The 67,219-nt window shown below is 41.9% G+C and overlaps 2 protein-coding genes across 2 annotated transcripts; both read right to left on the reverse strand.

Moving 5' to 3' along the window:
* Positions 1-9,922: 9,922 nt before the first annotated feature.
* Positions 9,923-13,482, reverse strand: LOC139458570 (formin-binding protein 1-like). The gene is made up of 5 exons (XM_071239997.1): positions 13,268-13,482; positions 12,307-12,439; positions 11,387-11,535; positions 10,584-10,669; positions 9,923-10,086 (listed from the first exon to the last, which is right to left on the reverse strand). The coding sequence occupies exons 1-5, from the start codon at positions 13,444-13,446 to the stop codon at positions 9,923-9,925; spliced, it is 711 nt and encodes a 236-aa protein (XP_071096098.1). The 5' UTR covers positions 13,447-13,482.
* Positions 13,483-21,001: 7,519 nt separating this feature from the next.
* Positions 21,002-38,157, reverse strand: LOC139458571 (cdc42-interacting protein 4 homolog). Its single transcript, XM_071239998.1, has 9 exons — positions 38,096-38,157; positions 34,773-34,823; positions 27,167-27,314; positions 26,457-26,519; positions 25,564-25,668; positions 25,216-25,344; positions 22,529-22,675; positions 21,963-22,178; positions 21,002-21,010 (listed from the first exon to the last, which is right to left on the reverse strand). Exons 1-9 carry the CDS (start codon positions 38,155-38,157, stop codon positions 21,002-21,004), a joined length of 930 nt encoding a protein of 309 aa, XP_071096099.1.
* Between the last annotated feature and the right edge of the window lie 29,062 nt (positions 38,158-67,219).

Consider the following 67,219-nt stretch of genomic DNA (forward strand, 5'->3'; position numbering starts at 1 on the left):
AACGCCCCTTAAAACATTCATTCAGCTAGGCTTGTATACATCTCTAAAAGATAATTACAAATATTGTTTCAACCAAGGATTCCAACTCACAATCTCACTTTTAAAAAACTGTCAGCGCTGCCCACTGCACCACACACGCATAATCGTCAATGTCATTTTCGAAGTCAGACGCTTCCCATGGTATCTTTGAAAAAGGGTCCATTTTCAATGCTTCAACTAATGTACAGGCGTACTGAAACACTTTGCAGTCATCAAATCTCCATGTGGATTCTTTCAAACGCTTGCTTCTCTAAGCAATCTTGGATGGGTTTGTATATATCCGAAATCAAAGACAGACTGGCTTTCTCTAGTCTATATTGGTTTTATATATCCTCATACAACCCAAGCTTTCAATCTTAGCCGTTTTCTTGGAAACGATACGTGTGCTTTTCAATCCTTCGCTGGAATTTGTTTATCATCATTGAAATTATCACATGGGCTGTCCAAACACCCTGGTCCTGGGCAAGCGGAAGAGCACGGTGGCACACTTTAGGGCACCTTCAAACCTATTACTTAACCAACACTTATTGCTTTGTTAGTTTTATAGAAGACGCTGAATTCCGAGAAGCGTCCAGCGCGCCAGCCATCTCCCTTTAAAACAGTTCCAAGTTTCTATGTGACTTTCGACTCACTGTAGATGTGAATTGTCAACTGATTGTTTCACTTCGACTGCTTTATAATCGCCCCAGTGGGCATTCTCGGTTACACCACTTTGCAAGAGCGGGTGGAGATTCTGTTGTCAGTCAAGGTCCCAGCACTCCCAGCACTCCAACCGCCGTCATATAGCTGGAATATTGCCGAGTGCAGCGTAAAACAACCAACCAACCAACCACTCCATATTTGCAAGAGTGGGTAGAGATGCCATTGTCAGTCAATGTCCGATCACCTAACGGTTTGCAAGAGCGTGTGGATATTCTGGATCAGTCTAGCTTCCAGAAACCCATTTTTGTAAGAGTGGGTACAGGTGCCATTGTCAGTCAATGTCCCAGCACCTAACGTGTGTAGGAGTGGGTGGAGATTCTTCATCATTCTACCTCTCAGAACCCAATGTTTGCAAGAGTGGATGGAGATTCTGTTGTCAGTCTTGGTCCCAGCACACCATGTTTGTAGGAGTGGGTGGAGTTTGTGTTGTCAGTCTGGGTCACAGCCCCTATGTTTGTAGGAGTGGGTGGAGATTCTGTTGACACCAGAAATGGGCTTCACACAGTGTACCCATGTTGGGAATCGAACCCGGGTCTTCGGTGTGATAAGCCAACGCTTTAACCACTTGGCTACCTGACCGCCCCCGTGTTTGTAAGAGTGGTTGGAGACTCAGATCCTGATGTTCCAGTTCGTAGGTGAGGTGAGGTGAGGTGAAATGGAGTTTAACATCGCGTCCAAGATTATTGCACTTACATAGCAACGTGCATGCACACTGTGTGTGTGTGTGTGTGTGTGTGTGTGTGTGTGTGTGTGTGTGAATGGCGTGCGTTTGTGCGCGCACTTGTACTAGTCCAGACTGATGCTGATTTATAGTGCTAGCCCACTGAGATACCAAGCCTCAGTTTAACATGAATACCCCACTCAGACACAGTATACTCACTCCGAGCAGACCAGTCCTTGTTTTCGCCCCTTAATGCCGAGCGCCAAACAGGGTAACATCAAGTACCATCTTTTAACGTCATTTGGCATGACAAGGCCGGGAATCGAACCCCGAACCTTCCGCTCTCTGGGCGGACACTACCACTAGGTTCCAGTTAGTAAGGAACATAGGATGACCAGAATGAAACAAAGAGACAAGCAACACGGGCAATATGATGAGGCTGGGCAGTATTTATTATGTACAGAAGTCTAAGAAACAATGTTACAATTATTTACCCTTTATACAGTAAGGTTCCGATTAGTGCTAGCTTTTGATCAGGTCTATATAGAATCACCACGGTATAACAAGAACAGCATTATGCAAAGCCAAGTAGAGCCATCCAGCACAGCCTGTACACTGAAGGGCAAGGATTCTTTACAAATTACAAGTATCTGTCACACTTATACACTGAATACTGCCACCTGTCAAAGTTAGTATATAGATTCAATCATTTTCTACAAATTGTATCAAAAAGACTTTCAATTAGAACCAGTGGACAGAAATTAAACTAAGGATGTGATTTTATCAAGCCTGTAATGACAAACTTGACCACCATCTTTAACAATGGCTGATCAATAGTGGTATCTTATGACATGAAATCAAGGAAAACATATTACAGAAATCTGTAGGTTACTTTAAAAATCTTAATCGATCTCAGCTAAATAAACTGGTGTAAATTACAAGGTAGAATCAAGAGTTCTCTACAACATTAGTAGTGCTACAACAATAAACACAGAGGAATTTCTTTGGCACTGGTCAAATTGGATGATGGAAGCTTAACACTAACAGCAGCACATGACACTTGGTGTGAATACATGACATCAATGTGTACCCACACAGGACATCGTCATGATACAGCCTTCGGAGAGAGAGCAGATGAACACATGCTGTAAATACCCACAGAATCTCCACCTGTTCAGTGTGGTCCAGCAAATAAATAATGTTTAAGTGAAAGGGTAGACACTAGTGTGTTGGTAAGCTACAATGTCAACCATACCCCTGTTGAACTGAGGTATGGGAATGAATCAGCACTGACTGCTTGAGTCCGAGCTGGAGCTGGAGCTGGAGCTTCTACAGAAAACATTCATCTCGGAAATAAATCTGAGAACATTCAGGATTTAGAAAACATTGCACAGCACAATATTTTGAAGAAAATATGTATTACAAACACATGTACAGGAAATAATGTAGGTATCTTTTGTGGAAAAGCAATCTTGTGGCATTAGTAACACTTGAAGGAATACTGACAAACAAGTTTGAAGACTAGAAGTGTTACAGTGAGTGTAAAGTGTACCAGTAACAGTCAATACAATTCTTACAGCATCCACGGCCTAATAAAGCATCATACCCAAAACAGGCAGATATGTACACATATTGCAGTGTCTGGCGCTATCATACTGTGAATGCCTACACTGGCATTACAATGACATTTCTAACTTGTTGTAATGCATAGATGAATAATTAAGATGAAATTTGATCGATGAAGATCTGCATTTAAGATAAATTTCTTATTGTTTCCATTAAGTGTTAAAAGACTGAAAAAGTTATTGTCTTAACCTTGATGCCCCTAACCTTGACCTTGATGTCTCCTAACCTTGACATTGATACCCTTTGCAGTGGACAAAAGGAGCATCCTGACTGTGGCCTACTTACAAGTACTGATAAACCCCGTTAATCCAGATAATACCACATAGTGGAAAAACATGCAGCAAAAAACAAGCCTTGAGTACAGTATCATAGGAAAAGAGTAATGCCCCTATTTACATAGACCTTCTTTCCCTGAAAAAAATAATAATAGCAAAATGGCAAAAATAGGATGACAATGTTGCTTTCACAAATGCCTGTGTGTTGAATAGACAAAAATCAGACCCAAAGAAGTAATGAAAAGGCTTCTTTCCGTGACCTCCACGTAACCTTCACCTTGTCTCACAAAGCAATTGTCAGTAAAGTCTACCCTTTAACTTCAACATGGACTTGCGTTAGTAATCAAACATTCCATGCTAGGTTCCAGTACTGAAGCTCCAATGGACATTCTAACAAGTGAGTGAGCATGTATGGTAGCATGTTGGCTTGAGTCACGTCCCAGCAATATGTTGGCAGGGGAAGTAAAGAATGGGTTTCCTATATTAATCAGACCCAACGCCTCAGCCACCAGGCTATCCCACCACTCCAGCACACATGGTTTTGTGAAACAGGACCTATTTACCACAAGGCGTATATCAGCATGAAGCTCACCCACATTTCCCCAAGCTAACAACCATCTTCCTCAGAACCAGGAAACACACAATCACAAATCTCACATTTTGTACCCAACTGTTGCCTACAGGTAATAATCCTGAACAATGTTCATTACTAACTTCTCAACTCTATCCAGTAACACTGGTATTAATTCTATATGAACAATTTCACTACTTTGAATACACATAATTCAATACCAGTCAATTCTGTAAATAGTTTTATCCCAGGTCACAAGGAGGCGAGAATGTCAATGTCATGAGAGAAATGCTTAAAAAACAACAACTGGATTATCACTAGAAGAGAGACTGTGGGGAGACAGGGAGGTCAGACAGATCCGGAGACTATTCACAATCATAAGGAACACATTATCTAAGTATGAGATCTGCAAAACAGGCTGATTGAAAGATAAAAGTTGATATAAGTTGAGTGTACCTTAACCTGCTTCCCATTGGGTCCATACAGAGGTGGTTGACATTCACTGTGGCCGTCAACATTCACCTTGAACATTCAACACGATTGTTGACTTTCACAGGGGTTGTCGACTTTACCGTTGTTGTCAACATTCACTGTGACTGAGTGTTGTGATATTACAGTGTTGTGAAATGTAGTGGTCAACAGTCACAATTTGAAGCAGACTGTGACATAAAAAAGGTTGTCCACCTCAGATGCACACCCTTGACACACTGACAGAGAAGTGAAAACAACAAAAACAATCAATTTGTTTCATATTTTAAATTTTTTTGGAGGAACAATTGTAAAACAAAATTGGTGTGGCCTGAACAGTGTAGCCCCACAGCATGGAGAAAGAAACACTATCCAATCAAAGATCCCGATTTACAGATTAATCATGGCCGTATACAACTGTTTCTCTCCATTAGACTCAGAAGTCCAGGCAATGGGCTAGAAATCACACTAGAACTCATTCCATTAAGTGATGACTCAGCACAATGTCTATTTTTACCACGCAGAACTCTTACAGACATATATTTTCAAAATTATTATTAAATATTATTACTAAGGTTAAGGTTACAATTGAAGACACTGATCTAATAGATAACAGATTGAGCAGTTGCCCTCAAGTATAATCAGAGATGTCTCATTAAAGTAAAAGGTCACAGTCTCATAAGTAATAGGTTGGTGAAAAAACCCAGAACTATCAGCAATGTCCTGAAATGGAGATGAGCTGATACACTTGTTGGAAATGAATTGCTCTCAGACAGTGACATCATAAGGGGACAAAGATACACAATGACTGACAGTGGACAAAGAACCCTACCAGCAACCATGCTGCATCTCTAACAGAGGCTTATGATAATGGTAGTTAGAGTGCGTTGATCACTTTGTGGAGTGAGCGAGTATGGTATTACACCGCCTGTAGGACTATTCCAGCAACATCATGGCGGGGGACACCAGAAATGGGCTTCACACACTGTACCCATCGAACCTGGGTCTTTGGTGTGAGGAGCAAATGCTTTAACCAGGGATGAGAAGGGATATTTTCGTTTCCAGCTGAAACTTCTTTGCAAAGGAGCATGGTCCATAATTTGTGGGAGTTTATGAGGGAAAGCCATCAGATTTTAAGAAATTTGTTGTCACTAAGATTTGTGGAAATTTGCGGATCCGCGGACGATTCTCACCCCTGTTTAACCACAAGGCTACCCCACCGTTCCCCCTTTGTTGAAGGGGCCCAAATGGGTTGAGACGGAATAAACAAAGTAAACAATAATTATCATTACACATACAAATGTTGCACCTTCATCACAGATCAATGCAGTAGAAAGACCCTACTGACGATTTCAAACAAACAGCAGAAAGCTCTAGCAAACGACTATATACACACTGCTGAGAGGAACGGCTCGGGTATATAGATCTGTTCAGGAGTTCAGCTTCTTGACATCTGCTTTTTGCAAATGTTAGACAATTGCACAACGTGATCAAGTAAAACAAGTTGTAAACATTAGCAATAAAAATAAGAACATTTCGTTCTCTAGGGTTTAAATTACGATTTAGCACAGATGACCTACATTAGTTCAGGTATTCTACATATTAGTGTAGATAACTTACAATTTAGTGCAGCTGACCTAGATATTGTTGCAGTGAGTAAACTTAGACCACAATTTTCATCTTTGACGAAAAGCAGGAGTGTTTTGTACATGATAAGTACCCAAGAATAAAAAACAACTCGTTTCTTCTTCCTCATTAGCTAATTAAGGGTAAGGCTTAATTACGATGCCTCATTCACAGAAATCATGCATTTTGCGAACCCATATTGTTGCATAGCACAGGTAAAAGCCACACTGATGGACAAGCAAGTATTTGCAGGAAGGAAAGGGAAATGTCAGAGTGAGGTCACTGACCTCATGCTTTGTATACAATCAGGAAGGACGATATTGATCTAGGTTATATCGACGTAACAATGTAGGAATCTTTCTCCCCGTATAAACAAATAATATACAGTGATAACAGCTTCTGCAGAGAGTAACAGGCAGGGAGTCTTCAGTCCGCAACTCTAGTGCAGGCAACTTTACAATACGCTTTGTGATATATTATCAGTCAGTCAAGCCGTAGCCCAACTACTCCATGTGGGTGAGTGTTAGAGTGTCAGTTAGTGGGTGGGTGGGTTTATGAGTATCTGTGAGTGGGAAAGATAGGTAGTGAGTTAGTGAGTGAGAAGGGTTTAACTTAACATTCTAGCCATATGATAGCAGGGGGCACCAAAATGGGCTTCACACACTTTACCCATAGGGGCAATTGAACAGGGTCTTCAGCATGGATGCCCATGAAGATCCGGGTTAGAATAGGTCTTCAGCAACCCATGCTTGCTGCTTGTCGTAAGAGCCGACAAACGGGATCTGGTGGTCTGGCTCGCTGACCTGGTTGATGCATGTTATCATATACCAGTTGTGTAGATCGATGCTCATGACATCAATCACTGGATTTTCTGGTCCAGTCTCCATTATTTACGGACCGTCGTCATATAGCTGGAATACTGTTGAGTGAGGCATTAAACAGAAACAAAACTTGTCTAGTGAGTGAGGGTGTGTGGATGTCTGGAAGATTGAGTTAATGGGTGGGTGGCAATATTGTGAGACTGACACTGAGTTACATCCAACTTGGCGGGAGGGTGGTACTCGGTGGATGGGTGGAATATGTGTGGGTGGGTCGGTGGTAGGGTGTGGATGAGAGGGAGAGATTGATGGGGGTTTGGGAGTAGGAGTAGGTGGGTGTTTGGATGCTAGTGTATTTTACTTCAACATTCCAGCCACATGGGAGATAATGTCCTGGGCTTGTCATCGCAACACACACTATTGAACACATCTGCTCTGTCACAGCAGCTAAAAACATGCTGATGTTTTAAATGATGATATGTCACAGATCAATTTTATTGACAGTGAGAGTGATTATGATTTTCATGTACAAAATGAATTCACTTTCTCGAAATCTAATTCCAAAATCCTTTCAGGTTCTGATAAGTTTACAAACACATAAAAACAAAGCCCAGACACTGTCTGTTGTCGTTCAGAACAAGCCCTCAAGCAAACAATGAAAGTATGACAGGAGCAAGTGTCAATAAGGTGCACCAACATAGTGATGAAAGAAAGGAGTTTGGTTTGGTTATGGTCAAGTTGCATACATTCAGTACTTGCTGGACAAACCAAGGATCATGATGTTAGTGGATCTGCTATTCCAACCAACACTGAAACTCTGACTTAGACTACACTTAAAAGTGGGTCCAAAGTGTCAGATGGATGTCCGAAGAAACACCAAAGGCAATCCAACAGGGAGTCAAACCTGGACTTTCTAGGTGAAGGAGCAAGTGCATGAACCATTAGGCTACCTTACCAGTACACCGGGACAGGCCAAGGCTGAATCCAGCAGGGAGTCAAACCTGGACCGTCTAGGTGAAGGAGCAAGTGCATGAACCATGAGGCTACCCTACCAAACCACCCAATGTCACCAACACAATACATTGTTGCTACTGGGCTAACCACAAAAGCTGTATGTTACCAGATGCCTGCACTGCCGGGGAGGAATCATTAACAAGCACAAACAGTAATGATTTAAATAATATAGCATCACAAATTACAGCATGATATTATACACAACTGCATCCTCGTCAACTAAGAAGTTATGTGCATGCTGTACATGACACAGAGCTAAAACAAGATCACAAGGGAAGGACAAAGGGCTAAAAGCAAGTCTATGTTGTCGGGATACCAACGTGGACATTCCTCAGTAGGGGATATTCCTGTAGTGTGTATGCTGTCCATATATATTCCTACATTAGACAAATGTCTATCAAGACTGTTGACTTCAGTCAACACAATAAAGGCCTTTTTTCTTAATCAAGTTGTGTAGATACTAAAACAATATGATGTTGTGAAAATGATGTTTTGAAGAATTTCACAACATGACAAGAATTCAACATATTAATCATCCAGCTACATAAAAGCACGTGCTCAATTCAATTCATCGTTACAGAGGTGCTTTCCTTTTTTCAAATTCGAGTGCATAATTCTATCAAATTTCTTGGCCTTCATTGGAAGAGCATCACTACTAGAGAGTTACTTCCCCTACTTTCACAGGCTTCTCCAGCAGTCAACAGGTGCCCTTTGCTGTATCCCGACTGAATGCTGATCATCTGTGCAGGCAGCAGCAGCAACAACAACAGCGTACAGCAAGCCAGCATAAGTACATTAGTATCAAATATATACAACATGAATGACTACATATATCAAACAGATTAAAAAGGTATAAAGTGTACCTTGATCGTTTAAAAAAGTTGATCTGTTTATCTCCAGCCAGAGAATTTGATTGCACGATTTAATCATCAGCGTAACATGAACCTCTCCCCAAACTACAGTCGGAGATGAAGCCGAAAGACAGCCCTTTGATGTTGCAGCATTAATATCCAATCTGACCACCAACACATGGTAAACAGCACACAATGTAAATGCATTGTCAGCAGTCTTCTAATATCTGTTACCAAAGAGCTGCCTTTCAAACATCAGCAAGATTAAACCTTACTCCATCATTCAAATCTACATCAAGAGGCAACTGTCTTCATTCAATCCTCTTTTGTCCATTATCAATACGTTTCCTCGACAACTGTTTGACTCTTGTATACGTACATTCTTTCTAGAAAACTACAGAACACATTTATATCAAATCGCATCCTTCTTCGGTCTTGCTCAGGGTCCATGATGTTGCGGTCAGCATTTGAAGCAGGTGTTATACATGATGTTGATGAAGCTGGGTGGGCGATGTGTTGCAGGGTTAACTCAATGCAGTGTTGGACTCCGATGGGTAATCTCACCACGTGAAGTAATGACACCATCAACCCTACCCTACATAGATCTGACTGACCTAGTTACTAGATGAAGCAGATGGACACTGGACAGCAATGGCGTGACACAGCATCATGGACCGTGGACTGTAGTGGGAGAGGCTGAAGCTGCTTCAGGCAGATACTGCCCAGTGGAAGGTATCATCAGTCATCTCCGGTACCCACAAGGTCACAAGGTGAATCCTACTAGCTTACGAACTGATGCAACCCTGTCCCGTACAAGGTCATAAGATGCATCTATGTAGCTTGATAATTGATGCAATCACAAGGTGAATGTTACGTAGCTGTGTAACCGATGACAACGCAAGCTAGGGCTTCTCCATCACCTGATGGGCCTGCGCAGGCATCTGACTGATTGCAAGCATGGAGCTGTGGACTGACCACCTGAAAGATGACCTAGGTTACCTTGTCACCTGATGATAGTACTTTCACACATTCCAAGTCGGCTCTCAGTCTGTTAAAACAGGACGGTGCATTTTCTAGCATGGCTTGATGAAGGAACTATGGAGACGGTCTGTTCCAAACACTAGTGGGATTTGCCCGCTCCAGACACCTCAATGTTCTCCTGGTTATGAAACACGACACTCAATCAGCAGCTTGCATCCTGGAGATCTCGTTTTAACAACCGACAGTGACATCTTTCAGGTCTGTGAACTAGAGTAATGCTATATGGTGTGCTAGACTTGATCCTGATCGTACAGGTGGACCTCTATGTAGGATGTCGGCACGAAGCCCTCGGAGGTATCGTCCCGCTTGACCCGCGTCCACCCGTCGCCCTGGTCAGCCTCTATGATGTTGAACTCTTCATTCTCCAGCATGGAGATCGACCCTTCGCTGCTTCCTGAAAACCACAGCAACAGGGTGAGTTTATTTGGGAGAGGTAATGTAAAGTGAAATGGGGTTAATGTCATGTTAAAGACTATTGCACTTATATAGTGACGTGCATGCGTGTGTGTGTCTTCCTGTATTAGTCCGAACTATTGCCGGTCTTATAGTGCTAGCCCACTGAGAAACCATGCTGCAGTTCAACATGGACACTCCACTCAGACACAGTATACTGACTCCGAGCCGACCAGTCCTTGTCTTGTCCCCAAACTACTGAATGTCAGGCAGAATAAAAACAACTACCTTCTTTTAACGTCTATTGGCATGACGTCTCCGGGCAGATGCTGTTTCAACAAGACCATGGAGGCGGTCTTATTTAGGAGGACTGTGTTTTCTGCTGTCTAATGAATGATGGTCAACACGTGTACATAAAGATAAATCAGCATCAAGCTACTTTGGTACGGATGTTGTGATGAAAGTTGGCATGGGCTTTGCTACAGTTGTAGAACTCACCATCAAAAGGATATAATGCCCGACAGGTTCCGATGATAGGAAACGTTTCAAACTCATCCTCCCCCTCCTCATCTCCATCAATAGGCCTGAAACAGAAGGTCAGTATGAGACGTTAGCAGTGAGTGGGAGGCAGTTTCATATTACGATACAGTGAAGTTTCCACACAGAAACATAAATATCAGAGGTACATATCATATGTAAGGTTCAGCTAGATGTTTGTTTTCTATGGATGTGAAATGAACATTGCAAATATTCAGAGTAACATTTGTATCAACATCAAAACAATTGTTATTGTTGATAATTCTTGGAATACTACCTCTATTACATCACTGCCATAATATTGTATTCAGGCTGCGACCACACTAAAACTAAACAATCAGATTTTCATCAGAAGTCCTCCTCACTGTCAACTATACATCATTAGTCGTATCCCTAATAGCACTCTGGACGACCTCTTCCATGTCTAAATGACTTCATTTCCTTTCTAGATGTCATTTCCGGTTTCTCAAAGGTCATAAAGGTGTCATCTATGACGTCACTTCCGGTATTGGTTACGGTCGTGACGTCACTTATTCCACTTGTGATGTCCCTTCAAGTCAGGAGGAAAGACCGAAGTGATTCAGGTCTCAGAAGTTACCACTTTGGTGAAACCCACAAGCTCGGGTGTGCTGCTTACAAATCTAGAAACATTACCAGGGCGAACCAGGATTCAAACCCACGGCAAACTGCGGCACCTTAGACGACTGGGCACCCCATGCCCCAACAGCACCATGACGTGACAGACACTGACAGCATATACTTACGCATACACATTATGCTGCAGGTTTGGTGTTCCTGGCTCGGAGACCTGCTGTTGACTGGCTGGGGTACTGCCATCTGACACACTTGGGGACAGCGACTCGTTAGACGTACTGTGGCGCCGATGTTTACCATCTGCCTCACCTAGATAATTCTGGAACACATAACACAAACACTCATTTCATCACTCAGTATGTCCACACTACCTAGTAAGTTGAATGCTGACTTATAGCCTGGAAATAATTCAGGGACAATGTTGAACATGAAACTCATTATTGCCGGACACTTGTTTATCCAAACAACTAATTTCAGCAAGCAATTCATCTCTACGAACACAGTAGGTAGATTTACGTAGTCAGTAGTGATGGGTATTGGCCTTTTCTATAGCCATAAATTGCAATAATGATTCATGTATTGCGATACATACCACAATATATTGCATGCCTTCTTTCATTTGTAATTTGTAACAAAATAATAAAAAAGGTCACATACATCACACTTCCCCTGCAGTTTTTTGACAACTTTGTAGTAGTCCACCATTTTGTTGGATGTTACTCTGGCCACAACACAAACGTAATAGACAGATCCTATACAGGAGGCTGGTCGTGAATAATTGGGCTTCTTCGATCACAGGAATCAGATGCTAATTTCATAATTTCAACTGAAGTTGTCACTGATGTACATTTTGCCAACAAGATGAAATATGCATGATTTTGAAAAACCCAATATACACCAGTATTTTCCAAACATATTGTCGGAAGTATTCATACGACAATCCTTAAGAACTCTCCAGTATAATGTTATATGTTTCAGGACCTACTGATTGACGAGAGTGATCTAACTGACGTGTCTGTGTGTCCACCTGCCCCCTGTGTCTGTACTTGGAATCATATTGTTTAAATGGCATCAACGTGTTTTCACTCACCTCAAACTTTTGCAGATCTTGCCGTAGATCATCTATCTTTTGAGCATTTTCTTCTATTTTCTTATCTAAGGTACTTGGATCTCCTAGAGCCGGGTTGTTTGCATAAACATCTTTCATCTTCAACATGCCTTCCCTGTAACAGCAAGCCATGTATACAGTCAAACACCGCTGTGTTGGAGTTGAGAGACCTATGTCAATACTGAGGTTCCACACAACCGAAAATGATAAATAAAGAAGGAACATGCAGGGGCAATGCTTTTACTTCGAGACAACAGTAAGTTTGACACAACAGTGTTTCACTGTAATCTCAAGGTATCCCTGTAAAGGCAAGCCCTATGTAATCTCAAGTTGAACTATAGCTATCCCTGTAAAGGCAAGTCCCACATAATCTCAAGCTGAATTAGAGCTATCACTGTAACAGCAAGTCCTATATAATCTCAAGTTGAAACAAAGCTATCCCTGTAACAGCAAGTCCTATATAATCTCAAGTTGAAACAAAGCTATCCCTGTAACAGTTAAACTCTACATTACCTCTGTCTGTCCTACCCCCAAGGACTACCACCCTCCCACAACCCTACATTACCTCTCTGCCTGTCTTACCCCCAAGGACTACCACCCTCCCACAACCCTACAGTTCCTCTCTGCCTGTCCTACCCCCAAGGACTACCACCCTCCCACAGCCCTACAGTTCCTCTCTGCCTGTCTTACCCCCAAGGACTACAACCCTCCCACAACCCCACATTTCCTCTCTGCCTGTCTTACCCCCAAGGACTACCACCCTCCCACAACTCTACATTACCTCTCTGGCTGTCTTACCCCCAAGGACTACCACCCTCCCTCAACCCTACATTACCTCTCTGCCTGTCTTACCCCCAAGGACTACCACCCTCCCATAACTCTACAGTTCCTCTCTGCCTGTCCTACCCCCAAGGACTATCACCCTCCCACAACCCTTGAGTACCTCTCTGCCTGTTCTTTGGCCATTTCCTTCTTGATTGCATCAATCTTCTGCTGCAGCTTCTTCCGACGCTGATTGGGAGGCAGGTCACTGAAGTCTTCCTTTGGGTCATCCACCTGAAGACAATCAAACCAGTCATATCTCACTCTAAACTGGTCAATATCCATGTAAACGCCCACCATCAAGCAGATATGTCACAAGTATCTTTAACAAATCATTTCTAACAAAACATTTTGTATTTACCACAAAGCATGTCATTCACATAACAATACTCTACATGATAATTAAGCAAAGCGAAATAAGCTGCTAAATTTGCGTTCTTTATCTGTGGGATCATGCCATGTTACACAAAATTACTCAATGTTAATTTCATGGCAGGTCACAATTCATATACAATGATATGGCTGTATGTCACTGAAATGACCGCACATCATCATCACCATCATCATTCCTAAAGGACAACTGTATTAATGACAATGCCACAACGAGGTCAAGGGACCTCATACTAGCATCTACCACTGATAACCCTCAACATGCACGCATGCAATACCAAAGCATACCACAGCATGCAATTTCTACCACTGCTGTTTATAACCACCTAAAACCGTTTTGGTATTCCACTTACTCATTTGTAAGCACGAGACAGCGATTAAGCTGTCTATACTGTTTCATTACAAAATGTTATCAGATGAAATACTTAAATTAATCTTTTTGTTCTGTTTGTTGTTTAAGACCGCACTCAGCAATATTCCAGCTATATGACAGCGATCTGTAAATAATCAAGTCTGGACCAGACAATCCAGTGATTGACATCACAAGCATCAATCCATGCAGTTGGGATACGATGACATCCATCAACCAAGTCAGCGAGCCTGACCACCCGATCCCGTTAGTCACCTCTTATGACAAGCATAGTTGCCGTTTAGGGCAAGAATGGGTTGCTGAAGACCTATTCTACCCCGGATCTCCACCGGTCAGTTAAATTAATCAGTAGATCGTAAAGAGCATTTACTGAGCACAGCAAAAATGTAAATAAATATCCCAGGCATTGATTAAATGTCCAGTGAATGGTGCCTCAGTCCATCAAATATCAAACCTGGACACTTGCTTAGGAAAAGTAAAGCATATCCTGCAAATGTAACACATTAAATCAACAAAAAATAATTCCAGGCAAAAAAAACCCACTGCGAGCCTAAGGACAATGTAATGTTCTGTTATGGACAACATGCAGAAAACACTGGTGAGAACGCAGGGAATGTTAAGTAGCCTCTTACACCAGTGTGAGGACAGGGTTGAGGAAGTCAACCTGACCCACCTACTTGTGAAGTCAAGTGTTGATATTGTGCAGCAACACTCCGATGACCACATGGCTTGATTTACAGCTTCTGGCACAATAACAATACTCACTCTCTAATTGCACCTTGCAAACAAAGTCGTACCAAATAGTTGTCACATACTGTTCTCGCTTAGAATTCATAGCCTGAACTTCATGTAATACAAATTGATTTCGTTATTTGTCAAGTAAACTGTAGTCTTCCATATTACAGAGCACCATGTTATCAAGACATTAATCCATCCTTGTGGACAGTTGACATTAATGTATAGTTGCATGTTAAGTCAAATTAACATTTACACAAGCATATTTGTCAACTGTGGTTTGTATTCTGACTTTATGACTGCCCCGTGGCCTAGTGGACAGAGCGTCCGCCTGGAGAATGGAAAGTCAATGGTTGCGTCCTTGGCCATGTCATACCAAAAATGGAACTTGTTGTTGCCTTGCCTGGTTCTCTGCATCAAGGGGATAAAACGAGGACTAGTCAGCTCAGTCTGTACACTGTGTCTGAGTGGAGTATCCATGTTATACTGTGGCATGGTATCTCAGTGGGCGGGCACTGTAAAACCAGTTTTAATCTGGACTAGTAGTACAAGCAGCCATACACACTCATGCATGTACGTTGATATAAGTATAACAATCTTGAACACGACGCTAAACCCCATTTCACCTCACATCAAACTTTAGAGTTTAATGAAGCATTTGCACATTTCAGAGTGAGTGAGAGAGTGAATGTTGTTTTTCGCTGAAGTATTTCAGCTATATGGCAACATCCAGTAACTGAATTTCACACAGGAAAACCAGTGGTTGACAGTATGAGCAACTATCCACGCCAGCTAGAGCCATAGTATCAGAAAGATCCCAGGTTTAGAAGTGCTTAAGACAAACATCAGATACTTGGAATCCCCACCGACATGTCAGAGGGTATCAATGGGTATCAATGGAGATCCACTTCAACATCACTCCGTGGACATGTCATTTGTTTGCTTGCTGTCAAACCCCACACACAGCAATATTCCACCTCATAGAGTCTGGACCAGAAAATCCAGTCATGACATCATGAGCATCCATCTACACAAATGGGATACATCAACCAAGACAACAAGCCTGACCATCTGAACCTGATAGTGGCCTCTTGCGGCGAGCATGGGTTGCTGAAGACCAATTTTAACCCGGATCTTGACAGGGTTGAATTCTGAATCAAATCGCAGCCACAAGAAATAACTTTACATGGTGTCGTACATTTGGGCACCTCCAGGGCACAGCCATGTTGTATTAGTAACAGTGTCATGTTAGAACAACACTGATGGTAATTAGAGTTCCCGGCCACCAACATCCAAAGGTCAAGGTCATCATGGTAGTTAAGTACAACAGAAATCATTTGGTTAATAACTCACAAAACAGTGCTGGAGATGGAACTAAATGGGACGGTTTGTTTGCTTTTCTTCCTTGTTTCTAAAAAAAGTATAGTTGCATCTATCTTTTTCAAAAGTTAGGGGAGATAATTATATAAAACATGGTGCTCAGGCTGGTTGCTTGTGACAATGGACGTATCATCTAAAGAGATGAAGATTTACACACGGTCACACTACGTAGCAAATTTGAGTTAACTTTCTCGAATATTTCTCTCCATAGATAGATATCCATATTTCTGTACCAACACTGCTTTGATGGAACAATTTCCTGTTATATACAATAGATAGACATGCATCTTTCTTGATGACATCACAGAGTCGCTACATGTTCTCTAAGACAGTTACCATGGTTACATACTGAAGGAAGTACATCTAGGACTACAAGTTGTAAACTTGTAACCTGGGCATGCCCTCTGTGAAACTTTCCCAATCATTATGCTGTGCTGTTTGTTAAAGTGCTCTTTGACAATGATTAAGAAAATTTCCCAGACCATCCCACGTTTTATATCCCCATCTGGTGTTGTACAAGGGAGAAATATGTTCTTAAACAATAGCCCACAAGTGAAAATCAGATGCTGAAGCTGTTTTTTCAACCTATATAAGATTTGTTCCTCTCTGAAAATCCTGTTTTCAAACAAGATACAGCATCACAAGTCTACATAACTCACCTGTCCGGATTAATTTTGATTGTATTCCATGCACTTTAAACAGTTGCAACATAAATGTATTTCCTTGGGACTCTTCTGCAAAGATGCCCCATGCCAAACATTGTTGTTTGCGTATTTGATAGCACTACATGTTTGATAAACATCGGATCTTGACAACTATGTGAAAAGAAACTGTCATCTATCTTCACTGATAAAAGAAATTTGTTGGAGGTGCAATCTTCTGTTTGAGAACATGTTTCAAATATTTCTGGATGACAGATTCAACAGTCTTGACTGTTTGCTCAGAAGCCAGAGTGTGATGAATTATTTCCCCTTGTATATATACACCAGACAGGGTGGTAGATTCACAGTATATACCACAGATCCAGAAGTCTATGGCTAACCCAGTTGGAATCATATTACTTGTCATTCTGCTGCCATTTTTCAAAGCAAATGTCATCATGCTATACACATTCAGAGGAAATACAATTTGTTCCTTCCTGAGTAAAAGGATGCAAACACAATTCTTACTTCACAGAGCTCTCAAAAAAATGAATTCTTGTAATCGTTAAACAGGAAAAAGCCCATTGTGCAATTTCCGACATTTGCTTTGTAAAACAGGCAACAGAAAACATTGTGGAGCAGATTTGCCACACAGTGACAACTAACAGGCTGTAGTTATGACATTTCATTAACTAGTTTAACACTGTGAATACAACTGACTACACTAATCCTAGACATGACCAAATCAACTGTCACAGTGTGTTGCATCTGCTAACTCTAGGAACTGAGTAAGATGCAGGCTCAGTAGATCATCATATCAAACCATATCTGCCCAGGCCAGGATTGACAGCTCCATAATGAATACCAATAATGCTAGCAATATAATGGAGTCAAGAAAGAGACGTCCTTTTGTACATGGGATTCAAGGGTCTATTTAAAGGGAATTTGGGACGCAAATAAAATCTATTTGGTACGTATATTCAACATTTAACAAAATATAACGTACATAATAATTCCCTTTACCGGTATGTATTCTATTTTTAAAATATTTTTCTCAGTCATTCAATTTCAAATCATACCCTTTCATGAGCTAGGAATGAGTTTGAAAGTTTTTCGTCTGCGATCTGGATTCTGCCTTTGTAGAGTGAATTTTAAGAATTGTGTTAAGTAGTCTTTCGGATTCAGGGGTGAACAAATGAGACCGATTGAAAAATGAGAGGGGATTTGGGATTCAGGGGAGGAGGGGATGTTTTCTGAAATGCCATATTCTGATATGATCATCTACTCAGCCTGTTCTGACACCTGGGTCTGGATGCTACAAGATATCATAGACACGGCATACCTGGATCTAACCTTCATATACACTGGGTACATGTGTGACACATAGCATACATATGTGACACATTGCATACATCTGTGACAAGTTGCATACATCTGTGATGTGATTGCAATATATTCCATACTTTAAGCTATGTTAGTATTAAATATATGCAAAATGTTACTGGGATATAAAAAATAATAATTTCGAAATGGTGTAAAAGTTGTTTGTTACAGGGCACAGGGATTACGTTTTAGAAATTGGTTTAAAAAAAGATGTGGGTTGCTAAGAAAGTGGACACTGTCCTATCAGAACGAACAGTTATCACACTTAAACATGACAGGTTGTCATGGTGACATCTTAACTTTATCAGAAGTGATGTTTTTGTGAATTTGGATGATACTTATGAAACTTTGGATAGCTATTTTTCAACTTGAAATCTAAATTATAACTTTTTAAAGACAAGAAATTCAGAATTTAAAGGGAACATATTTCCTGCATTCCAACATAGGAACACCTAGTTTCTGAGAGCAAACATAGGAGTACTGTGTAGAGTGATTGTCTGTGGCTGTAATGCATGGTCTGTCTATGACATAGTGCAGTAGATCCAGTGAGAGAGACTGACGGACGACGGACAGTGACACAGACATACGAGGTGGGCGACATATTTACCGTGGTAGAGATTGTGGGTAACTGCGATAACAGCTAGAAACAAAATAAATACACACATAGCCTTCAGTTCCAAAGTATCTAGCTTGGATGAGCATCTCTAGCGCTCTATGCTTATATGGATTCAACTCTCTCTGTATGAAGCTACCCAAACTAAAACCAACCACTCTTCATATCAGACCGAAGTTGCAATTCATAGAAACATGTACGCACATTGTACCAAGTTGGGATACATTATCGTTAAAGAAGGTGGATTAATTTTGAATTTTTTCACCAAGTCAAATAATAATTAACGCATCAAGATACTTTCTGGGTGTTGATGAAATCATCCAACTTGATTCCAAGTAGGCCTGGAAAACGTGCTGAAGAAGGTGAGGTTTCTAATAAAACTGTGCCAACCATCACCTCAGTTCGTCATACTTCCAAACAAATGAGAAATGTAAAATTCTATTGTAATAAATCTTTGTCCTGGAAAAAAGCAATGTAAACAGTGACGCACAAAAGAACAAAATTAACAAAACAATACCTGGAAGCAATCTGACCATGCACCTTGACAAAGATACCCAGCATTATGCCATGATCAGCAGCTACCTCTAGTGTTCCATGGACTTATTGACTTCATAAAAGGGCTCCATTTCAGAACTTTAATTGTTGACTTATTACCTGTGGTTTACCATATCGCTGTAGTAACCCTATCTCAGTGCTGCTCCCTTTAAACAATTTAGATTTGGACTTGTTGCTACACGGAGCTGCTGACTGTGCCAGTGTTTTTCTAATAGATTCCCGATCCAAATGTGCATCGTACTTTATAGGCTTCAGCAAAGTGCCAGCGTCATGATCTAACGACAAAGGCAACATGATTTACTTCATGAGACACTCGTCTTCACATACAAGTACTTATACTGTAGATGGAGCAACAATATATTTACTTATCGAGTTGGAAATCGGACTGGTAAAGATTTTTTATCTGCAATAGCTCTCAACGATGACAGCCATAAATCTGTACCTTCTCGAGGATCCATACCCGGTAAGTACATAGAAAGCTGCATGATGGAAAATAGATGTACACATATTTGAAGGCAAATCTATTAGGAAGCAAATTGTCTTGTGGTCTTCATGGGGTTATGATTCATGTACATACGGCAGGGTTGTTAGTGCGGATGTTCCAAATCGGGAATCTATTAGGTAAACATGATGGGACAGCCAGTAGCTGTGCATAGCGACATGTCAATATCAAGGCAGCACAGAGATACACTTACCTCAGCTATCTTTCCATATAGCTTTTACAAACGCATTCATAAAATTAAAGTAATGTGACATTATTCGGATGCTACAAAACTACATGGAACACAAGGTGTCCTCCCCATCTGGCCGACGCTGTCAAACTGCTTGCAGCACAACTACTCACACACCTACTCATGCCATGCTGAAAACATAGGACTGGGTACTAGACAGGAAACTCAGGGGAAACTATAATGCAGGATGGAAAACAGGACTGCATTCTTTACATACCAATAATCCAATGATCTTTAACATGAGGAAAAACAAATAATAATGGCTGGCTAGAAAATAAAACTTTGGTACAAAATTCTCCCGAGAAATTCTGTTGGTTGTTAACACTCACACAAATACATTGAAGAGAAACCTACAAACAAATTGAGTCAACAGTCAGACACCAAGCACTCAAATCGAAAAGAATATATCCTGACAAAAAATTGGAAGCGTCATAACATTAATACGTCTCTTGAGTTAAATCAGTTGTCAGGAAAGATGTATGCAATTCATGAAAATGAACTACGGTGAAAGGTCTGCTACATGAGACATGAGAATACATGTGAATACATGTGAATTGATGTGATGAACGTTATGTGCCCTTGAAGGATGAAGCCGACGATGAGGCAAGATGAAACATGTCTGACAACTGATCTAACACAGGAGCTTCACTGACATCCAACATCTAGTCTAACTGCCATCAAACAGACCTGAGATTTCTGCAGCAACAGTTAATAAAAATGTTCAGTCAATGTTTAAGAAGACAAATCATCTTTAGAAAACAAACTTGGAAATTCCACATATTTATAATTACAAATTGGGAATAATGGTAAAAACAACTGAGCACAACATATCTGTAGGAATGACTCCATTACGCCCCAAATTTTTAAATAAAAACCTCTTAAAAAAATTAAAAAAAGAATCTGCAAAAGTAACACCTAGAGTAGACCGTACAATGAAGTGCATGATAAATATTCACTTTACACATGATACAGTAGGTCAGATGACCATATGCAAGAGGTTGTGAAATACATCGGAGTGCATACCACACAGTCTCTACAGTGAAAGCTGTATTATAATCTAGCCTATCTGCCAATGCAACAAACACTCTAGCTTGGGTTAGTGGCATATGGCTGCCTACACATAGTTAAGAACATTAGGAATAAAGAAGATTTGCTATAGTATGGATAAACATCTTGTCTTTTTTTGAAAGTAAGACAAACGTTGATTCATTGTAAACAGAACGAATTCCCTCCCTGTAAATCACATCTACTGACAATAACACCTCGCCCTACAATAGTCAAAAACACATCTTACAATCTAGCAGTACTACCAACACAGAGTAAGGGAACAATAAAGTGGGCGAAATATTTTGGCGTTCCTCATAGTGTACCACCTGCTAACATTTTGTGAGTTCACACACACAGCTTGAGACTGAATACTTACTGATCAATTACATCTGTGAAATAAAAGGGGGCTGGCAACGGTAGGATATTGTATTATGTGGGTCTTTTGGTCAAAGGTTCAAACACAGGATTTGAAACAGACATGTAGGATGCCCTATTCACTTCAAAAGTTTCTTTAAGTCTAGATGAGCCAACATGAAATAAAGCTTGGAAAACACCAGCAAAATCAGTGGACATGTGAGATGAGATGTCACAGTCATTACATTTAAAAGAATCTCTGAGTCTAGTTTACCTAAAGGATTACAACAAAATGTGGACTAACATCTAGTCTCTGAAATGAAAATATTTTACAGATAAATTATCATCTTAATAAAATACAACAAAAAGGAGCCCAGGGACTTCATTTTGAGAAACTGCAGTAATCTAGACTTTCCAAATATTACAGACCAGCATGGGCTGTACGGGATCAATTTGTTTTCAGGTCTGTATGACAGACAAAGCAAAATGCATCGTTCCCTTATGTTCGGTTGGTAGTACATGTGCTTCCTAAAAGAACAGTGCACACTCCTGTTAATATTCTAATTCAAAATTACCAATATGTTAGTAGAGAGACCAACAATCTGAACATGACCTACCTTTGATGACTGAAATAAACCAAATATTCCCCCTCGTTTCCGACTCTTGCCAGAAACAGTGGATGTCTTATAGGTATTTTTCATGTCTGAAGGCGCTGATTTGGGTGTGGAGTGGTTCGAGTTTTCGGTGGCCTGCATGTTGCTCAGATCTTCGAATGGAATGTCACTGGGGACCTGAAACCCTGACTTGTGCCTCTCGATAACCATCTTTGAATCCTGAAAACATAAGATGAGGTCCGATGAAATGGAGTAAACGCCACGTCCAAAAGTATAGCACTTAAATAGCGACGTACAAGTGTGTGTGTGTGTGTGTGTGTGTGTGTGTGTGTGTGTGTGTGTGTGTGTGTGTGTGTGTGTGTGTGTGGACTCAATTATTTACAGACCGCCGCCATACACTGGAGTATTGCTGAGTGCGGGGTTAACAAACAAACAAACAAACAAACAAACAAAGACTCTAACTCTGTCATCTACTTCCTGGTAAGCATAAATATATTCTTCTCTACTAGCAATATTCAACACTACATTCAGACATAAAACAATTGTGCATGGTTGTATTGAAGTCTCACTTCTTTTGCATTTATGGCTGCTGCAGCCTTCTGCATGCCGTCGATGCAGGTGTTGATGATGGGGATGACATTCCTGTCAGCCTCTGCACTCTGACCTATAGCTGACTGGAGGCGGTTGATTCGCTTCTCGTCCATATCTTGTAAACCCTGAAACACACACAAATAAGCTTGTACTTGTAAAAAGATGAAAGGGTAATATGACATAAAAAGTTGATTAAGATTTTTGATTTGATCTGTTTGTTGTTTAACGCCGCACTCAGCAATATTCCAGCTATATGACCGCGGTCTGTAAATAATCGAGTCTGGACCAGACAATCCAGTGATTGATATCATGAGCATCGATCCCAACAATTGAGATATGATGACATGCAGTGAGCCTGACGACCTCTTACGACAAGCATAGTCGCCTTTTACGGCAAGCATGGGTTGCTGACGTCCGACAGATTTGTTCTTGGGCTAATAGTTTATATAAGTAAGTAATTATTAATTAAGTATTTTTAAAGTAATGTGATAAACATGACATAACTTTCATATTTATAAACAGTAGGATTAGACCTTTCAAATGGTGTATGACATATAGTCGCAAACATGTTTTACAAGCTGATACTTTCCTTGATGAGTGAGTGAGTGAGTTGGGTTTAACACCGCTTTTAACAGTATTCCAGTTATATCATGGCGTGTCAGCTTAATGTGGGAGGAAAGCCCAAAGTGATGCAGGTATCAGGCGTCTACCACTTTGGTGAAACCCACAAGCATGGGTATGGTGCTGCCAAACCTAGAAACATAATTGGGGCAAACCGGGATTCGAACCCACAAACATAGGTTTCTAGCGAGTCCAAGGGACGCAACTCTGCACAGTGAATTGTGGTGCCTGAGACGAGTGGGCCACAAGTGCCCTCCCTTGATAAATGAAGGCTTCATCTATCACTACTTAATCTCTGGGAACTCGGTGTGATAGCAGTAAAAGCTTCTGTTGGACTGGTTGTGTTTTGTAATTGATATTGCAAGTGTATGTCTCCCTGCTTCATCAAAAATGTTTGGGTCGTATAGGACTGGAACAAGTCCAAATTTACTCCCCGGGTACCCACCCCTCTACTACCCGGGTACCCACCCCTCTACTACCCGGGTACCCACCCCTCTACTACCCGGGTACCCACCCCTCTACTACCCGGGTACCCACCCCTCTATTACCTGGGTACCCACCCCTCTATTACCCGGGTACCCACCCCTCTACTACCCGGGTACCCACCCCTCTACTACCCGGGTACCCACCCCTCTACTACCCGGGTACCCACTGTGGGTCTCAAGAGACAGGTACAAAATTCCAATTGGCAAAACGTATTAAGATACATGTATCAAACAATCTGGTCATGTATACAATAAAGTTGACTTAAGTTATATCTTTATTCAACAATAGTCCGAAAGAATGGGTGCATAGTCAGAAAGAAATGCGAACATTAGTGACTTGTAGCGTAACCATAGAGTTTTAGATAATTTTTGTCTTTAAACAATACATCACGTGACTAACCACAAGTCTGGGTTGTCCTGTGTCCTGTAGGTTGTCCTACTCGTTACCCCCTCGACCCGGGTACCCGAGTTACCATTTTTAAATGTGCTGGCCCTTAAACATTTTCAACATCATTCGTAAAGGACTATTCTTTCATAGACTTTTCAAACAGAGAGTCATCCAGCTGTACATAGTTGATAAGGAGATCACTCAATTCACTATATTTCATACGTTGTACTCATGGTCAAAGGGACGATGCAGTTTACCGGGTGCAGGCTGATCTCTACCATCTCGCTCAATTACTGCGCTATAGTGTGACCGCTGTCTTGCAATACTACTCCAGTGACTCTCGCTTCACGATCCTTCAACACCCCTTTTCGGTCTTAGGGAAACTTACACATCTTTACGATCCAACACCCCTTTTCGGTTTTAGGGAAACTAACACATTTTACGATCCTACATATCTTTTCGGTCCTTAGGGTTAGCTTGCTTAGGGCAAGAGTAGGCCATAAATTCTTACCTTTTCAAGAGTTAATCTGATTGGTCGGTCAGGTTGACATAAACAATAGCGGGGTGTAGTTTCAAGAAAAGATTAATGGGACATCACCCGCATGCGCAAGTCATTGTTTACTTAATTGCGCATGACTGTTATAATTTTGGTAATAAACTTAAGATAACTTAGCACTAAGACAGATTCAAGAAACGTAGCACTAAGACAGCTTCAAGAAACATAGCACTAAGACAGCTTCAAGAAACTTAGCACTAAGACAGCTTCAAGAAACGTAGCACTAAGACAGCTTCAAGAAACTTAGCACTAAGACAGCTTCAAGAAACGTAGCACTAAGACAGCTTCAAGAATGGGCTTAGATAAGATCTTTTTCACTATGAGACATTTATGACCATCTTAGTAACAGGACTGTGAACAGGCTGCCAGGTGAGCTACAAAAGGTCCTTGCTCAAACAAATTGCATACAGTAAACTACATTTATAACCAAGACGTTTATAACCAACTGACGGATATAACGAACAGTTAGTTTTTTTGTCCTGTCCCTAAGCTGTATATGCTGCATACATGCTTATAACAAACTACGGTTATAACAAACTCAAATAAGTGGTCCCTTTGAGTTGGTTATGACTGTAGTTCACGGTATGTTGTGAATGATGAAGACGGGTGTACTACCTGAAATACTTGTGGCATGCCGGTGGAATAATACTCTCTCTGATGAGCATTGGTCTGCTGGAGCTGGGCAGCGTACTCATTTTTGCAATCCTCACATTGAGAAGCCTTCGTATTCATCACAATTCGATGCTGCAAAGTTAAGAAATAAAACATGGGAAATTTTCACAACTTTCAGCTGATAACAGTATAAACATAACACTTTTACCTACGTTCCAGGACTAAAAGTGCTTTACACATTGTATCACTTGAGGAACAAACCTGGAGCCTCCCTGTGACAGGAAAATGGTTCCCCCACTACACTAGCTCCAGCTCTTCTCACACAAGACTGACACACAGTGTGATAATTACCTTTTCCACTTCAGCTCGGGACAGATTGATGTCTGCATCAGCCTTCCTGTAATTGTCTAGAGCCTTTTCACTGTCTTTGAAAGCCCTTTCGTACTGTCGTTTTGACTGAAAGGTGTAGAAATAATGTCAACACCATGTAAAGTTATTCTTATACCTCAGAAACAGTACACAACATACCTTTAACTCAGAGATATTGCATCAATCTACATTTCTTCACTTGAGAATATACAATCAATACAAAAATGACCATGTCATATTTATTTTTACTACAGTTTGAAAGCATTAATTACTTTCAAGAAATGCCGGATGTCATATTTGCATGCAATGTAATTACTCTGATCAGTTGTTTAAAACAAATTCCTCTGCACAATTTTTGTTTGTTTGTTTGTTGTTTAACGCCACACACAGCAATATTCCAGCTAAATGACCAGACAATCCAGTGATTGAAATCATGAATATCGATCCATGCAATTGGGATACAATGACATGCATCAACCAAGTCAGAGAGCTTGACCACCCGATCCCTTTAGTCGCCCCTTCCGATAATCATAGTCGCCTCTTACGGCATGCATGGGTTGCTGAAGACCTATTCTACCCCGGATCTTCACGGGTCTCCTCTGCACAAACATCACTTCAAGTAGTGTAGTGTCTACCGCTGAACTGTGATAGCTGACACACAGTTTTGAGAGTTACCTCTCTTTGTTCAAGAACACGGAAGCAAGCAACCACATGGCATATGTAATTGAGACAAACACCTAAGAAAATAGAGCTTGCATAGCCTTGTACTTATTCTACAAGTTGGTATCTAACAGTACTCCCAATTGTCTCCCCTTGCTCAGGTGTCCCAACCTGTTGGTAACTCCCAACAGAGAAGTCACGGCCATGCATCTCACCTTATCTAACTGTTGGTATGACTGTTTAAGTGAATCTTGAATCCTTGTTCCTTCATGTAAATGCTGAAATGATAAACACACATCCATGAACACCCCACAGGAGCTAAGACATGAAAACGTGGCAGATTTTAATCATTATCACACACGCTTTATGGGGATTGTGTCCTGTTTGTAAATGTGTGGCCATTTCTATATTAAGTGTGTACGTATCCTATAGTTTGGTTGATCCCTGTAGGTTGAGAAGTAGGCCTGTAAGGGATGGATCTCTCCACCATTTGGAAATCTATAACTAATGTCTATATGACACCTCTTTATACGTATCAATTATAAACAATAGGGTTTCTATGAGTTTTGTAAAAGCATGAAAACAATAGTCCATTTTTAAACATCTTTTAATGTGTGCATCTGTCAATAAAACAACTTAAAAAGGATTTTGGGGGTAAATTAACCAATGATCAACCAGACATTCTAACTTCTTAATTTGCATTGCATCCAGCTTCACTTTAAAATACAAAATTTGGTGTGTTATGATTAAGACTGGTTTTACGCCACTCTCAGCAATATTCCAGCAATATCATGGTGGTGGAAACCAGAAACCCACATCACACCCATCTAGGGAATCAAACCTGTGCTTGCGACATGACGAGCCAATGCTAACAACTTGGCTACCCCATGCCCCTATTAAGACTGAGTCTGAAACAAGCAATCACCCTTTTCCTCTCCTGTCTGAGCTCCCCAATGAGAGCCTGCAGGTCTTTAAAGACGGTGCCCTGCAGGTTCTCAGCCACCATCTCATGCTGGCCCGCGATGTCATGCAGCTCCTTCACCATGTCCACAAACGCCCGCGACCACGTAAACCTGAAACACAAACCCACGGATTAGTTACATCAGCCACCAGCTGTTTACTTGTGTAATGTTTGTTGTAAAGTAGGACCATTTTTGTCTTCACTGTAAAGTTTTCCCCAAAACCAGCATCACATGGCTGCAGTATTCCTTCCATGTAAAATAAGACCTGTTTTCCCCCAAACCAGCATGCCATGGCTGCAGTATTCCTTCCACGTAAAATAAGACCTGTTTTTCCCCAAACCAGCATCACATGGCTAAACGGATTTTCTTCAGACCCGACAAGAGCTGTTGAGATAAAAGACTACAGGATGGAAAGAGCTGGAGTCCCTACCTGACTGTCAGGTATATAGAGGGGATGTCATCCACCTGGGAGGGAGGGAGGGAGGGGGTAATACACAGCCCCACCCACACCTCCGGACAGTTGCCAGGAAACACAACTTTACACAGGTAGGTGGGTAGGATCATGCAGAGTTGCCATAGATGAAGCCAGGTATGAACGAGATAAACACACTGGGGCAGCTATAGATACTGGTTACACCTTCACAGGTGAGATGTCAGTATAGAAGGACTGTCTGTGTCATTCCTTTGGGTCAAAGCCATTCCAGGAAGAATAAAGATCCTATTGATGATTAGATGCAAGATGGAATGTTACTTAGTCACTGTCATAGCAGTGTGAGAAATTGGCCTTGACTAACTGCCCAATAGTTAAGGTATCATAAGGACTAGTACAAACTTGCCCTTTTTAAGGGTTTTGCTAGATGTAATCATTATTAGGACTAGTGGACGAAAACTGTTAGTTTCTACCGCTGCATAGGGTCAAGTCATAGGGTAATAGACAAGTGCTTGACCATGTCTGTATTATTACGAACTTTGGTATGAACAATCAGCCAGTGTTTAATTGTCCTCACATACTTAACACATTTATTGCTAAGCAGGAGCAGTGACTGAGTCAGTAAGTGAAAGTTGTTGCATGGTACAGATAGCAATACTACACCTCTACCAGTCTGTAATAAACTGAAGGTTAGACAAACCAGAGGTTGATAGCATGAGCACCAATCCATGCCACTGGGCATACTGACACTCAGCCAGGTCAGCTCTCATGACAAGGAGGGCATGGAATTAGTTCTTAAACCTGTTTCTCTGAGATCACTCACAATGTATGTTTTACTGGATTACACCTCTTCAGCCCAGTGAAGTCTCCAGCCCATATTCATATGTAGCAGCCATTGTGATCACCCAATCTCCAAAATAGTCCTTTTTGTTTGTTGTTTAACACCTCACTCAGCAATATTCCAGCTACATGACGGCGGTCTGTAAATAAGAGTCTGGACCAGACAATCCAGTGATTGACATCATGAGCATCAATCTACGCCATTGGAATACGATGACATGCATGAACCAAGTCAGTGAGTCTGATACCGTTAGTCACCTCTTACGACAAGCATAGTCGCCTTTTATGGCAAGCATGCCAAATTAGTCAGTTCATACAACACAGGGTACTGAAGGCCAAAGCTCAAACCTCCACTGCACCACTGTTACAAAGCATTGCATGTTCCTGTAATCATGGTAATGTTCTGTCAATCATGTATTTTCTTTGTGTCGCACACACTTAGTCTGATTACACCATCACAATCTATCAAAACCAAAACCTAAAGCCCGTGTGTTTTATTTCATATGAAAACAATCAACAAAGAGGACGAAAGAAGCCAGCATTGCCTAATCACCAGCCTACTACACAAGATAAACAGGATTAAATTGCTTTTTATGATTACACCGGTGTGGAGACTGTACTGGATGCCAGGCCAGGTTCACCAGCTGTTTCTTATCATAGCCTGGAGTTGGTAATAATGTAGAAGGCACAGAGCTTCGGGTGACTATCTGCCCTGGCAGGGAGGAGGAGGAGGTATCTTCAACACAAAAACCTGTGTCAGCAGTTTCTGGTTGACTGCAGCTAGACATGATATGGGTGTTACGTGGCTTGTCTTCCAGGTTGTTTAAGCATATCAGGCCAGTTGAAGGCTTTTCAGAGCTTCTTGGTGAGAATGAGTGAGGTGGGTTCTACACTACTTTTAGCAATATTCCAGCCATATCACAGTAGGGTACACCAACAATAGGCTTCACATACTGTACATGCATGTGGGGAACCCAGCCTTGGCCTTTCAAGATGGACCACCTCTGAGGTCTTGTGGTAGAAACTACGCCCGGAGAGCAGCAAGACTGGGGTTCAATCCCAGCCGCGTCATACCAAAAGAAGTTAAAAGATGGTACTTGTTGTTACCCTGCCTGGTGCTTGGCATTAAGGGGCTAAAACAAGGACTAGTTGGCTTGGAGTCAGTATACTGCGTCTGAGTGGAGTATTCATGTTAAAACTACAGCATGGTATCTCAGTGGGCTAGCACTATAAAATCTGCATTAGTCCTGACTAGTACAAGTGTACGTGCACGCTCGCACACAGCGATGTAAGTGCAATCATCTTGGACTCGACGTTAAACCCCATTTCACCCCACCTTTCAGGATGACAAATGAACACTCTAACCACTAGGCTACCCCCACCAGCCCTAGTATGGTAAGAGGCAGGATACAAACTGTGGGAAGGCTTGTCTGTAAACAAGGAAATAAAGTGGTGTGGCCTTATGTTGACTGCATGTTGAAAGGGACCAATAGATAAGTAGGTCAACAGGGGTTAATAAGAATATTCATCATCAACTGTTCTTATTGTCCTCCATTTTCAACTTTTAAAGTACACACCAACATTGTAACATAATGAGGCAAGGTACGTGCTAATCCGCAGCACACATGGCTGTCACAGGTAAGCTGATTGTGGTCACTCCATGAGGTCAAATTCTCAGCCAGATAATCAGGTCCTCAGGGAGTCGCCTCTTTCTTTATATCATTGTACTTTACATGGGCCAGATGACCATGTGACCTCAGGGAAACGACCCCTTTTTTATACCATTGTACTCACATGGGAAAGCCGAACTAAACAATAGGTGTAAAATGTTTATTCTGATTACCAGCAGGATGCAGTTTACCTGCATACCTTATCTGTTTGGAAATCTACCTCAGCAATTGTACAATAAATACGGTTATTCTGTATATTAGCTGCATTTTGACTACAACCCATGTTGTTTATTTTCAAACACAATTGTGCCTACAATGTCAACAATACTGTGGATAGATATCTATCTGTTTTTAACATGACACAGATTATGAATCATATTTGATTCATAACCTTCACATACCACTAACACAACCACCTTTCTTGGCTGACCACTTGCTTGTCGTGTGCCACGCCCCTTTTCACCATTATGGTCACAATTACAGCTGACCACTGGGGATCCAAGTGCCACGCCCCCTTCTCACCATTATGGTCACAATTACAAGAGACCACTGGTGATCCAAGTGCCGCACCCCCTTTTCACCATTATGGTCACAATTACAGCTGACCACTGGTCATCTAAGTGCCACGACCCCTTCACATGACTTTTTGCATGGGTGCCTCCTTATCTGAGCTGCCATTCCTGTGACTCCATTCTATATGGTAATGAACAGAATAAGCTTGCTCTGTGATCACCTGTGTGATGGAGGAGAGATTGTGGTTATCCTACAGAGATCAGCAGTGGGCCATGCAATACTGACATCTGACACCTAGTGCTGCTAACACACCAGGATGTATATCACAACAGTTCTGTGAACAAGAAAATAAAGTGAAATGGCCTTATGACTGTTGACTGCATGTTGCTAGGGACCGATAGACAAGTAGGTCAACAGGGGTTACTTAATAAGAATGTTCATGACCAAGTACTGTTTCTCATTTTCTTCCATCTTCAACTTTTAAAGTACACACCAACATGAGGTCAAATTCAAACTCCATGAGGTCAAATTCTCAGCCACATAACCATGTGATCTTGGGGACACGCTCCTTTCTATAGATCATTGTACTTTGAGTGCGTGAGTGAGTGAGTGAGTGAGTTGGGCGTAACGCCGCTTTTAACAGTATTCCAGTTTTATCACGGCATGTCAGCTTAATGTGGGAGGAAAGCTCCAAGTGATGCAGGTCTTAGACATTTACCACTTCGGTGCTGACAAACCAAGAAACATAACTGGGGCAAACCAGAATTCGAACCCACAATCATAGCTTTCTGGCATGCCCAAGGGATGCAACTCCGTGCAACGAATTGCGGCGCCTTAGACAACTGGGCTAGATGGGCTAGATGACACGCCCCTTTCTTTATTTTATTGTACTTTCAACATGGGCTAGATGACCATGTGACCTTGGGGACAGGCCTCTTTCTATCCTTTTTTTTTCCCCTTTACATTTTTATTGGATGTAGGTCATTCCAACAATTACATGAAAAGCATATGACATGTTGACCAGAAGTTGTAAAGTTTATCGATATTGTCGGTCATAGCAGATTCACATTTTGTTACATAATAGTATTCTGACTGTTTAAGTATTATTGGACTCACATACTGCCATACATCTGACACCCGCTGTACCCAATACACCGAGCTGTACATCAGAACAATTCCTGTATCTGCATCAGTCAACAAGACTTCCATATCAACACCAGGTGTTAATGGCCAATGTTAAAGTTGATTAATGCATTAAAATAATCCATAAAGTAAACATCAATACTGACTAAGTGGCAACCCATCTGCTGGCAAATTGTTGTCAGCAGTGTTATCATCAAGTATAACAAATACTGATTCAGTGGTGCCACTGTCGGTTGTCACGTACAGCATGGTGATGGTGATGTGGTGGTGGTGTGATGTGGTGTTGGGATGGTGTGGTGGTGGTGTGATGGTGTGGTGGTGTGATGGTGGTGGTGGTGTGGTGGTGGTGTGATGGTGTGGTGGTGTGATGGTGTGGTGTTGTGGTGATGTGGTGGTGTGATGGTGTGGTGTTGTGGTGGTGTGATGGTGTGGTGGTGTGATGGTGTGGTGGTGTGGTGATGTGGTGGTGTGATGGTGTGGTGTTGTGGTGGTGTGATGGTGTGGTGGTGTGATGGTGTGGTGGTGTGATGGTGTGGTGGTGTGATGTGTGATGTGGGGTAACAGAGTTGAGTTAGGTAGGTCCGACATGGAATGTTGTATGACAACAGTCTGTATATGACAGCGGTCTGTAAATAATTGAGTCTGGACCAGACAATCCAGTGATTGATATCATGAGCATTGATCCATGCAATTGGGATCAATGACATGCATCAATCAAGTCAGCAAGGCTGACCACCTGATCCCGTTAGTCACCTCTTACGACAAGCATAGTCGCCTTTTACAGCAAGCATGGGTTGCTGAAGACCTATTCTAACCCGAGATGGGTGTGCTGTGGGTGTGGGTTGTGCTGTGTGCAGTTGTGTAGTTGTCAGGGGTAGGCACCATGGGTCAAATCTAACAAGTCCACAGCTTATTTCGGAATAGTGGTTATGTAAAATTGCTAGATTATGGTAGAAAACAACTTAGTTAGTCCCTATGGATTTTCACGTCTCTCTGACTAACAGACAAGAGGTCGTGTCTATCCCCAAGCGTGGGGGGGTCTGTATTGGGGTTGTGTAAGGTGAGGTGTGATAATGCCATGGTGAGTTGTGTAGTGTGGGATCAGTGTATAAATTCAGATAAACTCAAGTCAGGCAGCTGAACTGGCAAGTCTAATAAATATGCCTTAAAGAAACGTGTTAGTTTCAAAAAGGTGCAGTGAAAAGCCAAGTGTCAGGCTTGATAACAGAGTACCCGCTTCTAATGTCTTTTGTTATGACATGGACTGGGAATCAAAGCACTGACCTTTCACTTTCCAGACTGATGCTCTATCAATATGCCATAGCTTTTGATTGTCTATTTAAACTTCAAAAGCATACAGACGTCGGCATATTATGCATCCTGCTCGAACCGCAACCCTACTAAGAACGAAAATTTACATTGAAGTCCACATTTTACTGTCTATATTACATATATTTTTTTTAAGCTTATAAGGGGTATGTAATTGGTTAGTAACTCTTATCCAAAAGGTTTAGTTTCAACGAAGTTTGAACAGCTTGCAACCCCCTTAAAAAAGCATTTCAGTTATATCCCAATGTGTCAGCTTCAGGCAGAAGATGCAACATCGCCTGGCATCTCAAGTGGTCTCTCTCTTCCCCATCTCTATGACGTGATCTAACATGGTTTTCACATAAAGTCAAGGTAACAGATCGTACAGTATTATTGTGTCGATATCTAGCAGAAAATAGTGTTGATACGATTGGGTATCATGTCACGATTACATTCTATCGATATGAAACGCTCATATGCAAGAGCCATATCTCAAACCACAAACCAACACTTTTCTGCACGAATATTCAAATCTGTCAGGTTATTGGCACCATCTATAAAATGTCCACTCTTTAATAAAGCAACCCAATCAGGTCTAAAATCGTGTTGTTCCTGCCATGAGATTGACTCGGCTAATTGTTGAACTTGCGATCAATACACTGGAACAGACGGAACCATGGATAAAACTGCAGTCTTTTAGGCCATAAATCTTCCAAGAATATTGGCTTTACTTCATCCCACCAGACCTCTAAAAGACATATACTGATTTCATTAGATTTTGTCCCTTGTGAATTGACATTCAACTGGAAAGTCATAATGAATTCTTCAAAGGAATAAAGGTGACAGAAACCTTTTGATATGACAACGAGTTCCATTGTATGTTTCAGTGTAGTATTTACTCTTCATGGTCGTCTTGACATGGCAGCTGAGTGTTCCACACTATCTTCCTAACAACCAGTGTCCGAAATAACTGCCTGCACGTGGCTGGTAACCTTTTTGCCAGGCTGCATGAAATTTTCCTCCACCTGCCTGACTTTCTGGCACATAAATATATGACTACTTTCGTATTCAGTTTTATTATGACTCCTTGTAGATTCTCCAGTAACTGGTTGCATTATTTCAACTGAATCCAGACACTATTTGTCTCATATTTTGTTTGGGGTGATTTTTCATTATTTATTATGTCTGAGTGTGGGCAGGTAACTTTGAAGATGGGCAGGAAACACTGATGGGTCACCTGCCCGACTGTCCTGGATGGGTTTTAAAATAATTTCAAACAACTGAAAAATCTTTCTTCATGACAAGCTATTACCCTCGTTTTCAGTATAATAATATAATAAATAATAAATAATTAAAAATCCACATTCAGGGCACCATTGAAATGGAGACAGGCAGTGATGGAGCTGATAATCTGACCAAACAGACGGTTCAAGTTGGTGTAGGAAGGACGTTTACCACTAGACTGATCAGTATAGCAAGAAATATTCAACAGTTTAAGAGTTCTGCTCTGGAAATGGAAAACGGACAGCTGACAGACGATGATTGTTACACAGATTATGATAGGTAATACATGTCACACAGGGGTACAATGATTGTATGTGAGCCCACCATCAGAGCATGGCTCCTCGCATGAACAAAGTACAATTCCACACGTGTCATACTTACACATAATCATCTTCTTCTTTCTTCCGTGGTTGATAACTCTTCACTAGTTTTCTGAAACAAACAATGACAACAATTACATGATTATATCAATGTGGTCTCAGTTGAAGTCATTACACTCACAGCAATAATGAGGAACATCAAGACTGCAGACATTTGGGTTTCACTACGGCAGTTTGCGACTATATTCAAGTATGATTATGTCATGCTTCAATAAGGGGTGGTCGGGGAGCCTAGTGGTTAAAGCGTCTGCTCGTCATGCTAAAGACCCGGGTTCGATTCCCGACATGGGTACAATGTGTGAAGCTCATTTCTTGTGTCCCCCGCTGTGATATTGCTGGAATATTGCTAAAAGCTGCGTAAAATCAAACTCACTCACTCATGCCACAATACAGGATACATGTATATATACTGAACCAAAAAAGTTGGGGGATCATGAATATTTTGGGGGATAGTGAAATTGTGTGCTCAGTCTTAGACTATAGAGATCGATAATTGTTTGTTCCAATCTGATTTTGAATACATTTGTTGTTGAATTAGTTGTGAAAGCATCATAAGGGTATGTACAAGGAATAATGAGTGTAATTTCTGAAATGAGTCAATATGTGATGTGTGCTTAACTAGGAGTCAGACACACAGGATGAGACAGTGCTCAACTCGGTTAAACATTGAACAAAAGCAGGGCTCCCTTTCACAAAGTGAAGTGTTGTTAACAACGTACTCATCAATATTCCAGCTATATTCCAGCTTGACCACCCGATGACGTTATCGCCTTCAACGTGACCCATTGTAACCCAGGGCTCACAAGTTACAAATTATATCAATTACAAAATAAAATTTCACTAAGAATCTAGTCCAGTAGTCAGAAAGGAATATGCACTTGGCCACTCCTGAAATGGCATGGTTCAATAGTAAAAATATACTTAACCAATGATTAGTGCTATAAATGGCTATACCAAGTTATTATTGTTCAAGAATGAGATCGGAAAATGAGTGAGTTGGTCAGCTAATAGTTGAATTGACCAGCTTCAAGATGGTGTGCAGTGACGAGGACACCATTAATCAATCAGTGGGAGTACACGCTGTCACCTCGCCATGACGGCTTGCACCTACATCAAACACACCTACCCCTGCAGGGCTCTCCCACAGCCTATCAAATAGCCAGGAGTAGTACCTGATTGAGTACTGTGTCAGTCCACACAGAGATCACAGAGTGTAGTAATTGTCACCTGCATCGGAAGGGTTTCCAAAATCAAAAGACTGCCCTTATCAATAAATGGCCTGTATTTTAACAAGCTGGAGTGAGTGAGTGAGCATTGCTCCCCGCAATTGGGATCCATGACATGCATCAACAAAGTCAGCAAGCCTGACCACCCAATCCTGTTAGTCACCTCTTATGACAAGCATAGTCACCTTTTACGACAAGCATTGGTTGCTGAAGATCTGTTCTACCCCGGATCTTCAAGGGTTTCACTGAAACCACGATGATAGCTAACCCCTTTATCGTGTTCTGGTTAATACCATTGATGACCATTAGGGTTAGTTGTGAGTTAGAGTTGGCTATCCCACCTCTTGTAGCGAATCTTTCCTGAGGTAATCCAATGAAACCCATTGTAATCCGGGGTAACTCTGTATTCTTATCAACAAAAAATATGTACCTCTGGAACATTCTAATTGTATTTCTTCTGGCTCCAACAGCATTGATGACTGTTGGAATCACACAAATCAGACGACTATCGAAATGCATCAATATGAAATAGCCTTCAGAAATAAAGTACAAGGACCAAAATTTTCAATTAATTATTTCAAAGAATGACTTTGCAACAAAATCAATATGATGGCATCAAGTTACTCTCAAATTCCCCTCTTCTGAACATGCAAACTCCTAAGGCATTTCTAAATCGGTACAAAATTACAAATTAATTCTATTAATCTACAATTTCTTTTCCTTTTCGATTGTTCAGCCAATGGCCACCAAATACTTCCACTCCATTCTGGAGATGCCTGGCTAAGAAGCAAGGACAACAGAGAATGAATATCATCTGGCTGAATACAATTGCAGGTGTGGACTACATTCCAATAGTGGCCAGACAATGGAGTGTGTTCCTGCGAGGTGTACCAAATTTCCAGAGCCCATCGGCTTCAGCATGGTGCAACCAGCCATATTGTATTGGCTGAAGGCCACACATAGTAAGGATGCTCCGCCATTACGACCACTTTCACTCGGACCCCCAGTGGCCATACTAGATGTATGGCAAGGTGTTTGACTTGGTCACCCATATTTGTCTTGGCCTCCTTTAACAATGTTGATTATGCTAAAACAAAAGCTGTATCCCTCTGGGAATATAAAAATAATCCACAGTGCTAACATGCTTCTGATCTGTCCATCAGGTAGTGTTGATTCACAAGGCTGTGAAGTATTGGTCAAGTATTACAATAGAGTCCTACAATAACGGACAGTGTGTTGTCCGATCTCACTTGACAATATGTCAGCCTACCATGGTGGGTTGGTAATTCTGGGAGAAAGACCTGAAGTTACCATGTATTGAACATAGGGTGAGTTGAGTTGAGTTGAGTTGAGTTGAGTTTAAACCTGTTTCAAATTGTATATCATGTTATTATATGTGCCAAGTTAGTACTGTAATGTTTGCATTGTTCTGAGTGGGCACTTAGTTCAGAAAATGTTCTTCTTTCTTCTTCTAATCAGAACTATCTATCAAACATATTTTCAGCCAGAACTCTTCAGAAAAAATGTGTGAATAATAAGCATGAAAACAACTTGAGAAAATATGTCCAGAGTTGATGAGAAGGCTATATTTGTGCTGTGACAGCAGTAATTAGACTTGCCCAAGTCTTGGAGGAAATAACTTTCAGAAATCATAATTTCTAGATTATATAAATAATAAGAACAAGTTGTCCCTATAAGAGACTAGCTCATTGATGTACTATCCGCTCATCAAGACTTGCCTATAAGGATATAATAACTATACACCCATGGACTTGTCATTCAGCACAGCCATGGAGCAAGGCTAGGCGATGATGTGAATCATGACTTATGACCCCAGGCACAAGCTAACCAACCCATCACCAGGTCAGTCATGCAAGGAGCCTGTGGTCACACTTGATGCTTCAACCCAAATATCTTTGTCCAAGGACAGTCATGTTTGTTGTGTAAAACATCGTAACTCCAGGACACATTCTCCATGTTGAACAAAGGTGTTTTGGCTGTATTGGGTGGGTCCAAACAGCAAAGATACACAACTGATTTTAATTACAAATCTTGCATATGGTAGATGGTTCTTGAGCGGGTTTAGAAGCTCGGCTACCCTGCAGCGATGTACATCCAAACCAGCTGCTCCGGTCCCCCAAAGCTGGGTTGAGCCGACATCGGTCCAAGATTACACACACACAACATTTTCACTCAAATCTCAGTCTTGTTTAGAATAAAAATTAGAAAAGTACGACAGGAAGGGCGGCAATGGCTTTTTCAAAGTTATGTCAAATGGAAAAGTTGACATATGGCACCAGAGTGGGGAAAGGTAAACCTCATGATGGCCAACCGCTGTTCAAATATTGGACCAATGTGTAGAAGTGGTCCATCGTCAGCACACTGCGATTGGGAGGATGAAGAGATGCTGTTCGTCTGTTTATAAAAAAGCAATTGTATTTATTTTCTACGGCAATGCCATAGCAGTGGGACTCTGACTATGACAGTGTGTATTTATTTAAACACAACTACACTTCATCAGTGGGGAACAAGTATACTTTGACAATGTGTATTCATATGCCACCATGATCATGTTTCTGTGTTGAATGCCCACCCGGAAATATACCAGCTATTTGATGGTGGCCTGTAAATAATTACCAAATACGACTAGAACAGATCCTAGTCTAACCCGGAATCCCCAAGGGAGCAATAGCTTTCAGCCAGCACAGGTTCTATTCCAACCCGGAATCCCCAAGGGGGTAATAGCTTTCAGCCAGCACAGGTTCTATTCTAACCCGGAATCCCCAAGGGAGCAATAGCTTACAACCAGCACAGGTTCTATTCCAACCCGGAATCCCCAAGGGGGTAATAGCTTTCAGCCAGCACAGGCTCTATTCTAACCCGGAATCCCCAAGGGAGCAATAGCTTACAACCAGCACCTTGTTTTATCCCCTTAATACCACTAGACAATGGAGGCGGTCACAACGAGAAATATGATCCACAATGTGCGACATTAACCTATTAGGTCTAGTAAGCTCAACTAGTAATAGTTCATAAAGTAACACTAAATCTGAATATGGTGCTTTATGCTAGTTCGGGCCACTAGCTCAAAAGTTATTGCACAGATTGCTTCCATGTCTTTTTCCATGCACTTATCCATGCAGTACTAAAGGGCATGATTATTCCTTATCAGCTCAGTAAAACCTGCACCCCGCCAATCAAATGTTACTCTAAAAGTGTGACCTATCAACATAAACACATTATTATGTCTTTTAATTTTAAAAACCTACTTAATTATCTGCATCTAGTCAGCAGATGGTTGCACAGGAGTCATGGGCAGCAAGATACTATTAATTGCACAACTATTTATGGATAGTTAACAATGATGAGGGCTTCTGTTGAAAAACTTCAATAAGAGCACTTATGGCGATGATGTAATAGAGGTTTTATATTCGGGGAAATTATTCTAAAAACACAAATATATTAGACTAAATAGCCATGATAATGAATGTAAACTCTCTTTCCAAAATTGTCAGTTCAGCAAAAAAAATCTGATATTTGTGACATGTCTGTATGATATGAAGCATTTTCACACACAATTTCAAGAAAAGATCTGAGGAAAAGTTAAGTCTACTGGCAGACCAGCAAGCCAGTGACAACAGACTAGTATTGTTTGGATGAGAGAGTTCATGGCGTCCTAACAAAAACACCTGTGCGCACCAGGCTTTCTGCAGAGACGTGTGTTGATAAGAGGGCTCTTCTTCAGGGACTTCAAGCTTAAAGGATTCCCTTCCTCTGTAGCAAGATTACCGTAGCTTGTATTCGTCTTCGCTCACATTTGCAAATCTCCTTTCGTGTTTAATTTGTATATTTGTAAACTGATGATCTGTCATTTTCGACAGGAGGGCTTCATTTTAGCATGTGTTAAGAGATGCAACTAATGGACAAGGGATATGTGTCTTTATGTCTTGGTGCTACAGACAGTACGTCTTTGGCTATTTGAAGATGGATGCTTGGACTGTGTCAATTCTTTCATTTGAGCTGCACACATCTGTCTGGATAGAAGCTGGAACATCATCATTTATTCTGTGTGAAGATTAGGAACTGATAAAAATAATCCACATTTCACAATGGATTACCCAAAACAGAAATAGACAATATAAACCTGAACATTAAAACAGTCGCATTAATAAGAGATAACTTTTTCATACCTGGCTTTACAAAACTTGGAATGTTCAAATAAATCTGAACATTAAAACAGTCACATTTAATAAGAGATCAATTTTTCATACCTGGCTGTGCAAGATTTGGAATATTCTAAAGCAATAACAACAAAGATGTCTTTGCTGCTTTGATTACAAATTCCTGATTGAATTAACTGTTGTTGTTTTTTTCGTGACAATGGCAGGCATCCAGATAAACCACGTTCAAAGCTGGTGCCAAACTTACATGAACTGAATTACAACTGGACTTGCTTTAGGAAAAATAATTCCAGAGTAGCTTGATTGAGACGCATGCAGAATCGTATATACTTAACACATCTTTGTAAGAAAAAGCCACCTAATGCTTGGGTAAAAATCCAACGTCCTTAGTTTAATGTAATTAGTTTTGGGGGCATAGCTGCTAGTCCTTACAATTTGTCATAAGGTCTAACCCTGCAATACAAGGAAGATGTTACTCTGTCTGTTGTGATATAAATTATCAATGTTTTAATCACAATGAACTGCCACACTGTCCCTAATAATCCTTCTGAAATCAAATGTTACACCTGATCTAGATGCTCAGATGTTTTTACGACAGAAAATTAAGGTGGTCTCTGGGATGCTTGAAGGTTTCTGTTATAGTGCATTTATCTGGGGATCCCTTATTCAGGAATCTTGAACATTTGGGTTTTGACAACATGGAAAAGGGCACCCTGACTTTTAGAATACTGATGATAATCTATCGTAAGTGCCTCTCACAACAGTTTGTGAGGTCTTCGGGGTCCTTGTTAGACTAAAGCTTAGTCTCTGAAAACAGTGGTAGACACTAACATTATTAGTCCACTAGTCCTTATAATGATAACAAATAGCAAAACACATAAAAATGGCATATTTCTACTAGTCCTTATGATACCTTAACTATTTGGCAGTTTGGCAAGAACTACAGGACTAGTGCCAATTTCTAACCCTGTGAAAATATATCAGTTTGATAGAAACTACATTTAAATTGAAAAGGAAACCCACAGTAGTTCTTGAACCTGTGGAAAATCTAGACTTGCTTCATTTAGGGTATAACATCACAGAAGGACTGAGTGGAAGGGACGATACAATGGTTCCGGACTGTCAGACAGACTAGGCCTTGTCATAATCCTAAAACAAAAGATTTAGAAGTCATCAGATTCAAAAATGATCATGACCCAAGCAGCAACCTTCAATGTTCCCCTGACCTTCAGTCCACACACCATCAAGGTAATCTTAACACTTTTTGTCAAGCACGCCACAAGAGCATTACACTGATTCAATGGAAAGTCAAACCTACTAATCAGCATTTGGGCTCGTCAGGCAGTAGTGCTAATCCATATCCCAGACTGCACCAGACAGCCTGTGTACACACACCCCTCCCCTACATGCATTTAGCTGTGTAGAGGTACCTCCTTTATCCCCCCACATGGGGAAGCAAACACAGCTTGTGTTTCACAACATCGTTCCTAACGGCAATCATCTCCACCCCATCTGTTGCTGCAAGTGAGCCATCTCACCTTTCATAAGGTTGAGGTAAGGTGAGGTGAGGTGAGGTGAGGTGAGGTGAGGTGAGGTGAGGTGAGGTGAAATGATGTTTAATATCACACAAAAGATTATTGCACTTATGCAACATATTGTGTGTGAGTGTTTGTCAGTGTGTGTGTGTGTGTGTGTGTGTGTGTGTGTGTGTGTGTGTGTGTGTGTGTGTGTGTGTGTTTGTGTGTTTGTGAGTGTGTGTGTGTGTGCGTGCGTGCGCGCCAGTGTGTTTGAGCATGCGTGCGTGTCTCCTTGTACTAGTTCAGACTAATGCCAGTTTTACAGCGCTAGCCCACTGAGATACCGCATTCAGACACAGTAATCTTTGTTTTATCCCATTCAATGCCGAGCGCTAGGCACAAGTACCATTTATAACATCGTTTGGTATGACATGGCCAGCGATCGAAGCACCAACCTCCATTCTCTCTTCCACATGGAACAACATTACTTTCTTTGAAAAGCCAGATACAACTCATTCCAAGTCTGTAATCACAGGCATTAAACATGTTACATGGCGACTTACAGAGCAACTGAACCAACTAATACTAAGCAAGCTTGTATATATCAAGAAGAAGAATCAAGAATGTTTATCGTACAGAACACCCTCGTAGGGCAGGGTACTAACTATCTACATATGGACATAAATATAACTATCAACATGAGAGGTAGATATACATAATGTACATTATCATTACACTATATCATGGCAGCGTATACTAAGTGTTGATACTGTATTGATCATAGAATAGAATTCTTTGTAGAAAAACATCCACCTGGGACCTGGTACCAAAATAGTGCATTTGTATGGTACAGAGATGAGAACATGGTATATATATATACACACCATAGATGCATGAATTTATCTTATCACTCAGCAATATTCCAGCTATATGATGGCGGTCTGTAAATAATTGAGTCTGGACCAGACTATCCAGTGATTGACATCATGAGCATCGATTCACGCAATTGGGATCGATGACATGCATCAACCAAGTCAGCAAGCCTGACCACCCGATCCTGTTAGTCGCCTCTTACGACAAGCATAGTTGCCTTTTACAGCAAGTATTGGTTGCTGAAGATCTTCATGGGTCTTGTCTTATCAAATTTGGGCCTCATGGGGGTCTCAGCTTAAACAAGTGAAATACAGTCCTGGCAACAAGCCTTGACCATTCATGCATTCTTTTGGAGGGTTCACAAATTGTTTTAGGAGGTTGGTTTTATCAGTCTGGGAAGGGTCGCCTATTTCGAACAGTGTCATGAGAAGTCTTGTGCTGGGAGTGGAACACAAAACAATCTTTCTCTTTCAAATCTTTTTTCTTTAGACTTTGAAAAAACAGTACCTTATATCCTTTTTAGTCAAAGATACCAAAGTGAATTTACATCAAATATTTTCTCCATCTACATCCTTTTCAACTTCAGTGTAGCCGAATGAGTTTATTGACTGTCAGCATACACCATGTTGATAATAAACAACACATGTAGCAAGACCTCTGCCAGTCTGGACGGACTCTCTTTAATGAAGGAAATAGTACACGGCCATCTGTCAGACTCCAGCAAGAACATCAATGATTGATGCTCACTAATACTAGTAATAGGCCTCTCACTCACAACCCTTTCCAGCAGCCAGAGTGCAACTGCTACAGAGTGTCAAATATTCATGTCACTGACTTGAGAAATCAATTATTCATACTCAGCACTCAACAATGAATTAAGAAGCTAAATTTGTCACTATGTTCTATATTCATGGTATCACAATGAAGTGTGTTCTAAGATTTTATTAGTAATATATTTTCAATAACCCATGAAAAAACCCAAATGATTCAATTTCTGAGAAATATTGGTCCCTCAGTGCTGCAGTTTGATTTGAATAACCAGTGGTCAACTGACCTGTGATTACATGGACCTAGTATCCACACTCTCCAACACAAGTGTTACATACTTTTCAAAAATAGACAAAAACGGTATTAATTCCGAGGTCAATGAACCTGAATCACAAATATCTGTGAAAACAATACACCTTGGACCCATGCTGTTCAGAAGTGGATGGTCACTGTTCTCCCAAAACATATCCTTCTTTTTCACAGGTAAAGGGTTACAGGGATTCCAGGTAAGAATATAGGTCACCAGCCACTTATGCTTGTCCTAAAAGGTAACTAAATGGATCAGCTGGACTTTGTTGAATGCATGTCATCGCATCCCAATTACATGGATCAATGCTCATGATGTCAATCATGGGACTCAATTATTTACAGACTTCCATCATATAGCTGGAATATTGCTGAGTGGAGCATTAAACAAAATCTAACAACAAATTGGCCCATAAGTATTATGAAGCTCAACATTGAGCACAGCTACTTTCCAGAGCTCCCAACACTTGACAAGACTCTAAAGTGCACCATAAAATGTGCCCTATCCATGTCCTACAACACCCCCCTGATACCAACATAAGTAATCTATGTGTGCACCTGGCTACCTGTCAGCATGGCGAACCAGGAAGTAAGGGGTATTATATAGAAACCAATTGTGTGACACACACGTACAGCTAAATAGCACTTGGCAGTTGAATGCAGCCTGTTGATTTACAATGATAGTTAATATTGATATGACCTTAACTTTTTCAATGGTTTGTCAACATGTGTGATTGTATCGCCTGTTCAATAAAGCAGTATCTGAATGCATGGTTGAGTGAATGTGGGTTCACTCCATGGTCTGCATAATCTCACAGCTATAGTCCTTTATCTCAAAGCTATAGTCTTTCAAGGACACAGACAGCTCTAATTACTTACTACCAAACAAGCAAACAGAACACTTCAACTGTGTTTTGTAAAAAAACAAACATTTTTTTTTTTTTTAAATCTGATGTAAATGATTAATAAATGAATCGAAACAAAATATACAAAAGAAACCAGAAGATTGAACGGTGTTTGAAATTAAGCCTTAAAGAGGAAGGGCCCTCATTAAAACCCAATTGTCAAAATAATAAAATCTGCTGGCCCTTTGATTCAAATAACATAGGATCATCCCTTTTGCACCCCAGAACCCCGTTTTGAACAGTGTCAAAGATAACAATCTGATTGGAATGTTAAGAAAGTGTACTACGGTATATTCAATAATTCTAAAACAAAAGATCCTGGGCTGACTGGTCTTCAGAGTAAATGCCACACTAACACAGCCCAACTGCCACAACAGCCGGTCCTCCACTATTTCAAAACACAATTCAAGTTTCCTGTTTCTGAAATTATGCACCTCTCTTGTAAAAATCCCATTATTTTTTTGTTCCTGTTCAAATGTTTTCAGAAGATAATTTAATCAAACAAGGATGTAAATGTGGCTTAAACTTTAAAATGTCGCTCAACCCTCACCCTAACAACAAGTACCATCCTTGACAATCTTTTGGAATGACACGGCCACCAGGGGATTGAACCCTGGACCTTCTACTCTCCCAGTCTTATAAGCATGTGTGTGAGTGAATGAAAGTTGCAGCAATATTCCAGCATCACCACAGCAGTAAATAATCAAGTCTGGGACATGGTATATGGACATGGTATATGGACATGGTATACGGTATATGGACATGTAGTGCTGAAACACTTAGGATGATGGTGTTATACTGTGTGAGGAACAACAGCACTCGTCTCTCATACAGACACTGAAGAAGAAATATCGGAAAGCTCCCAAGCAAGTCTACAAAACCATGGCAAATGTAGATTTCTCTTGAAAATGAAGCGGTAGTAAGCACCCTGGGTGCTTGGCGAATTGACAAAGTGGGGTGCTTATTGAAACCATCCACAAGTTACACATGTTGTCAGAGATCAAGCGGTGCTTGAAACTTGATAAAAATGGTATAGATTTTCCCTAAATTACTTTGAATCAAGTACAAGAGATAGCTAACCCATGCCCTTCCACATAACTAACCCTAATGATCGTAAAGGGGTGTTTGATCGGAAAGGGGTACCCAACCCTAATGATGGTAAAGGTGTGTTTGATCGGAGAGGGGTACCCAACCCTAATGATCGTAAAGGGGAGTTTGATCGGAAAGGGGCACCCAACCCTAATGATGTTAAAGGGGTGCTCGATCAGAAAGGGGTATCCAACCCTAATGATGGTAAAGGGGTGGTTGATCGGAAAGGGGTACCCAACCCTAATGATCGGAAAGGAGTGCTTGATCGGAAAGGGGTACCGACCCTTGATAAAAATGGTACGGATTTTCCCTAAATTACTTTGGATCAAGTACAAGAGATAGCTAACCCATGCCCTTCAACACAACTAACCCTAAGGATCGTAAAGGGGTGCTTGATCGGAGAGGGGTACCCAACCCTAAGGATCGTAAAGGGGTGTTTGATCGGAAAGGGGTACCCAACCCTAATGATCGTAAAGGGGCGGTTGATCGGAAAGGGGTACCCAACCCTAAGGATCGTAAAGGGATGTTTGATCGGAAAGGGGTACCCAACCATTGATAAAAATGGTATAGATTTTCCCTAAATTACTTTGGATCAAGTAAAAGAGATAGCTAACCCATGCCCTTCCACATAACTAACCCTAAGGATCGTAAAGGGGTGTTGGATCGGAAAGGGGTACCCAACCCTAAGGATCGTAAAGGGGTGTTTGATCGGAAAGGGGCACCCAACCCTAAGGATCGTAAAGGGGCGGTTGATCGGAAAGGGGTACCCAACCCTAATGATCGTAAAGGGTCGCTTGATCGGAAAGGGGTACCCAACCCTAATGATCGTAAAGGGTCGCTTGATCGGAAAGGGGTACCCAACCCAAATGACCGCAAATACGGTACAGCACATGACAAATATTGTTGAGAACAATGAGACCAAGGAATAAAATGACCTACCTTTCACAATGTTCAATAAAGATGAAACTGTCAGGGGCTGTGGTAAGTTGTATCAGGAGACTGTGTCGGCAGCCACCGAGCCATGTTGGTGAGGATCTGCAACAATGCCCAACACAATGAACACAAGTGATTAAGGTTTCAACAAATGTGACTTTTCCGGTACTGGAATAATTACAGAACTGTTACCATGGTTACGATGAAGTGGTAACAAAAAGAGACTAATGTGAAGAATGTTATTGACTTTTTGGTTAGGTTTTTAGACGAAAAAAATAGCATGTGTTTAAGGAGCAATAATAATCGATGATACAATTGACTTTTTCCTTTGCATTTTATGCAGCATGACAGGATTGGGAGGGAGAGCCGGGGGGAGAGGGCCGGGGTCGTGTGACATCGGCAGGCCTGTACAGGAGAAATGGAATAAAGACAAAAAATCAGTGAATAAAGTGCCGTTCTTTTGTCGGTTTTGAAGGTAGGCATTTATCATACGTACAAGAATACAGGAAGCACGCTGCCTGCTCCTTGGCCACGACAACACTTGCAACGTGCACCAGAGAGCGGCCAAAACAGGTGACATTTTGTGTGATGAAAGAAGACGTTGAAATGAAATGGCCAAGGGTGGACAGGGTTTGGAACATTTGGAATTGCCGATCTGTTTGGGAACGAAAGAGACGTGGAGTGAAATATATGAATGAACTTACCTTCAGATCGTCCCCTCCACCGATGCAGACGCGACAAGACCGAGCTCGCCAGCTCGCGAGCTCGGGCGGGGTGATGCCAGCCATCCAGAATACAAGAAACGTGGTCCGCCATGGCGAGCTTGCCGATGGAGGAAATGACGTGTTCTCGCTTGTGATTGGTGCTTTGCCGCTTCCTTCCGGGTGGCTTGGTGCCGGCTGTCTAAACTGCGTTTTTTGGCGGTCGGTGCAAAGCCCAGATGCTCTCTTAGCTCAGCCGCTTACTTCCGTGCGGCTTGGTGCCGGCTGACTTAAACTGCGTTTTTTGGCGGTCGGTGCAATGCCAAGATGCTCCGGGTGTAGCCGGTGCTGTCGGTTGGGTCATTTGGTTGATTTGTGTGAAAAGCGTAAAGAAGTCGAAAAAATGGAACTACTACATGTACGATGTTTATTTGAAAAATAAAGTAGAATAATGCAGTAATTTTAGGAGATGTATTAAACCTGAAGACTGTGTGTAAAATACATGGTGAGAAATGGAAAGCAAGAAACAAATACGTCCCGCACGTGCCAGAAGTGAAATGGCTAGAAGTAGAGAAGTAGATTTTTTTTGGCCAAAAATGTAATGAAATGAAAGAAAAAATAAGAAAAGACAAGACAAGACGAGTTAATCTTGTTTAAAAATTGTAGTGGAAAGCGGAAAGAAGTAGAAAAAAAGGGAACTACTACATGTACGATGTTTATTTGAAAAATAAAGTAGAATAATGCAGTAATTTGTGTGTGAAATTAATGGTGAGAAATGGAAAGAGAGGTAAAGCAGTTGCAAGGAAAGCAAGAAACAAATACGCGTGGTTGTAGTGATATTTTTTTGGCCCAAAAGGTAACGAAATGAAAGAAAAGATGGAAGAAAAGACACAAGACGAGTTAATCTGGTTTAAAAATTGTAGTGGAAAGCGGGGAAAGAAGCGCGTTAAAACGGGGCGGAAGCGGGGCGAAAGCGAGGCCCGGGTAATGGAGGCCGAAGAAGAGAAAGGGAGCAAAGCGATCAGTCGGCCGGGGAAAAGGGAGCGATCGGATTGGCGAGGGTTGAGGGGTGAGAGTTGAGATGGGGGTTCATGCAATAGGTAAGAAGTTCCTTCAAAACAGAGTTCTTAGTAAATAGGGGGTTTGCCCCGACTCAAGGAGTGCCTGGGCCACAATGAGCGGTGCCGAGCCACTGCAGACCGAAGCTGGAGGCATGAGCACTTTTCCAAATGAGCCCAAAGTAGCCCAAAGTGGATTTACGGACGGGGGTGAATTGTCTGGAAAACACCCTTTCTATTAATAAGTGTTCGGATATACCGCGAGATTACCATAAGATTACTGGTGGCCACATTCTAGCTTGTGTGTGTACTGGATCGTTTGTCCGGCCATGGGGTAATTTATTTGCAGGTTACGAGCTCGCAACATCCCCCGTTACCCGGCCCCAGTGCAGGTTTTCTTCCTGGGGCCTGCATTGAACGTACCATACGTACGTTTCACGTTGCATGAAATTTCAAGTTTTGTAAACAGGCAAGAGATGCCTAAACCACAAAGACATGTGCTATTGATTAATTTGAAAGCAGAAAGAACCAAACTATTTGTTGGATATGAATAATATTTCTGGAATGTTATATGATATATTTATATTGATCTTACCATATCGCAGCGCACTTTTTGAAATAGGAATTAATAATTAGTGCACGATTGTCCTGACACACGCTGTTTACGCATTTTACGCTCAGCCCATGAATGCCCATGCGGAATGTGAATGATGTAATATGCTGAGGTGTCAACCGATAGCAACGCTTTTCATGACGTTGAAACAGTGTGTTACTGATAAAAGACGGAGCGCACTTTTTGAAATAGGAATTAAGAATTAGTGCAGTGGGTTCATGATAAACGCTGTGTTTGCGATTTACGCTAAGCCCATGAAAGCCCGTGTGGAATGTAAATGAATTAATGTGCTTAGGTGTCTGTGGCGAAGCCATGGTCTGTGGGCTGTCAACCGATGGCAAGCCTTTTCATGACTTCGAAACAGTGTGTTACTGATTAAAGACGGATGATCTGAGAATGTAACATTGAAACACTTTGTTGTTGCAGTCATCTAGTGTTACATATAGACGTGTGAGGTCGTGTGGTTTGGAGTTACCAGACAGGCAACAGGACATGAGGTACACTAGACGTTGACATCAAACACACCGGAAGTGGATATCAGGTACAACGGAAGTGGACTTCAGGCGCACCTGAAGTGGCACAATCAGCTGTGTGAGCTGCAGGCAGGCAGAATGGTATGTAGGCGAATGACATGTAGGCACAATGAGCTGTTGACAGAATGAGCTGCTGGCAGAATGACCCGTAGAAAGATTGGGTATAGACACAATGAGCTGCAAGCAGAATGACCTGCAGGTAGAATGAGCTGAAGGCAGAATGAGCTGTAGACACAATGAGCTGCATGCAGAGTTACTTGTAGGCACAATGAGCTGCAGGCAGAATGGGTGGTGACACAATGCGCTGTATACAGAATGAGCTGTAGACAGAATGAACTGTAGGCAGAAGGATATAGACACAAGGAGCTCTGGGCAGAATGACCTGACCTGAACAATGAGCTGTAGGCAGAATGAGCTGCATGCAGAATGACCTGTAGTCACAATGAGCTATAGGTAGAACGGGTGTAGACACATTGAGCTGTAGACAAAATGAGCTGCAGTCAGAATGAGCTGTAGGCAGAATCACATGTATACACAATTGTATACACAATGAGCCGCAAGCAGAAAGGGTGTAGACACAATGAGCTGTACTCAGAAAGAGCGTAGACACAATGAGCTGTACTCAGAATGGGTGTAGACACAATGAGCTCTATTCACAATGAGATGCAGGCAGAATGAGCTGTAGGCAGAATGGGTGTATACACAATGAGCTGTATTTAGAATGAGCTGTCGGCAGAATGGATGTAGACACAATGAGCTGCAAGCAGAATGAGTGTATACACAATGAGCTGCAGGAAGAATGAGCGTAGACACAATAAGCTGTACTTAGAATGAGTGTAGACACAATGAGCTGCAGGCAGAATGAGCTGTAGGCCGAATGGGTAAGGACACAATGAGCTGTAGTCAGAATGAGTGTAGACACAATGAGCTGTAGGCAGAATGAGCTGTAGGCAGAATGGGTGTAAACAATGAGCTCTATTCATAATGAGCTGCAAGCAGAATGGGTGTAGACACAATGAGCTGTACTCAGAATGGGGGATACACAATGAGCTGTACTCAGTATGAGGGTAGACACAATGAGCTGTACTCAGAATGGGGGTAGCAACAATGAGCTGTACTCAGAATGGGGGTAGACACAATGAGCTGTACTCAGAATGGGGGAGACACAATGAGCTGTACTGAGAATGAGTGCAGACAAAATGAGCTGTACTCAGAATGAGTGTAGACACAATGAGCTGTACTCAGAGTGAGGGTAGACACAATGAGCTTTACTCAGAATAGGGGATACACAATGAGCTGTACTCAGTATGAGTGCAGACAAAATGAGCTGTACTCAGAATGAGGGTAGACACAATGAGCTGTACTCAGAATGGGGGTAGACACAATGAGCTGTACTCAGAATGAGGGTAGACACAATGAGCTGCACTCAGAATGGGGGATACACAATGAGCTGTACTCAGTATGAGGGTAGACACAATGAGCTGTACTCAGAAAGAGTGTAGACACAATGAGCTGCACTCAGAATGTTTGTAGACACAATGAGCTGTTCTCAGAATGAGAGTAGACACAATGAGCTGTACTCAGAAAAAGTGTAGACACAATGAGCTGCACTCAGAATGGGGGTAGACACAATGAGCTGTACTCAGAATAATTGCAGACAAAATGAGCTGTACTCAGAATGGTTGTACTCAGAATGGGCTGTACTCAGAATGGGGATAGACACAATGAGCTGTATTCAGAATGAGTGTAGACACAATGAGCTGTACTCAGAATGGGGGTAGACACAATGAGCTGTACTCAGAATGAGGATAGACATAATGAGCTGCAATCAATATGATTGTAGGCACAATAAGGTGCACTCAGAATGGGGATAGACACAATGAGCTGTACTCATAATGAGTGCAGACAAAATGAGCTGTACTCAGAATAATTGCAGACAAAATGAGCTGTACTCAGAATGGTTGTACTCAGAATGGGCTGTACTCAGAATGGGGATAGACACAATGAGCTGTATTCAGAATGAGTGTAGACACAATGAGCTGTACTCAGAATGGGGGTAGACACAATGAGCTGTACTCAGAATGAGGATAGACATAATGAGCTGCAATCAATATGATTGTAGGCACAATAAGGTGCACTCAGAATGGGGATAGACACAATGAGCTGTACTCATAATGAGTGCAGACAAAATGAGCTGTACTCAGAATGAGTGTAGACACAATGAGCTGTACTCAGAATGAGGGTAGACAAATTGAGCTGTACTCAGAATGGGGGTAGACACAATGAGCTGTACTCAGAATGGGGGTAGACACAATGAGCTGTACTCAGAATAATTGTAGACAAAATGAGCTGTACTCAGAATGGTTGTACTCAGAATGGGGTAGACACAATGAGCTGTACTCAGAATGGGGATAGACACAATGAGCTGTACTCAGAATGGGGGTAGACACAATGAGCTGTACTCAGAATGAGGATAGACATAATGAGCTGCAATCAATATGATTGTAGGCACAATAAGGTGCACTCAGAATGTCGATAGACACAATGAGCTGTACTCATAATGAATGCAGACAAAATGAGCTGTACTCAGAATGAGTGGAGACACAATGAGCTGTACTCAGAATGAGGGTAGACACAATGAGCTGTACTCAGAATGAGTGGAGAAAAAATGAGCTGTACTCAGAATGAGTGGAGACACAATGAGCTGTACTCAGAATGGGGGAGCCAAAACGAGCTGTACTCAGAATAGGGGTAGACACAATGAGCTGTACTCAGAATGAGGGTAGACACAATGAGCTGTACTAAGGATGGGGGTAGACACAATGAGCTGTACTCAGAATGAGTGCAGATAAAATGAGCTGTACTCAGAATGAGGGTAGACACCATGAGCTGTACTCAGAATGAGTGCAGACAATATGAGCTGTACTCAAAATGAGGGTAGACACCATGAGCTGTACTCAGAATGAGTGCAGACAATATGAGCTGTCCTCAGAATGAGTGGAGACACAATGAGCTGTACTCAGAATGAGGGTAGACACAATGAGCTGTACTCAGAATCGGGGTAGACAGAATGAGCTGTACTCAGAATGAGGGTAGACACAATGAGCTGTACTCAGAATGGGGGAGCCACAATGAGCTGTACTCAGAATAGGGGTAGACAAAATGAGCTGTACACAGAATGAGGGTAGACACGATGAGCTGTACTCAGAATGGGGGTAGACACAATGAGCTGTACTCAAATTGAGTGTAGACACAATGAGCTGTACTCAGAATGATTGTAGACACAAGGAACTGTACTAAGGATGCGGGTAGCCACAATGAGTTGTACTCAGATTGAGTGTAGACACAATGAGCTGTACTCAGAATGAGGGTAGACATAATGAGCTGTACTCAGATTGAGTGTAGACACAATGAGCTGTTCTCAGAATGAGTGCTGACAAAATGAGCTGTACTCAGAATGAGTGGAGACACAATGAGCTGTACTAAGGATGCGGGTAGCCACAATGAGTTGTACTCAGATTGAGTGTAGACACAATGAGCTGTACTCAGAATGAGGGTAGACATAATGAGCTGTACTCAGATTGAGTGTAGACACAATGAGCTGTTCTCAGAATGAGTGCTGACAAAATGAGCTGTACTCAGAATGAGTGGAGACACAATGAGCTGTACTCAGAATGAGGGTAGACACAATGAGCTGTACTCAGAATGGGGGTAGACACAATGAGCTATACTCAGAATGGGGGAGCCACAATGAGCTGTACTCAGAATAGGGGTAGACACAATGAGCTGTACTCAGAATGGGGGTAGACACAATGAGCTGTACTCACATTGAGTGTAGACACAATGAGCTGTAATCAGAATTGGATTAGACACAATGAGCTGTACTAAGGATGGGGGTAGACACAATGAGCTGTACTCAGAATGAGTGCAGACAAAATGAGCTGTGTAGACACAATGAGCTGTACTCAGAATGAGGGTAGACACAATGAGCTGTTTTCAGAATGGGGGTAGACAAAATGAGCTGTACTCAAATTGAGTGTAGACACAATGAGCTGCAGGCAGAATGAGTGTAGCTCATTGTGTCTACACTCATTCTGAGTACAGTTCATTGTGTCTACACCCATTCTGCTTGCAGCTCATTGTGAATAGAGCTCATTGTTTACACCCATTCTGCCTACACCTCATTCTGCCTACAGCTCATTGTGTCTACACTCATTCTAAGTACAGCTCATTGTGTCTCCACTCATTGTGGCTACAGCTCATTGTGTGTACCCCCATTCTGAGTACAGCTCATTGTGTCTACACTCATTCTGAGTACAGCTCATTGTGTCTCCACTCATTCTGCCTAAAGCTCATTGTGTCTACCCCCATTCTGAGTACAGCTCATTGTGTCTACCCTCATTCTGAGTACAGCTCATTATGTCTACACTCATTCTGAGTACAGCTCATTATGTCTACACTCATTCTGCGTACAGCTCATTGTGTCTACACTCATTCTGAGTACAGCTCATTGTGTCTACACTCATTCTGCCTGCAGCTCATGGTGTCTACACCCATTCTACATGCAGCTCATTGTGAATAGAGCTCATTGCTTTCACCCATTCTGCCTACAGCTCATTGTGTCTACACACATTCTGCCTACAACTCATTGTGTCTATACCCATTCTGCCTGCAGCTCATTGTGAATAGAGCTCATTGTTTACACCCATTCTGCCTGCAGCTCATTCTGCCTGAAGCTGATTGTGTCTACACACATTCTGAGTGCAGCACGTTGTGTCTACACACATTCTGATTACAGCTCATTGTGTCTTCACCCATTCTGCCTACAGCTCATTCTGCCTGCTGCTCATTGTGTCTACACACATCCTGATTACAGCTCATTGTGTCTTCACCCATTCTGCCTACAGCTCATTCTGCCTGCAGCTCATTGTGTCTACACCCATTCTGCGTGCATCTCATTGTGTCTACACTCATTCTGCCTGCAGCTCATTGTGTCTACACTCATTTTGAGTACAGGTCATTGTGTCTACACTCATTTTGCCTGAAGCTCATTTTGTCTACACCCATTCTGCCTGCAGCTCATTGTGAATAGAGCTCATTGTGTCTACACCCATTCTGCGTGCATCTCATTGTGTCTACACTCATTCTGCCTGCAGCTCATTGTGTCTACACACATTCTGATTACAGCTCATTGTGTCTTCACTCATTCTGCCTACAGCTCATTCTGCCTGCAGCTCATTGTGTCTACACCCATTCTGCGTGCATCTCATTGTGTCTACACTCATTCTGCCTGCAGCTCATTGTGTCTACACTCATTTTAAGTACAGCTGATTGTGTCTACACTCATTTTGCCTGAAGCTCATTGTGTCTACACCCATTCTGCCTGCAGCTCATTGTGAATATAGCTCATTGTTTACACCCATTCTGCCTACAGCTCATTCTCCCTACAGCTCATTGTGTCTACACACATTCTGAGTGCAACACATTGTGTCTATACACATTCTGATTACAGCTCATTGTGTCTTCACCCATTCTGCCTACAGCTCATTCTGCCTGCAGCTCATTGTGTCTACAATCATTCTAAGTACAGCTTATTGTGTCTACTCTCATTCTGCCTGCAGCTCATTGTGTATACACTCAATCTGCTTGCAGCTCATTGTGTCTACATCCATTCTGTCGAGAGCTCATTGTGAATATATCTCATTGTGTTTACACCCATTCTGCCTACAGCTCATTCTGCCTGCATATCATTGTGAATAGAGATCGATGTGTCTACACCCATTCTGCATACAGCTCATTGTGTCTACACTCATTCTGCATACAGCTCATTGTGTCTACGCTCATTCTGCTTGCAGCTCATTGTGTCTATAATCATTCTGCCTGCAGCCCATTGTGAATACAGCTCATTGTGTCTACATCCATTTTGCCTGCAGCTCATTGTGAATACAGATCTTTGTTTCTACACCCATTCTGCCCACAGCACATTGTGTCCGCAAACATTCTGAGTGCAGCACATTGTGTCTAAACACATTCTGATTACAGCTCATTGTGTCTTCACCCATTCTGCCTACAGCTCATTCTGCATGCAGCTCATTGTGTCAACACTCATTCTAAGTACAGCTTACTGTGTCTATACTCATTCTGCCTGCAGCTCATTTTGTATACACTCAATCTGCTTGCAGCTCATTGTGTCTACATCCATTCCGTCGACAGCTCATTGTAAATACAGCTCATTGTGTTTACACCCATTCTGCCTACAGCTCATTTTGTCTACACCCATTCTGCATACAGCTCATTGTGTCTACACCCATTCTACCTACAGCTCATTCTGCCTACAGCTCATTGTGTCTACACACATTCTCATTACAGCTCATTGTGTCTTCACCCATTCTGCCTACAGCTCATTCTGCCTGCAGCTCATTGTGTCTACACTCATTCTGCCTGCAGCTCATTGTGTCTGCACTCATTCTGCCTGCATCTCATTGTGATTAGAGCTCATTGTTTACACCCATTCTGCCTACAGCTCATTCTGCCCACAGCGCATTGTGTCTACACACGTTCTGAGTTCAGCACATTGTGTCTACACACATTCTGACTTCAACTCATTGTGTCTTCACCCATCCTGCCTACAGCTCATTCTGCCTGCAGCTCATTGTTTCTACACTCATTCTAAGTACACCTTATTGTGTCTACGCTCATTCTTCCTGCAGCTCATTGTGTATACACTCATTCTGCTTACAGCTCATTGTGTCTACATTAATTCTGCCGACAGCTCATTGTAAATACAGCTCATTGTGTTTACACCCTTTCTGCCTACAGCTCATTCTGCCTGCATCTCATTGTGAATAGAGCTCATTGTGTCTACACCCATTCTGAGTGCAGCTCATTGTGTTTACACTCTTTATGAGTACAGCTCATTGTGTCTACCCTCATACTGAGTACAGCTCATTGTGTATCCCCTATTCTGAGTAAAGCTCATTGTGTCTACTCTCATTCTGAGTACAGCTCATTGTGTCTTGACTCATTCTGAGTACAGCTCATTTTGTCTGTACTCATTCTCAGTACAGCTCATTGTGTCCCCCCCATTCTGAGTACAGCTCATTGTGTCTACCCCCATTCTGAGTACAGCTCATTGTTGCTACCCCCATTCTGAGTACAGCTCATTGTGTCTACCCTCATACTGAGTACAGCTCATTGTGTATCCCCCATTCTGAGTACAGCTCATTGTGTCTACCCTCATTCTGAGTACAGCTCATTGTGTGTACACTCATTCTGAGTACAGCTCATTTTGTCTGCACTCATTCTGAGTACAGCTCTTTGTGTCTACCCCCATTCTGAGTACAGCTCATTGTGTTTACCCTCATTCTGAGTACAGCTCATTGTGTCTACACCCATTCTGCTTGCAGCTCATTGTGAATAGAGCTCATTGTTTACACCCATTCTGCCTACAGCTCATTCTGCCTACAGCTCATTGTGTCTACACTCATTCTGACTACAGCTCATTGTGTCCTTACCCATTCTGCCTACAGCTCATTCTGCCTGCAGCTCATTGTGTCTACACTCATTCTAAGTACAGCTTATTGTGTCTACGCTCATTCTTCCTGCAGCTCATTGTGTATACACTCATTCTGCTTGCAGCTCATTGTGTCTACATCCATTCTGCCGACAGCTCATTCTAAATACAGCTCATTGTGTTTACACCCATTCTGCCTACAGCTCATTCTGCCTGCATCTCATTGTGAATAGAGCTCATTGTGTCTACACCCATTCTGAGTGCAGCTCATTGTGTCTACGCTCTTTCTGAGTACAGCTCATTGTGTCTACCCCCATTCTGAGTGCAGCTCATTGTGTTTACACTTTCTCTGAGTACAGCTCATTGTGTCTACTCTCATTCTGAGAACAGCTCATTGTGTCTACAAACATTCTGAGTGCAGCTCATTGTGTCTACACTCTTTCTGAGTACAGCTCATTGTGTCTACCCTCATACTGAGTACAGCTCATTGTGTATCCTCCATTCTGAGTGCAGCTCATTGTGTCTACCCTCATTCTGAGTACAGCTCATTGTGTCTACCCCCATTCTGAGTACAGCTCATTGTGTCTACCCTCATTCTGAGTACAGCTCATTTTGTCTGCACTCATACTGAGTACAGCTCATTGTGTATCCCCTATTCTGAGTAAAGCTCATTGTGTCTACCCTCACTCTGAGTACAGCTCATTGTGTCTACACTCATTCTGAGTACAGCTCATTTTGTCTGCACTCATTCTCAGTACAGCTCATTGTGTCTCCCCCATTCTGAGTACAGCTCATTGTGTCTACCCCCATTCTGAGTACAGCTCATTGTTGCTACCCCCATTCTGAGTACAGCTCATTGTGTCTACCCGCATACTGAGTACAGCTCATTGTGTCTACCCGCATACTGAGTACAGCTCATTGTGTCTACCCTCATACTGAGTACAGCTCATTGTGTATCCCCCATTCTGAGTACAGCTCATTGTGTCTACCCTCATTCTGAGTACAGCTCTCTATGTGTACACTCATTCTGAGTACAGCTCATTTTGTCTGCACTCATTCTGAGTACAGTTCATTGTGTCTACCCCCATTGTGAGTACAGCTCATTGTGTTTACCCTCATTCTGAGTACAGCTCATTGTGTCTACACCCATTCTGCTTGCAGCTCATTATGAATAGAGCTCATTTTTTACACCCATTCTGCCTACAGCTCATTCTGCCTACAGCTCATTGTGTCTACACTCATTCTGACTACAGCTCATTGTGTCCTTACCCATTCGGCCTACAGCTCATTCTGCCTGCAGCTCATTGTGTCTACACTCATTCTAAGTACAGCTTATTGTGTCTACGCTCATTCTTCCTGCAGCTCATTGTGTATACACTCATTCTGCTTGCAGCTCATTGTGTCTACATCCATTCTGCCGACAGCTCATTCTAAATACAGCTCATTGTGTATACACCCATTCTGCCTACAGCTCATTCTGCCTGCATCTCATTGTGAATAGAGCTCATTGTGTCTACACCCATTCTGAGTGCAGCTCATTGTGTCTACCCTCATACTGAGTACAGCTCATTGTGTCTACCCTCATACTGAGTACAGCTCATTGTGTATCCCCCATTCTGAGTACAGCTCATTGTGTCTACCCTCATTCTGAGTACAGCTCTCTATGTGTACACTCATTCTGAGTACAGCTCATTTTGTCTGCACTCATTCTGAGTACAGTTCATTGTGTCTACCCCCATTGTGAGTACAGCTCATTGTGTTTACCCTCATTCTGAGTACAGCTCATTGTGTCTACACCCATTCTGCTTGCAGCTCATTATGAATAGAGCTCATTTTTTACACCCATTCTGCCTACAGCTCATTCTGCCTACAGCTCATTGTGTCTACACTCATTCTGACTACAGCTCATTGTGTCCTTACCCATTCGGCCTACAGCTCATTCTGCCTGCAGCTCATTGTGTCTACACTCATTCTAAGTACAGCTTATTGTGTCTACGCTCATTCTTCCTGCAGCTCATTGTGTATACACTCATTCTGCTTGCAGCTCATTGTGTCTACATCCATTCTGCCGACAGCTCATTCTAAATACAGCTCATTGTGTATACACCCATTCTGCCTACAGCTCATTCTGCCTGCATCTCATTGTGAATAGAGCTCATTGTGTCTACACCCATTCTGAGTGCAGCTCATTGTGTCTACGCTCTTTCTGAGTACAGCTCATTGTGTCTACCCCCATTCTGAGTGCAGCTCATTGTGTCTACACTCTTTCTGAGTACAGCTCATTGTGTCTACTCTCATTCTGAGAACAGCTCATTGTGTCTACAAACATTCTGAGTGCAGCTCATTGTGTCTACACTCTTTCTGAGTACAGCTCATTGTGTCTACCCTCATACTGAGTACAGCTCATTGTGTATCCCCCATTCTGAGTAAAGCTCATTGTGTCTACCCTCATTCTGAGTACAGCTCATTGTGTCTACCCTCATACTGAGTACAGCTCATTGTGTATCCCCTATTCTGAGTAAAGCTCATTGTGTCTACCCTCATTCTGAGTACAGCTCATTGTGTCTACACTCATTCTGAGTACAGCTCATTTTGTCTGCACTCATTCTCAGTACAGCTCATTGTGTCTCCCCCATTCTGAGTACAGCTCATTGTGTCTACCCCAATTCTGAGTACAGCTCATTGTTGCTACCCCCATTCTGAGTACAGCTCATTGTGTCTACACTCATTCTGAGTACAGCTCATTCTGTCTACACTCATTCTGAGTAAAGCTCATTGTGTCTACACTCATTCTGAGTACAGCTCATTTTGTCTGCACTCATTCTGAGTACAGTTCATTGTGTCTACCCCCATTGTGAGTACAGCTCATTGTGTTTACCCTCATTCTGAGTACAGCTCATTGTGTCTACACCCATTCTGCTTGCAGCTCATTATGAATAGAGCTCATTTTTTACACCCATTCTGCCTACAGCTCATTCTGCCTACAGCTCATTGTGTCTACACTCATTCTGACTACAGCTCATTGTGTCCTTACCCATTCGGCCTACAGCTCATTCTGCCTGCAGCTCATTGTGTCTACACTCATTCTAAGTACAGCTTATTGTGTCTACGCTCATTCTTCCTGCAGCTCATTGTGTATACACTCATTCTGCTTGCAGCTCATTGTGTCTACATCCATTCTGCCGACAGCTCATTCTAAATACAGCTCATTGTGTATACACCCATTCTGCCTACAGCTCATTCTGCCTGCATCTCATTGTGAATAGAGCTCATTGTGTCTACACCCATTCTGAGTGCAGCTCATTGTGTCTACGCTCTTTCTGAGTACAGCTCATTGTGTCTACCCCCATTCTGAGTGCAGCTCATTGTGTCTACACTCTTTCTGAGTACAGCTCATTGTGTCTACTCTCATTCTGAGAACAGCTCATTGTGTCTACAAACATTCTGAGTGCAGCTCATTGTGTCTACACTCTTTCTGAGTACAGCTCATTGTGTCTACCCTCATACTGAGTACAGCTCATTGTGTATCCCCCATTCTGAGTAAAGCTCATTGTGTCTACCCTCATTCTGAGTACAGCTCATTGTGTCTACCCTCATACTGAGTACAGCTCATTGTGTATCCCCTATTCTGAGTAAAGCTCATTGTGTCTACCCTCATTCTGAGTACAGCTCATTGTGTCTACACTCATTCTGAGTACAGCTCATTTTGTCTGCACTCATTCTCAGTACAGCTCATTGTGTCTCCCCCATTCTGAGTACAGCTCATTGTGTCTACCCCAATTCTGAGTACAGCTCATTGTTGCTACCCCCATTCTGAGTACAGCTCATTGTGTCTACACTCATTCTGAGTACAGCTCATTCTGTCTACACTCATTCTGAGTAAAGCTCATTGTGTCTACACTCAATCTGAGTACAGCTCATTGTGGCTACCCCCATCCTTAGTACAGCTCCTTGTGTCTACAATTATTCTGAGTACAGCTCATTGTGTCTACACTCAATTTGAGTACAGCTCATTGTGTGTACCCTCATTCTGAGTACAGCTCATTGTGTCTCCCCCATTCTGAGTACAGCTCATTGTGTCTACCCTCATTCTCAGTACAGCTAAATGTGTCTACACTCATTCTGAGTACAGCTCATTGTGTCTACCCCCATTCTGAGTACAGCTCATTGTGTCTACCCTCATTCTGATTACAGCTGATTGTGTCTACCCCTATTCTGAGTACAGCTCATTGTGTCTCCCCCATTCTGAGTACAGCTCATTGTGGATACACTCATTCTGAGTACAGCTCATTGTGTCTACTCTCATTCTGAGTACAGCTCATTGTGCCTACATATATTGTGTCTACAGGTCATTCTGCCTGCAGCTCATTATGGCTTGAGCTTATTCATCTTCATCCAATCTGTCTACAGGTCATTCTTCTTGCAGCTCATACTGGCAACAGCTCATTGTGCCTATAAGTCATCCTGCCTACAGCTCATTCTGCCTACGGTTCATTCTGGCTACAGGTCATTCTGCCTGCAGCTCATACTGCCTACATCTCATTGTGCCTACAGGTCATTTTGCCTGCAGCTCATAGTGAAAGTCCTTAATAAAATATTGGGTCTTAGGGAAACTTACACGTCTTCACGATCCAACACCCCTTTTCGGTCTTAGGGAAACTTACACGTCTTTACGATCCAACACCCCTTTTCGGTCTTAGGGAAACTTACACGTCTTCACGATCCAACACCCCTTTTCGGTCCTTAGGGAAACTTACACGTCTTTACGTTCCAACACCCCTTTTCGGTCCTTAGGGTTAGCTTGCTTAGGGCAAGGGTTAGCCATAAATTCTTACCTTTTCAAGTGTTAATCCGCTTAATCTTATTGGTCGGTCATGTTGACATAAACAATGGCAGGTGTGCTTTCAAGTAAAGATGAATGGGAGTGCGGACCGCAAGTCATTATTCACGTAATTACGCATGTGTGTTAATGGGGTGCCAAAGACCCGTTAAACGACCACTCGTTACATGTGATAGCGCTCTCGGGCCAGTGGTAAAGCGTCGACTAATTAACGCAATGATTAGCCAAGCCAGTCAGCAATATTGTTCTTTAGGGCTTCCTACGATTATTTACAGATCGCCGTCACACAGCTGCAATGTTGCCGAGTGCGGCGTTAAACAACAATCAAGCAAACAAACATTCTGATGGAGTAGTGAATTGTTCTCTTTTCCACCCACTGATATTATTTCACTTATTTCACAAGGCGGATATCTTATATTCAATTGATGATATCAAAGTAGGATTTAAAGATATCAAAAATCACGGATTATTTACAGACCGCCATCATATAGCTGGTAGTAATTGCTGAGTGCGGCGTGAAACAAACAAACATGGACTGACTGACTGAAGGGGCTGGCAAACTAAACAAATAGCCGTTTCGGTACCCTGTAGACTGTTCTTGTGGTGAGAGGGGCTGAATGTGGTGTTCAATAGGATACAACTGACTGAAGCGGCAGAGGAATATTTCAAAACAGCCCTTCACCGTAGCCATCTTGAAACTCGGGCTTCAAGCCTGATCCCAAGTATGAGGTACAGCAAACAAATAATTTACATTGCTTCTCTTTTCCACGTGCTCTAATGGAGTCTTTCAAAATTTTAACGCCCCTTAAAACATTCATTCAGCTAGGCTTGTATACATCTCTAAAAGATAATTACAAATATTGTTTCAACCAAGGATTCCAACTCACAATCTCACTTTTCAAAAACTGTCAGCGCTGCCGACTGCACCACGAACACACGCATAATCGGCAATGTCATTTTCCAAGTCAGACGCTTCCCATGGTATCTTTGAAAAAGGGTCCATTTTCAATGCTTCAACAAATGTACAGGCGTACTGAAACACTTTGTAGTCATCAAATCTCCATGTGGATTCTTTCAAACGCTTGCTTCTCTAAGCAGTCTTGGATGGGTTTGTATATATCCGAAATCAAAGACAGACTGGCTTTCTCTAGTCTATATTGGTTTTATATATCCTCATACAACCCAAGCTTTCAATCTTAGCCGTTTTCTTGGAAACGATACGTGTGCTTTTCAATCCTTCGCTGGAATTTGTTTATCATCATTGAAATTATGACGTGGGCTGTCCAAACACCCTGGTCCTGGGCAAGCGGAAGAGCACGGTGGCACACTTTAGGGCACCTTCAAACCTATTACTTAACCAACACTTATTGCTTTGTTAGTTTTCTAGAAGACGCTGAATTCCGAGAAGCGTCCAACGCGCCAGCCATCTCCCTTTAAAACAGTTCCAAGTTTCTATGTGGCATCGCAGGTACCATCTGTAGGGAATTTACTTCTTGTTGACTATATCAGGGCTATGACTTTCGACTCACTGTAGATGTGAATTGTCAAACGATTGTTTCACTTCGACTGCTTTATAATCGCCCCAGTGGGCATTCTCGGTTACACTTTGCAAGAGCGGGTGGAGATTCTGTTGTCAGTCAAGGTCCCAGCACTCCAACCGCCGTCATATAGCTGGAATATTGCCGAATGCAGCGTAAAACAACCAACCAACCACTCCATATTTGCAAGAGTGGGTAGAGATGCCATTGTCAGTCAATGTCCCATCACCTAACGGTTTGCAAGAGCGTGTGGATATTCTGGATCAGTCTAGCTTCCAGAACCCCATTTTTGTAAGAGTGGGTACAGGTGCCATTGTCAGTCAATGTCCCAGCACCTAACGTGTGTAGGAGTGGGTGGAGATTCTTCATCATTCTACCTCTCAGAACCCAATGTTTGCAAGAGTGGATGGAGATTCTGTTGTCAGTCTTGGTCCCAGCACACCATGTTTGTAGGAGTGGGTGGAGATTGTGTTGTCAGTCTAGGTCACAGCCCCTATGTTTGTAGGAGTGGGTGGAGATTCTGTTGACACCAGAAATGGGCTTCACACAGTGTACCCATGTTGGGAATCGAACCCGGGTCTTCGGTGTGATAAGCCAACGCTTTAACCACTTGGCTACCTGACCGCCCCCGTGTTTGTAAGAGTGGTTGGAGACTCAGATCCTGATGTTCCAGTTCGTAGGTGAGGTGAGGTGAGGTGAGGTGAGGTGAGGTGAGGTGAGGTGAGGTGAAATGGAGTTTAACATCGCGTCCAAGATTATTGCACTTACATAGCAACGTGCATGCACACTGTGTGTGTGTGTGTGTGTGTGTGTGTGTGTGAATGGCGTGCGTTTGTGCGCGCGCTTGTACTAGTCCAGACTGATGCTGATTTATAGTGCTAGCCCACTGAGATACCAAGCCTCAGTTTAACATGAATACCCCACTCAGACACAGTATACTCACTCCGAGCAGACCAGTCCTTGTTTTCGCCCCTTAATGCAGAGCGCCAGACAGGGTAACAACAAGTACCATCTTTTAACGTCATTTGGCATGGCAAGGCCGGGAATCGAACCCCGAACCTTCTGCTCTCTGGGCGGACACTACCACTAGGTTCCAGTTAGTAAGGAACATAGGATGACCAGAATGAAACAAAGAGACAAGCAACACGGGCAATATGATGAGGCTGGGCAGTATTTATTATGTACAGAAGTCTAAGAAACAATGTTACAATTATTTACCCTTTATACAGTAAGGTTCCGATTAGTGCTAGCTTTTGATCAGGTCTATATAGAATCACCACGGTATAACAAGAACAGCATTATGCAAAGCCAAGTAGAGCCATCCAGCACAGCCTGTACACTGAAGGGCAAGGATTCTTTACAAATTACAAGTATCTGTCACACTTATACACTGAATACTGCCACCTGTCAAAGTTAGTATATAGATTCAATCATTTTCTACAAATTGTATCAAAAAGACTTTCAATTAGAACCAGTTTACAGAAATTAAACTAAGGATGTGATTTCATCAAGCCTGTAATGACAAACTTGACCACCATCTTTAACAATGGCTGATCAATAGTGGTATCTTATGACATGAAATCAAGGAAAACATATTACAGAAATCTGTATGTTACTTTAAAAATCTTAATCGATCTCAGCGAAATAAACTGGTGTAAATTACAAGGTAGAATCAAGAGTTCTCTACAACATTAGTAGTGCTACAACAATAAACACAGAGGAATTTCTTTGGCACTGGTCAAATTGGATGATGGAAGCTTAACACTAACAGCAGCACATGACACTTAGTGTGAATACATGACATCAATGTGTACCCACACAGGACATCGTCATGATACAGCCTTCGGAGAGAGAGAGCAGATGAACACATGCTTTAAATACCCACAGAATCTCCATCTGTTCAGTGTGGTCCAGCAAATAAATAATGCTTAAGTGAAACGGTAGAAACTAGTGTGTTGGTAAGCTACAATGTCAACCATACCCCTGTTGAGCTGAAGCTGGAGCTTCTACAGAAAACATTCATCTCGGAAATAAATCTGAGAACATTCAGGATTTAGAAAACATTGCACAGCACAATATTTTGAAGAAAATATGTATTACAAACACATGTACAGGAAATAATGTAGGTATCTTTTGTGGAAAAGCAATCTTGTGGCATTAGTAACACTTGAAGGAATACTGACAAACAAGTTTGAAGACTAGAAGTGTTACAGTGAGTGTAAAGTGTACCAGTAACAGTCAATACAATTCTTACAGCATCCACGGCCTAATAAAGCATCATACCCAATACAGGCAGATATGTACACATATTGCAGTGTCTGGCGCTATCATACTGTGAATGCCTACACTGGCATTACAATGACATTTCTAACTTGTTGTAATGCATAGATGAATAATTGAGATGAAATTTGAGTGATGAAGATCTGCTTTAAGATAAATTTCTTATTGTTACCATTAAGTGTTAAGAGACAGAAAAAGGTATTGTCTTGACCTTGATGCCCCTAACCTTGACCTTGATGCCCCTAACCTTGACCTTGATGTCTCCTAACCTTGACATTGATACCCTTTGCAGTGGACAAAAGGAGCATCCTGACTGTGGCCTACTTACAAGTACTGATAAACCCCGTTAATCCAGATAATACCACATAGTGGTAAAAACATGCAGCAAAAAACAAGCCTTGAGTACAGTATCATAGGAAAAGAGTTATGCCCCTATTTACATAGACCTTCTTTCCCTGAAAAAAATAATACTAGCAAAATGGCAAATGTTGCTTAGACAAACGCCTGTGTGTTGAATAGACAAAAATCAGACCCAAAGAAGTAATGAATAGGCTTCTTTCCGTGACCTCCACGTGACCTTCACCTTGTCTCACAAAGCAATTGTCAGTAAAGTCTACCCTTTAACTTCAACATGGACTTGCGTTAGTAATCAAACATTCCATGCTAGGTTCCAGTACTGAAGCTCCAATGGACATTCTAACAAGTGAGTGAGCATGTATGGTAGCATGTTGGCTTGAGTCATGTCCCAGCAATATGTTGGCAGGGGAAGTAAAGAATGGGTTTCCTATATTAATCAGACCAAACGCCTCAACCACCAGGCTGTCCCACCACTCCAGCACACATGGTTTTGTGAAACAGGACCTATTTACCACAAGGCGTATATCAGCATGAAGCTCACCCACATTTCCCCAAGCTAACAACCATCTTCCTCAGAACCAGGAAACACACAATCACAAATCTCACATTTTGTACCCAATTGTTGCCTACAGGTAATAATCCTGAACAATGTTCATTACTTAGTTCTCAACTCTATCCAGTAACACTGGTATTAATTCTATATGAACAATTTCACTACTTTGAATACACATAATTCAATACCAGTCAATTCTGTAAATAGTTTTATCCCAGGTCACAAGGAGGCGAGAATGTCTATGTCATGAGAGAAATGCTTAAAAAACAACAACTGGATTATCACTATAAGAGAGACTGTGGGGAGACAGGGAGGTCAGACAGATCCGGAGACTATTCACAATCATAAGGAACACATTATCTAAGTATGAGATCTGCAAAACAGGCTGATTGAAAGATAAAAGTTGATATAAGTTGAGTGTACCTTAACCTGCTTCCCATTGGGTCCATACAGAGGTGGTTGACATTCACTGTGGCCGTCAACATTCACCTTGAACAACATTCAACACGACTGTTGACTTTCACAGGGGTTGTCGACTTTTACCGTTGTTGTCAACATTCACTGTGGTCATCAACATTCACCTTGAACGACATTCAACACGATTGTTGACTTTCACAGGGGTTGTCGACTTTACCGTTGTTGTCAACATTCACTGTGACTGAGT

Source organism: Haliotis cracherodii, unplaced genomic scaffold (genome assembly GCF_022045235.1).
Source record: "Haliotis cracherodii isolate W230 unplaced genomic scaffold, xgHalCrac1.p SCAF_13, whole genome shotgun sequence".
NCBI lineage: Eukaryota > Metazoa > Mollusca > Gastropoda > Lepetellida > Haliotidae > Haliotis > Haliotis cracherodii.

Coding starts and splice junctions, on each gene's coding strand:
- LOC139458570 (XM_071239997.1), bottom strand. CDS start 13,446: ATGGTGGGCGTTTACATGGATATTGACCAGTTTAGAGTGAGATATGAC. Junction 11,536..12,306: donor AAGATCTGCAAAAGTTTGAG/GTGAGTGAAAAC, acceptor TATGTGTTCCAG/AATTATCTAGGTGAGGCAGA. Junction 10,670..11,386: donor CTGCAGCATAATGTGTATGC/GTAAGTATATGC, acceptor CTTCTGTTTCAG/GCCTATTGATGGAGATGAGG.
- LOC139458571 (XM_071239998.1), bottom strand. CDS start 38,157: ATGTCGGCTCAACCCAGCTTTGGGGGACCGGAGCAGCTGGTTTGGATG. Junction 25,669..26,456: donor CATACCAACAGTTAGATAAG/GTGAGATGCATG, acceptor TACACCTTTCAG/TCAAAACGACAGTACGAAAG. Junction 22,676..25,215: donor GCATGCCACAAGTATTTCAG/GTAGTACACCCG, acceptor TGTGTGTTTCAG/GGTTTACAAGATATGGACGA.